General features: G+C 42.0%; 1 long non-coding RNA gene across 1 annotated transcript; it reads left to right on the forward strand.

Moving 5' to 3' along the window:
- The first annotated feature begins 407 nt into the window (after window positions 1-407).
- On the forward strand, window positions 408-54,653 carry LOC117363016. The gene is made up of 3 exons (XR_004539954.1): window positions 408-469; window positions 3,048-3,201; window positions 54,536-54,653. It is a non-coding gene; the product is annotated as an uncharacterized LOC117363016 (long non-coding RNA).
- The last annotated feature ends 17,436 nt before the right edge of the window (window positions 54,654-72,089 follow it).

Consider the following 72,089-nt stretch of genomic DNA (forward strand, 5'->3'; position numbering starts at 1 on the left):
CTAATGGTGTCTAATTCACAGATAGGCACCTTAATCAAAAACATCCAATTTTAGGAAGGCATTTTGGACTAGGTGCCTAATTTTCAGTCAGTGGCGTACCAAGGGGGGGGGGGCGGTTTGCCCCGGGTGCCATGAGGGGGGTGTTCCCGGCCCGGGAGTCATGGTCCGGGAATTTCCCTTCTCACGGGCCCGGTGCCAAGGCTCTGGATAATCCCTGTGGCCCGGCGTGTTCCCAGCCTTCCCTCCCTTCAGTTTAACTTCCGTGAAACTGAAAAAACTGCCGGCCTCGGCAGTGATTCAGCTACGTCGCCCGCAGCTCCCCTTCCTGCTTTCCGTGTCTGCCAATGACGCAACTTCCTGTTTCCGCCCAGGTGGATTGCAGAGGCAGACGTGGAAAGCAGGAAGGGGAGCCGTGGACGACGTAGCTGAATCATGGCCGAGGCCGGCAGTTTTTTCAGCTTAACGGAAGGTAAAGGGAGGGAGGGCTGAGAACATGCCGGGCTACGGGGACTATCCAGAACCTTAGCACCGGGCCGTGAGAAGGGAAGTTCCCAGACCATGACTCCTAGGCCGGGAACACCCCCCTCATGGCTGGCACCTGGGGGGGGGAACATTACTAAAAATATTTTTTTACATGGGCGGGGGTGCAGGGGGTGTCAAAAAACAATGGGCCCCGGGTGTCACACACCCTAGGTACGCCTCTGATTTTATTTAAGTCCAATTAAAGTCAATTATGAAGTGATAAGTGCCAATTAAACCTACTAATTAACCCCTTTTACAAAACAGTAGTGCAGTTTATAGTGCTGGCTGTGGTGGTAACAGCTCCAGCATGCATACAATTCCTATGAGCGCTGGAGCTGTTACCGCTGCGGCTGGCACTAAACATCACGCTATGGTTTTATAAAAAAAGGGGGGGGGGCGGGCAAGTTAGGTGCTTACATCGGCTAGGCACGTCAATTTAGGTGCCTAACTTTAGGCAGACTATATAGATTTTGCTAGTCTCTGTAAAACTCCAAATGTCACTGCTTCTGTTCTAAAACATTAACTTCTGTACAATGTGGCAGAGTCCCTGCACAGTGCACTAGAAATCCTGTGCTAAGTGCCTTACCTCGCCCTACCCCATAGGCTGCCTTAGGCAGGTTTTTAAAGGAGCCTTCACTCTTTAACAGGGGTTCTGCACTGCTAGCTCTTAAAGGCACAGGAATAAACCTAGGTGATTTAGAGAGTTGTGGTTTTCTGTACTTGGGTGTTTTTGGCTCAAACCTAGGCTCAGTGGAGGGAATAGGGGCTGGTTGGGCATTTGTCACAGGATTTCTACTGCGCTGCACAGGGACTCTGCCACAACAAGTGGAGGGTAATTGTTTATGTCATGCAATGTATTCTGGGAAACGGGGCTGCCTAAGAGAACAAAAGATTTACTTCAGTTATCTCAGTCCCTTTGAAAATAAAACCCCGCAGTTGTAGATATTTCTCTATTTTCTCTTCTGTAGTTGGACAGGCTTTTTGTTGAACTCTGGTACACCTACATGACTGGGTCACTGACCCCATTCATCTTGATCTTCTCTTGAAGAAAATCCCTCTGCTCCTCCTTTTGTAAGAGCCTGAGTGGCACCTGGACTGTTCCATCTTCTTTCAAAAGCTAATCATAAAATGCATTTAGTCCAATAAAAAAGGTATTACCTTATTTCTGTTGTTTTTTTAAATTTCTATATATTACTTTGAAAAATGGACTAACACGGCTACCACACCATTTCATTCAATATGGAAAATAGTCAAAATACATTTCTCCAAATCCATAGGGATTTAACACCGTGCTCTGGACTTCTTTCCCCCAAATCCCAAAATTTATTCTCTGTTTGGGAATGCCCTCTGGGGATAAGGTACACAAAACATAAAATTCCCATAAACTAACAAAAAAATGATTTAAAAAAATCAAAATTATCAGCTCTTTCAACCCAGCTGCTTGGAATGCACTATGGCTCCGTCCCTGACAAGTTAGAGTGAAACTTGCAAAGTAGTTCTGGGGATGCAGTCGCTTGTACCACAACCCTCCGCAGGTAAACCACAATTCTGGAATGCTTGTACTTCACATGCAATCCTGAGCTGGGTCCCTCCACAATACATGTCACAATTTAATTCCAAGCTCCAGCTAGGATTCATTCTCTCCAGACCCTCCTAGGATCTGTTTTTGGGTTTTTTTTACTTGTTAGATCAGGCGACCTGGGAAAACTTCCTCTATCTCCAGAGCTAGAGGGCCATGCTAGTAGGCTGATCCTTGCTGCTTCTCAGCAGCTTCGAGCCTCATGGGCTCCAACAGCTCATTCAGCCATTGCTTGCAAAATTCTCCTTTCTCCCTTTTACGGGGTATTTTAGAAGTACAGTTAGGGAACTCCCATTAATAGTAACAGACACTTTCACCTATCCTCCATTATATCACATTGTGATAAAGTACATGCCAGGAGAAGGGGCACACTAAGCTCTCCCCCCCAAAAAAAAAATGCTATTTCCAGGAGTGATAGACAGAGTGCAATTTAATATAAAACACAAGGGAGCAAAAAGTGCTGAAGTGAAAACAATGTAAAAAGTAGTATAAATAATAAGGATAGAAACACTTCAGCAAATTAATGAAAAGGAAAAAAAAAAAAAGGGGGGGGGGGATCCAAAGCTGGGAGACCACTATAAAGAAGAAAACAGAAGTGCAGGTGACAGGAAAAACATTTTTAAATGTGAATGTGTGGGTGGCTGGTTGTCACTGTGAATGAGTGGGGGTAAATCTAGTGACAGTGCAACTGAACCAGTGTGGGTGGCTATGTTAGTGCTGTTATAGAAAAGTATGCTGAGAGTGAATGAATAAATCCACATGTTAGAAATATCAGCAAGTGCATGCTAGAAGAATTAAATATCTGTGTCTCTCTTCCAGTACTGTCATTTTGTACTGTCCTTCACAGTTTGTTGCCTATCTGTGTACCTTGGCAATGTGAATAATTGAGCGACTTCATGCTTATTTAATATGTTCCTAATGGGTCTCTCTGCTTCTTGGTGTATAGTGGCTGGAGGCATAGCCTGGAGATTATTTCAATGCTATTGGACAGGCATTGTCTAATGATACCAGTGAAACTGTACAGTGCTAACAGAGAGTGATGCCAAAATCTGCACAGAAAAACATGGCAGAAATGGGTCGAAAATCTGCATATTCATAAGGTACAAAAAAGGCTGCTGCTACTCAATTCTATTTATTAAAGTATTAGAATTTGACAAAGTGAACCACAAAAAGCTCATGCCTCAATACATTGCATACTGAGGCCCAAGTTTAGTCCTTGACAGCCCCAAACATTGCAGATATCAGGAAACCCTAATGAGTGTGCATGTGATAGGGTTGCATATAATGGAGGTAGTATGCATGCCAATCTCTCTTGCATGTTAGAACCTAAGAATAGCCTGACTGGGTCAGACCAATGGTCCATCAAGCCCAGTAGCCCGTTCTCATGGTGGCCAATCCAGGTCACTAGTACCTGGCAAAACCCCAAAGAGTAGCAACATTCCATGCTACCGATCCTAAAACCTGACATTTGTGGCTCTTAGGAACTGAACTTGTGCACCCCTTAGTCTATATAGTACCATTGACCTCCGTGCAACTTTTTATGTTGAGTTTTGCTTTCAAAAGCTTGTTAAGCAATGAACATTAAAGTATATAGAACATGACTTCAGAAAAAGGCCATGGAGACAATTTTATAAATGAATGCCTACTTTCCTTTATATGTAACCAGTGTAACCAGTGTAACCAGATATATACATGCCTAGAATTTAGGCGCTTGAACTTACAGCAACCATGGAACTTGCTAGTGTGGTAGGTATGTCCAAATAGCAAAGGGGCATGTTGTGGATGTGCTTTAAGTGGGCCTAGGGAGGACCCATAATCATGATGTTCAAAAGTGGTTACCATACAGGAAAAAAGGACAACATGACCATTTATTTTTTTCATCAAAACGTGACATCTATTAATTTTCAGTCCCTCCCTCAATCCTGCCCTAGCCCCGCCCCAGCCCACCCCCAATTTCTTCCATTCATTTTTCATTGACGTCAGGGAGAAGGATTGTGGGCCGGCGCCTGGCCCTTCCCTTCCTGAAGTTACGGCGGCGGCTACGGGCAGGGAAGTAAGGAGAGAGCCTAGGTTCTGTGATCGCCTGTCCTGTTGTCCCCAAGCACAGCTTCAGGATGCTGTCTCTGAAAACGGGACATTTCGGCGTCCCGAAACTATGCGTGGGAACGGGACAGGGGGATCTAAAAATGGGACGGTCCCGTTCAAAACGGGACGTATGTTCACATTAAGAAAGGACCCACTCTAAAAAGAAGGATGGCCTAAATTAGACCTGTGTGAGTCACATCCAGGGTAAAAAAAAAAAAAAGGCTCCGATTGAGTAGATGACCACTAGAGAGATTAAGGTACAACACCACCTCAATCTCCCAGTAGTTGCTGTACCCCTCCCTCTCAGCTGTCAGTGAAACTGATGAGATACTAAGCTCTTTTATAGTTTCAGGTGTTATGATCATTCTTAACAAAATAGGAAGCAAGCCTGAGGAGTAATCTAATGGTTAGTTTTTATTGTGAGCTCTTCAGGAACAGAAAAATACGAGATTATATAAGCCACCTGCAAGCCTGAACACTACTGAAGTGGTGTACATTAAGGTACCTAAGTATTTTTCTATTGCTGTAGGGCTCACAATTACAAAATAAAAGTTAAAGTAGGATTTGACCTTGAGCCCGAATTGGTTCACAATCCATTGCGCTAACCACTAGGCTGCCCCTCTGCTCTGTGTGGATATTTATGTGGCCATTTGCTAAAAATGCTGCTATACTGATATCTGTGTCCAGCAGAATAGTAAGGGAGGTGTGGGGGTGGTCCACCCCGGGTGTGATCCTCCTCCTCTCTTCCTTGCTTCCGCTCCTCTTCTTGCCTTGTGCACCCCTGGTCTTCCTGCATACCTTTTTTACTTCCCTGGTGTGAGGTTGCTGCCCATATCGGCATCAGCATTCTCTTTGACGTCACTTCTGGGACCCACGCCTAGGAGGTGATATCAAAGGGCGAGACAACACCAGCATGGGCAAGCTACTCATGCTGGAGAAGTTTAAAAGATACAGGCAAAGGGAAGGGGGCCATGCACGGCAGGGGAGCGAGGAAAAGGGCGGGGGAGGAGTGCCACCTCCCCGGGCGCCACTCACCCTTACTACGTCACTGTCTACGTTTCTTGCTTCTCACCATTCATAATTTGGATGTTCCAGTTTGTAAAATGGCTATACATGTTGGATGTCTCTAGCATAGTTCATCTCATGTATTTTTCCAACAGGAAATTTTGACACATTTTCTTTTCAAAAGTACCTTTGAGATTGATGCCCATTTTTAACATTATGGCTTGGATGTCCCTATTCTGACTTGGACATCCTTTTGAAAATGCCCCTTCGTGTTTACCACAATTCATGATATTTTAGCAAAGGTCCCATTTTATGCAATGAGGCCTAGTTACTAATAACCTGGGTTGACAGTAAAATAACCCATCTTAATGGTATCCCATATTGATAACTTTCCTTCTTAAAGGATCTTTCATTAAAATGTAGTAAGATTTTTGCACTTACCATGCTTTAACAGCAACAATTAATGTGTGGTAAGCACAAATGCATTTCAGTTACAAGGGAAGGTGTAAAATGCAGACCTCACGGATCTCAACCACACGCCCTTAAAAATCTTCATTTATTGACAGCTGAGGTTTCAGATTTCATGCCTGCAGGTCTGCGTTTTAGCCCCTCATTCCACTGCTGTAACTGTTGTCGTTTATGACCCTATGGATTTGTGCTGGCAGTCTTATTAATAATAATTAATTTGAGGAAACACTTCAGCTAAGGTAGGACTGCGTTTTACCTCAGAGCTGTGGCAGGAAAATGCATTTTTGTTTAGTTTAACCCAGTTTTGAACCCAGATCAGCAGGGCCTAAGATAGCTACCCTAACCTCTAGGCTACCTTCTTAGCTTGTGAAAAAGTAAAGTTTTGCCACTTTTAGGCTCAGCATAGGGAGGGAGAAGCATTAGGATCCGTCAGAGCTAAAGTGTCACGGAGGTTTGTCAGAACCATAACCTATGCTGAGACTAAAAATGGCAAAACCTTATCATTTCACAAACTACGAATATAGCCTGGAGGTTAGGGCAGCTGTCTTGGGCCCTGCTGATCTGGATTCAAGACCAGGTTGAACCAAGCAATACATTGTCATGCCGCAGCTCTGGGGTAAAACGCAGACCTCCCTTAGCTGAAGTGTTTCCTCAAATTAATTATTACTAATAAAATTGTCAGCACAGATCCATGGGGTCAGAAAGGGCAACAGTTACAGTGGTAGAATGAGGAACTAAAACGCGGACCTGCAGACATGAAATCTGAAACCTCGGCTGTCAATAAATGAAGATTTTTAAGGACATGCAGTTAAGACCTGCGAGGTCCGTGAGGTCCCCCTTTCCCAGTTACAATGCTATATAAAATGTTTTTTTCCAACTTGATTATTTGCAAACTCTTGAAGAGGCAGTAAGGGCCAGATTCTGTAATGGGCACCTATTGCATGTCAATCATACTTAGGCGCTCATTAAAGAATCACAATTAGCGGTGCCTAACCTAAAACAGGCGCCTGTAATGTAGGCCAGGGTTTAAAGGCCTACATTATAAGCGCCTAAGTTCTTTAGAGAATTGCGCCTATCAGCACCTATGTCTTTCTCCCCTAAACACACCTACTTTGCTGTTAGACGCTGATAGGTGCCATGCAATAGGTGCCTTTCTCCGAATTAAATTATATTTTTTAAATTATGAGCTTGTTAAAGCTCATTTTTAAAGCCAATGTACTGATTACATTAGGCACCTAATTTTATGCACCTCTTATAGAAATTCCCCCTAAGGGCTCACTTGCTAACTAATCACTCAGTGCATGGCAATGCCCCACATGCCCACTTTCCACCCTAAAACATGCCTATTTCCCAGAAAATAAAAATTAGTTTTTTAGCACATAGTGTGCCTGCGCAAATTGCCAAATTTACTCTGGGACATCTCAAAGCATCTGCAGTAACCCTTTTTATTTACAGTAAACATATTTTAGTGTTTACTGCAGCTTAGTAAAAACACCTCGTACATTCCTACTTGTGTCCATTTCCTGCAGTTCTAGTTCCAATCATTCATCACTGAACACTGAACAAAAATATTTTGTTAGCAATTCCACTTTTTCTTCATCAACCTAGATAAAGGTTGAGATATTTTTCTTATTATTTTAGACTGCTGCATTTGATGCACTAAATCGGTGCTTTTCATTGCAAGGCCCACAAACTAATGGTGGCCCTTGGGGACCTCTAGGAAGGCCCATGTAGTCCTTCTAATTTTTTTTGCCAATGGATACAGGCTACGGTGTTTGCACTGATGAACGTATCTCCCCCCTTCTCTCGGTCTGACCGCTTGTTCTGATGAGTCCAGTGTCTTGCACACATGATCTTCTTCCCAGCAGCAATCAAGACAGGTTCTCTCTGGCCAACCCCAGGAGCTTTCTCTCTGTAGAGATGGCCCCTGGGGTTGGACAGAGAGCCTGTCTGAATCACTGCCGGGAAGATGATTGTTGGATGTGCAGAAGATAGGCAGGCAGGGGCATAGCTACGGGGGCACCTTGGGGGTCCAGGCCCCAATTCATGGCTCAGGTTCCCCCACTGACTCTCCGCAGTCACTCTCCCTTCCCTCCTTCCCATGGCAGTTTGGTGTCTCTTTCCCTCTCCCCCACCCCTCACCACTACTGCAATTCTCCAGCCTTGCAGGGTCAGCTCTCAAGGCAGCCTTGCCTCTTGCCAGCTCCAGAAGCCTTTCTGTATGTACAACTTCCTGTTCCCAGTAGGCAGGATGCTACAGAGAGCTTCTGAGCTGGCAAGAGGTGAGGCTCCCTTGAAGCTGATGCTGGAATGTCAGAGAACTACTGCAGCAGTATGTTTGTGTGCCGGGGGTTGGGGGGAGGAGGAGGAACCAAGGGAAGGAAGAGAGAAAGAGAAATTGCATGATTGCCTGGAAGGGTCAGGGAAGAGAGGAGGAATGTATTGTTTCCACCCCCCAGTCAACCCCTGGGTCACCCCCAAATTGGGAAGAGCGGGAGGGGATGGTGCACATGGATGGAGGGGAAGGGGAAAGAGGAGATGGAAGAGATGATGCACATTGAGGGGAAAGGCAAAAGAAGAGAGCAGGATGATAGAGAGAGGGAGAAGATAGTACACCTGAAAGCAGGAGAAGGAAAAAAAAGGTAGAAAAGTAGATAAATCCAAGAAGGAAGCAAAAAATGGAATAAACTGAATGTGAAATCAGTGCAAAATATAGATGTAGAGCAGAAAGTGAAGAACGAGATAAAAGAAACAGCAAATGAAAAAAGAAGACCTGGAAACAGAGTTAAGAAAACAGACAGAGGAAAGTGCAACCAGAGATTTAGAACATAAGAACATAAGATTTGCCGCTGCTGGGTCAGACCAGTGGTCCATCGTGCCCAGTAGAGAATGACACGGGGAAAAAATCTGTCCCCGTCACTGCACCGTCCCTGGCCCACCATCCTCTGCACCGCCCCGTCACTATCATTCCCTTCACCGCCCCGTCACCGTCACCGCCATCCCTTTCACCGCCCCATCACCGCCACTGCCATCCCATTCACCGCCCCGTCACCATCCCCGCAGCATCCATATAAGCCTTAGTACTGCAATATTTAGCTTATTCCTTTCTTATAAATCAAAGTTCTGGCTGCTGAACTAGAGAAAGAGATGTTCAGCTGGCAGGGCTTTGTTTATAAATTTTTATCAACACAACTAATATATTACTTTATCGTAAAGCAAAAAATAAATAAATAAATAGAATTTTTTTTCTACCTTTGTTGTCTGGTTTCTGCTTTCCACATCTTCTTATTAAATTCCTTCCATCCACTGTGTGTCTTCTCTCTTTGTCTTCCATTTGCTGTTACTGTGCCTCTCCCTTCACCCCCTCCCACAATTGGTCTAGCACCCATCTTCTTCCCTCCGCTCCCCCATAGTCTAATCTAATCTAATCTAATCTAAATCTTGGGTTTATATACCGCATCATCTCCGCAGATGGAGCTCGACACGGTTTACATGGTTAGGGAAGGAACGGAACTCCAGTGGAATTATATAAGTATGAGAGAAGAGAGGTTGGTGTGAGAGTGCCAGGAGTGGGACGGGGTTACGTTCTGGAGAAGAGCCAGGTCTTCAGATGCTTACGGAATGGTAGAAGGGGGCTCAAATTGCGGAGAGGGGAAGGGAGACTGTTCCAGAGCTGAGTGATTCTGAAAGGGAGGGAAGAGCCAAGTTTACCAGCAAGGGAGATGCCTTTTAAGGAGGGGTAGGATAGTTTTAATTTTTGAGTGGATCTAGTGGAGGTTGGATTTGAGGAATTCCAGGATAGAGGGATAAAAGGAGGAAGGATACCGTGGAGGATCTTGAAGGTTAGGCAGGCACATTTAAAGTAGACCCTGGAAATAACGGGAAGCCAGTGGAGTTTGGATAGGAGCGGTGTGACATGGTCAAATTTACTTTTTGAGAAGATAAGTTTGGCCGCGGTGTTCTGGATTAGTTGGAGTCTGTGGAGGCTTTTCTTTGTTAAGCTTAGGTAAATGGAATTGCAATAATCCAATCTGGAGAGGATAATGGATTGTACGAGGACGGCAAAGTGTTTTTGGTGGAAGCAGGATCTCACTTTCCTCAGCATGTGAAGGCTGCAAAAGCATTTTTTTATCAGGGAGTTGAGGTGGTCGTTGAAGGATAATGATGAATCTATGGTGATGCCCAGAACTTTGCTAGAGAATTCCAGCTGTAGAGAGGAGCCTGTGGGCAGTGGGATGGAAGTGGGTAATTGATCAAGTTTAGGGCCGAGCCAAAGTAGTTTAGTTTTGGACTCGTTCAATTTCATTTGTACAGTGTGAGCCCAGGATTGAAGTTTGGTTATGCAAGAAGAAATGTTAGCTGCGAGATTGGTGAGGTTCGCGTCGGTCTCGATGAGGACCAGGATATCGTCGGCGTAAGTGTAGAGTGTTTCTAGGGGGGATAGGTGGAGAAGATTCAGGGAGGACATATAAATGTTGAAGAGGATGGGAGAAAGGGGGGAGCCTTGTGGGACTCCACAAGTCGGTTTCCATGGGGAGGAAGAGGAACCATGTTTGGTGACGGTGTAAGAGCGAGAACGTAAGAAGTTCGAGAACCAGTCAAGGACTGTAGAACTAATGCCTATCTCGGAGAGTAGGAAGATTAGAATGTCATGGTGGACAACGTCAAAGGCAGCAGAGAGGTCGAATTGAAGGAGAACGGCAAATTTTTTGTGAGAGTGAAATTGTTGGATCTTCGAGATTAGGGAGGCAAGGAGGGTTTCGGTACTGAAGTTGGGTCTGAAGCCGTATTGATAGGGTAGGAAGACAGAGAATCTTTCCAGGTAGGCTGAGAGTTGGGAGGAGACGATGGACTCTAGCAATTTGGTTAGGAGCGGAATGTTTGCTATTGGGCGATAATTGGATGGGGAGGAGGGGTCTAGGTCAGCTTTCTTCAGTAGGGGGGTCAGTGCAATGCGTCCCATTTCAGGGGAGAAGAGGCCCGATGATAGGGCAGAATTTATGAGTATGGTCTGGCATCTGTCTTCTTCCCTTCCAGCGTCTTCTCCCCACTCTGCCTTCCACATTTCCCTTCAGGGTCTGTTCCTCTCTATCCTCTTTCAATGTCTGTTCTATTCCTTTCCACCACCATCCTTCCCTCCCTCCTTTACCATCTGTTCCTTTCTACCACCCTTCTTCCATATCTTCTATCAGTCCCCCCACCATCACTAGCAGTCTCTCTTCTCCCTTACCATGAGCAAATAGAACTTCTGAAAATTGTATTGCTGAGGCATTATTTCTAATGCCTCAGCATTAGACATCAATTTTATAATTCTTACTGTCTGCTCTGATTTCATTCACAATTTGGTTTGTGTTGTGGCTGAGGATTCCATGAGGCATTTAACCTTTTCCTGTCTCTTGAACTGTGATTTCAAGTTGATTCCTTCAATAATGGAGTCTCACGGCAGTAGCAGTTTTCTCTTTTGGGCTCTTTTGACATTGTTTAAGGGATTTCTTGTACATTTGGTGCTGGTCTTCTTTGATGAGGTCACTTCAGAATCTATTTCCAAGGAAGAGAAACTTTTTCCCTTTCACTCCCTCCTTCCTTGTGTGAGCCGGGAACACGCGGTCCCCGCAGCCCCCACCTGCACGCCGGCTCGATCGTTTAACCAGCTTCCTCTCTCCACCTCACCTTAGTTTGCCGGCTTTCTTTTTTGGCGACTGGCACGCTTTCAAAGAGCCGCGCACACGCGGCTGCTCAAAGTTCAATCTTCTGCTCTGCTGCAACTTCCTGTTTCCGGTTGGGTCAGAGCAGAAGATTGAATACTGAGCAGCCGCGCATGCGCGGCTCTTTGAAAGCGTGCCGGTCGCCGAAAAAGAAAGCCGGCAAACTAAGGTGAGGTGGAGAGAGGAAGCTGGTTAAACGATCGAGCCGGCGTGCGGGTGGGCGGGTGGGGGCTGCGGGGACCGCACGATCCTTGATGCCTCACTGCGGTGACAAGACCATTCACCGCTCCATGGGGCGGTGAATGGCCTTGTCCCCGTCCCCTCAGAGGCTGCTATTTTTCATTCCCCGTTTTGGCAGGTTACCCGCGGCTAAACGCGGTAGCCGTGGGTAAACCGCCACCATGTCATTCTCTAGTGCCCAGCAGTCCACTCACATAGCAGTTCTTAGGTCAAAGACCAGTGCCCTATTTGAGTCTAGCCTTACCTGCATATGTTCTGTTCCAGCAGGAACTTATCCAACCTTTTCTTGAATCCCTGAAAGGTGCTTTCCCCAATAACAGCCTCTGGGAGAGCATTCCAGATTTCTACCACTCTCTGGGTGAAGAAGAACTTCCTTACGTTCGTACAGAATCTATTCCGTTTTAACTTTAACGAGTACCCTCTCATGCTCTTCACCTTGGAGAGGGTGAACAATCTCTCTTTCTCTACTAAGTCAATTCCCTTCAATATCTTGAATGTTTTGATTATGTCCCCTCTCAGTTTCCTCTTTTCAAGGGAGAAGAGGCCCAGTTTCTCCAGCCTCTCATTGTATGGCAACTCCTCCAGCCCCTTAACTATTTTTGTCGCTCTTTTCTGGACCCTTTTGAGTAGTACTATGTCCTTCTTCATATACGGCGACCAATGTTGGACACAGTATTCCAGGTGGGGGCGTACTATGGCTCGATACAACGGCATGATAACCTTTTCAGATCTGTTTTTGATCCCCTTCTTAATTATTCCTAGCATTCTGTTTGCCCTCTTCGCCACCCCGCACATTGCGCGAACGGTTTAATTGACTTGTCTACAAGTACTCCCAAGTCTCTTTCCTGGGGGCTCTCTCTGAGTATAGCAATGGACATCCTGTATTCGTGCATATGATTTTTGTTACCGACATGCATCGCCTTGCACTTATCCACGTTGAACCTCGTTTGCCATTGTCCAACCCATTCCTCGAGTGTGTTTATGTCTCATTGTAGGTCTTCACAAAATAAAATCACCACACAACAAAGATAGGAAACAAGAATTTATTTTCATTTTAGTTTTTGAAATATACAAATTTTGAGAATTTACATCTGTCTTCTTGAATAGGGCATAATATAAAGTCATCTCTTTGTATTTCTCTGGTTTTGTATTACATGCAGAGTCTGACATCTTCAAGTTTTATTTGCGGCATTGTATTTAAAGAGGGTTTATCTGTTTTCGGCATGTGTGACTGAGGCTAAAATTAAGGAGGGTAGTCATAGAAATGACCAAATCCAAAAAAATCTAAAAAAGCAGCCAGAACAATACCTACTGTGCCTAAACTTAACTTGTTTTGAGCTACAACAAAGAAAGTTATAAGCCAAATATTAAAGGTATTTTAACAACGGTTAGCGCATGCATTTGTCTCAAGATCCATTTTATTCCCACGGGCCCTGCTGCAGGTGACTTGCGCTAATCTTTAGTAACAGATCCCTGTAAAATTCCCAAATGATTTTATAGTATGGAAAAGTAGGAGAATTGTCAAACCACTTCCAAAAGGGCAGGTAAGGATGCTTTGGGTTCTTCTGTGAACACCAATAAGTCATCGGTATGAGTTACAACCTTACATTCACACAAGGAAATTACTTTATCTATTTTTACTTTAGCTAGTTTCACACAAACACAGTCTTCTGAAAATCCTTTAAGGTTTACCTCACTTACAATCTACTTGTGTTCATTTACTGCAGTCCTAGTTCTGGTTCTTCCTTACCGAACACTGAACAGAATTATTTTGTTAAGCAATTCCACTTTTTCTTTATCAGCCTCTGCATATTCATCCCCTTCACCTTCAAGTGTCAGAATGTAATTTTTGTACTTTCTGTTGCAACTAATATTTCTAAAAGAAAACCAAAACAAGTATTGTATTCCCATTTTACTATATTAGCATTCTTTTGTCCTTGCATTTTGAATTCTGTTCCTCTTTTGGCCTTCACCACCTCCATTGGGAGCCTACTGCAAATACTCTCTAACCTTCAGGTTTAGGTTTCAGGTTTATTTAAAATTTGATAAAATCGCCTATAAAACTTCTAGGCGATGTACATAATAAAAACATAATCATTATGTTACAGCTTAAAATTTAAACCAACTTGGACAAAGTCTAACTTGATACAAAAGGAAAAAAGGGGAAGAACTATATTAGTTATAGGAAAGTAGACATGTAAGGGGAGGAACAAATGGGATTAAGGGAGAACTAAGCATGGCCTTTTTACTTCAGAACTTACAATACTAGTTTAGACGACAATAAAAAAAACAGAAGCTTTCATAGTTAAAATAAGAGGGGGGTAGATGAGACTGAGATACTTACTGACACATAGGGGAACTGGGGGGTAGGGGAGGATGAAAAATACATTGAGATGATAAAAAAGAAAGAAAAAAAAAGGAAGGTAAAGGGATGAACAATGTCGGGGGAGGTCGCTTCAGGGAAGCGGTTCTTATTCTTTGCCAGTGTGGACACATTAGCAAAGTATACGGTCTCTTCTCAAGTTTGGTAGGTGTCCCTAAATAGTAAGAGGGGCATAATCAAAAGAAACTTCTAAGTCCATTTTGGACCTAAGTCGCAAGTCGCCCAAAGATGCACACAGGAAAAGGTCCATTTTCGAAAAGTACGTCCATCATTTTTTTTTTTTGCAAAAATCGTCCAACTGCACGTCCAGCTGTCTGATCGCCCGGATCGCTAAGTCAACCTTCTTTATACCCCATTTTCAACCAAAAATTCATCTAAGTCACAAATGCCTAGAAAAAGACCTTTTGGGCGTAGGAGGGGCCAGAAAAGTGATGGATTGGACATCCAGACATGGCACCAGAGTAGTGGGGTACCTTACAGGGCACTGCTGTGAACTTCACAAAAAGGGTCCCACATAAACATCTTACTACAGCTCCCTTATAGTTTATGGTGAGCCCTCCAAAACACCCCCAGAATCTACTAGACCCACCTATCTACCACCCCAATAGCCCTTATGGCTGCAGGAGCCACTTAAATGGCAGTACAAAAGGGTTTTTTTTTGGGGGGGTGCACATTTTTCACCATGAATGCAGTGATTAGAGTGGCTTAAGGGCCTGGGTCCTCCTCTCCATGGTTCTCTAACTCACCCCCCAAGACCACTTATGACACCTCTGTTCAGCTCTACTAGGCTTTCCTATACCAGACTGCCAGGTGCTGATGTTCTGGAGGCAGATATGTAAAGTTGTTATTACGATTTTTATGGGGGTGGGGGTGGGGTCAGTGATCACTGGGGCAGTGTGTGGGGGGGTCTGTATTTTGTGTCTGCAGTGCTTATCTAGTCACTTTGGATACCTTCTTGTGACTTAGACCTGGTTTAAATGGCCTAAGTCACAACGTTCAGGTTCCGTCTAGGTAGTGTTGTAAACTTTCAATTATACATGCAGTACGAATAAGTTGAGAACGGCCCACGGCCCACCCAAATCCCGCCCTCGACACTCCTGCTGACACGACCCTTTTAGCTCTGGTCATTTAGCAGCACTGTGAAGGCCTAGGTCGTTTTTAAATACTTCTAAAACCCGGTTAGATTATCGGCACTTGGACGACTTGCCTTTTAGATCACCCAAGTGCCGATTTAGGCCGGTTTTTAGATGTTTTTCTGTTTCGATTATGAGCCCTTAAGGTTTTTAGTTTTGACTTGAATTTGTCCAGAGATGCTTTAAGTCTGATATCTGATGGGAGCGCGTTCCATAATGAGGGAGCTAAAGGTAAGAGAGCACATTTGACAGGAGAATAAAAACAGAAGTGAACCCAAGAGGGCACCTATGTTTCCTCTAAGCTGAGCACATACATTCTAGAAGCATCGCTCACAGATTTTACACGGTTGCCCGCAAAAATGCTTGCAAATTTAGAAAATTGTTGGTTTTTAGAACTTGTTGCTCACACACAATATTTTTTTTAGAACATAAGAATTGCCTGTGCTGGGTCATACCAGTGGTCCATCATGCCCAGCAGTCCACTCATACGGCAGCCCTTAGGTCAAAGATCAGCATCCTGAGACTAGCCCTACCTGCGTACTTTCCAGTTCAGCAGGAACTTGTCTAACTTTGTCTTGAATCCCTTGAAGGTGTTTTCCCCTATGACAGACTCCGGAAGAGTGTTCCAGTTTTCTACCACTCTCTGGGTGAAGAAGAACTTCCTTACGTTCGTACGGAACCTTACGTTCGTACGGAATCTATCCCCTTTCAACTTTAGAGAGTGCCCTCTCGTTCTCCCTACCTTGGAGAGGGTGAACAACCTGTCCTTATCTACCAAGTCTATCCCCTTCAGTACCTAGAATGTTTCAATCATGTCCCCTATAAATCTCTTCTGTTTGAGGGAGAAGAGGCCCAGTTTCTCTAATCTTTTGCTGTACGGCAGCTCCTCCAGCCCCTTTACCATCTTAGTCGCTCTTCTCTGGACCCTTTTGAGCAATACCGTGTCCTTCTTCATGTATGGCGACCAGTGCTGGATGCAGTACTCTAGGTGAGGGCTCACCATGGCCCGGCACAGCGGCATGATAACCTTCTCCGATCTGTTATGATAACCTTCTCTGAGCTGTTCATGATCCCCTTCTTTATCATTCCTAGCATTCTGTTCGCCCTTTACGCTGCCACCGCACATTGCATGGAAAGCTTCATTGACTTGTCGATCAGAACTCCCAAGTCCCTTTCCTGAGAGGTCTCTCCAAGTACCGCCCCGGACATCCTGTATTCATGTATGAGATTTTTGTTATTGACATGCATCACTTTACACTTATCCACATTGAACCTCATCTGACATATCGATGCCCATTCCTCGAGCCTGATTATGTCACGTTGCAGATCTTCGCAATCCCCCTGTGTCTTCACTACTCTGAATAACTTCATATCGTCCACAAATTTAATCACCTTGCTCATCGTACCACTGTCCAGATCATTTATAAAGATGTTGAAGAGCACGGGTCCAAGCACCTAGCCTTGTGGCACCCCACTGGTGATGCTCCTCCAGTCCGAGTATTGTCCATTTACCCCCCACTCTCTGTTTCCTATGCTCCAGCCAGTTTTTAATCCACGTGAGTATTTCACCCTCGATTCCATGGCTCGCAATTTTTCGAAGTAGTCGTTCATGTGGAACCTTGTCAAACGCCTTCTGAAAATCCAGATATACAACTTGCCGCTTAGAAGGAGCATTGAATGGCACATGCCCAATCATCTAGGCCACACCAAATGCTAAAAAGGGTTTTTTATGAAGCCGTAACCCTAATATGGGAAATTACAATTGGATGTCCAAAAGAAAAACTATTGCTCTGTGGGTCACTGGCTGGCCATTCCAACCTTCTGTTGTTCCCTCTAAGCTGAGCACATGAGCAATCGCTCATACATTCTAGAAGCATCGCTCACAGATTTTACACGGACTGCCCCAAGCACTGTCTTGGTAAGGGTGTGGGCACCTCTCTGCCCTCCCCCCCATGCCGGGCTCATGCCCTCTCCCACTGTACCTCTTTAAATCTTCACCAACGCAAGCAAATTCTCTGGCCTGTTGCTAATGCCAGCCTGGCTCCCCTCTGAGATCACTTCCAGATCACGGTACCAGAAGTGACGTCAGAGGGAAGCCAACACCAGCGCAAGCAGTAGGCTAGAGAAATTGCTCACGCTGGCGAAGATTTAAAGAAGTACCGGGGGCAGGGGAGGGCGGTCTGCTCCAGGGGCTGGTACCTATCCTTTCCACTCCCCCTGCTCCTTCCCTCCCCACACACACACATGTACCCTTTCCCCCGTACCTCTTTAACATTCCTGGTGCTCTTCCCTTCCCCTTACCTCTTTAATGTTCCTTGCACCAGCGTCAGCTCTTTCTCTGACATCAGTTCCTGGACCCACACCTAGGAAGTGACATCAGAGGAAGAGCTCATGCTGGTGTAAGCAGCAGCGTTGGGTCGCTTCTTATGCCAGGAATATTAAAGAGGTACGGGGAAAGGGAAGAGATACACGCGCACGGCAGGAGAAGGCGGGGAAGGAGCGGGTGGGGGTGGGAGGCGAAGAAGAGGGCTGGGGAGGGGCACAAAATCTTTGTGCTTGTGTGCTAGGCATGTTCTTCTCCCTACTTTCGGTTTACTAGCATAAATTAAGCACACACATCATTTCTCTTGAATTTCTTCCGAGCACTTTGCTGTGTTTCTGAGTTCGTTCCTCATTATAGGATTTTGTATTATGCACTTTAACACCTAAGGCTCATTTTACAAAGCCGTGCTAGGGCCTTAATGCGTGGAATAGCATGCGCTAAATTGCTGCGTGCGCTAGCCGCTACTGCCTCCTTTTGAGCAGATGGTAGATTTCAGCTAGCGTGCGCTATAGCGTGCACTAATCCGGTGCGTGCATTAAAACCACTAGTGTGGCTTTGTAAAAGGAGCCCCTAGTTTTGTGCCTCAGAAACTGAAAAAAAAATGTGTCCATTGGAGAGAATTCAGTTAGAGAATGACACGGGGACAAATTTTTCCCCATCACCGTACATGAAGAAGGACATGGTACTACTTGAAAGGGTCCAGAGAAGAGCGACTAAAATGGTTAAGGGGCTGGAAGAGTTGCTGTACAGTGAGAGATTGGAGAAACTGGGCCTCTTCTCCCTTGAAAAGAGGAGACTGAGAAGGGACATGATCGAAATATTCAAGATAATGAAGGGAATAGACTTAGTAGATAAAGACAGGTTGTTCACCATCTCCAAGGTAGGGAGAACGAGAGGGCACTCTCTAAAGTTAAAAGGGGATAGATTCCGTACAAACGTAAGGAAGTTCCTCTTCACCCAGAGAGTGGTAGAAAACTGAAACGCTCTTCCGGAATCTGTTATAGGGGAAAACACCCTCCAGGGATTCAAGACAAAGTTGGACAAGTTCCTGCTGAACCGGAACATACGCAGGTGAGACTGGACTCATTTAGAGTACTGGTCTTTAATCTAGGGGCCGCCTCGTGAGTGGACTGCTGGGCACGATGGACCACTGGTTTGACCCAGCAGCGGCAATTCTTATGTTCTTATGTTCCCCATCCTGTCCCTGCAAGTTATGTCGCTGTCCCTATTCCATTCCTGCAAGCTCTGCCATAACCGCATAAGTCTCAGACACTTATGATTTTAAAGTATTTGAGGCTAGTGCAGATGAAGATGGAGCTTGCAGAAATGGAGCAGGGACAGGAAAAAAACTCGCCGGGATGGGACAGGATGTGAAAATGAGTTCCTGCAGGGACGGTGAAAAATTTGTCCCTGTGTCATTCTCTAAATGCAGTGAAAGGCGGAGAAGAGACTGGTTCGGTATGCAGGTTGCATTCGGCTATTTACATAGTAATGAGATGCATTGCAAATATACATTGCATATTTTGTATCTCAATACTCCCTAATATACAGCAACTTAAATATCACCGTGCTATGTTTAGAAAAGCAACGTTAGGGCTGTTTAGGTCGCATTAAGGGTCAATTAACATGACTTACAGCCCTAACACTGCTTGATGAATCCCCCCACCCCACTAAGTACCTTCTTTGCAAGACCTTATTGTGCATCATTCACCAGAAGCCTTAAAGATGGAAACTGCTTTGGTGATAGTGGATATGTAAATTGATCTTTTTTACTTTGTCTTTTTATAATTGGAAACTGCCACTCATGTGGAAAATAGAGGCTTGTTTCTTTAACTGCAACTTAAAGAAAACCAACACAGCAAGTGAGAGAGAAAATTACAGTGACTGAGCCAGTGAGTGGGAGGATAAAAATTGCTGCTGTGAGTCAGAACTTGGCATTTTCAAACAACTGTTTTGACCCATAAAATGTTTACTTCCATTAATATTTGTAATGATGGCTGCTACTGAACTTTCAAAAAAGTCCACTAATAATTATTGCATACATTTCTTAGCGTGTTTCAATGGGAATCCTTAGACTTGAAGCAAATAACTAAAAAGAGAAATATTGCATGGCCCTCCTTTATTATAGTGTATGATAACCATGTCAGCATGTTCTCAAAAAGAAAGATGCAGTATAAAATAAAAAGAGATTTGTGTTTTCCTTTTACTTCAAGATTACAAATTTTCCTCAGAATAATATTGTGCGCGTGCACACACACACACACACACACACAAACAGGTGTCAGGTGTTGCAGTTAATTCAACCTGCAGCAGCATGACTTGTTACAGAAGCATTAAAAACTGCTCAAATAACTCCTGTGTTGCAACAGTTACATTGGTTGCAGGTCATGCTTAGAGTACAGTATAAGGTTATATTTATTGTACATCAAGCTTTGTATTATGCAATACCATTGTACGTTAAACAAACATTGGCCATCTATCATCTGGCAAGATCCTTGCGATCTGAAAAGTTAGATACAGGAGTTCAACCAAGATATGCAGAAAAGTCCATTAAAAAAATTATTAGCCAGTTAGATTTTGGAGAGCCATTGCTCATCCTTGGAAATGAACCATAGGAAATAGATCTATGTTTTGGGGATCTGCCAGGTATTTGTAGACTTGCCACTATGGACAGGATACTGGGCCTGAGTGATCTTGGTCTGAGTTAGCATGGCTTATGTTCTTGTTCATTTAGTAGATATATTTGCTGATCGATTAATCATTTGGTACACACAATAGTAGATACGGTGAGTGTATGTGTTATTTTATTTATTTATTTAAAAATTTATATACCGCCTATACTCAAAGCGGTTTCTATTAAAATAAACATTCATATTTGTGTCTCAAGACTTAACAAATATCAACTGATTCTCAACATACAATATATTCATGACATAGATAGTTATCAAACTGCCCACTTATAGACTTCAAAAACTATTACAGAAGGTACTGATTTCATAAGATTCACACATATCCTAAACTGTAATTGCCTCTACATATAGGCATCGACAAACAACTTGTTTTTTTAAACAATTTTTTAAAATTAGAACAGTCAGCGCATAATCTCAGGTATTATACTTCTTTTTTTTTAAAATAAATCTTTATTAATTTTCCATATGAAAATAGTGCATTAAATTATACATACAATTGACTTCAAGACAGCACTTGCAATCATTCAAAGAAATACTACAAAACATTCCACCCCCCACACCCTATTCAAGAACCCGAACTCTTTCATTTGGTCAATTAATACAATAAAATATAATGCCCCCCTCCCTCCCACCCACCCTCTCTGAATGTGCAAATCAAATAGGATAATCCAGCTACTCAGTGTTAACAAAATTTGTCAATTACATGAAATTTCTGCATTCATTTTTTTCATATTTATAGCATAAACATAAAGAATTCCATCAAAAGGAGAAATTAAGTCTATCCCAATTTTTCCAGTTTTTAGTAACCATGTGCATAGCTATCCCAGTCATTATGACAAATAGTCTGCTTTTATATCTATCTAATGGAGGTTTAGGTGACAACAATGTACCACAGATAACCACCTCATAAGATAATGGAATCGAAGACTACAAAATCAAATTAAGTTGTCCCCATATTGATTTCCAAAAGATGGGTATCAAAGGACAATAAAACAACAAATGATCCAGTGTCCCTATTTCAAGATGACAGTGCCAGCATCTATTAGATTTTGAACTGTCTAACTTCTGCAAACGAACTGGGATTCCAAAAACTCTATGTAACAGAAAAAACCAAGTTTGACTCATAGATGCTGACGCTGCACATTTCATCATCCAAGACCAAATCTGTGGCCATTGAGTGGCAGAAATCTACTGCTTTATCTCAATGCTCCAAATATCTTTTAGACTAATTTTAGGCTTCTTGTTCAAATATTCAGATACTAATTTATACCACTTGGCAGCCTGATGCCCTAGCAAATCTGTCTGGAAGCATAGGCCTGGCAAGCTATACTGATTATTTAAATTTCACCAATCAGGGAACCCCTTCTGAATGGCCTGTTTCAACTACAACCACTTATATACTTGAGATTTTGTAATACCGAATGATTGTTGCAGTTGTGAAAAATCAAGCATTTTCCCATTTAATAACACATCATCTAAAGTACGTATACCTGCTGCAGCCAATGTTTCCAGAGGATCTTAGACTCACCAATTTGAATCTTGGAGTTCAACCATAAGGATTGACACGTGGATTGTTGTACTGGTATAGATGTTAAATTGTTAATGAATTTTAATGTTTTCCATGTGACACAAATAATACTATTGTCCTTATAAATCCTTGGTAGCTTCATACTCAACATATGGCATAATCATAATGGGTTGATAAATCTTAACCAATTGTTAGTGTAGTCCTTAGTCACTTCTCTCTAAAACACTAACTATTCTCTGTACATTTTTAAAAACTCTAATCTTATATAGCTATATGGTGCCTGTTTACATATTGCGGCTCCATATACACTGTAAAGAGATTATCGGTCTAATACTAACATACACTTCATTATATATGTTTATGTATAAACATATTAATTCTTTATTTTTTCATTTGTATGGACCTTCGGATATCAACTGGACCATAAATAGTGCCCAGCAATCTGTCTTCATCAGTGCACTTTATTGTTTATTTACTCAAAACTCTAAAATTCATTTAATTTCATACTTATTCTTAATTTCATAACTCCATAACTATTTCTTCATTGTATTTCATTTTGGTTTACTTCATTTCCTTACTTAATGTCTTTTTATTCTAATTAAATCTTATTAATTAGCTACTTAGCTTCGAGGTTAGCTCTAAAACGTTCATCAATGCCACCTCTCCCCCTGATATGATCGGGCCAGGAGGGAGCCCAAGCCCTCCTGGCCCCGCTGACAATGATTGGGCAAGAGAGAGCCCAAGCCCTCTTGCCCCGCGATCCCCAACTCCCTCCCACATGATCCGGCCAGGAGGGAGCCCAAGCCCTCCTGGCCCAGGGACACCCTCTAACCCCCACCCCCCACTAAAATACAGGCAGGAGGGATCCCAGGCCCTCCTGCCCTCGATGCAACCCCCCCCATAACTGCCCCCCCCAAACCCCCGATTGGCCCCCCCCGCTGACCTGCAACCCCCCACCGACCACATGACCCCCCATCCCCAATCCCACCCCCCGTACCTTGAAATTGTTGGCCAGACGGACGGGTGCCAAGCCTGCCCATCCGGCAGGCAAGCCATCCCAGGAATGGGGCCGGATTGACCTAGGCGGCTCAAACCCCACTCACGGGTGGGGCCTGAGGCGCCTGGGCCAACCAGAATAGGCCCAGGAACTTTAGGCCCTTCCTGTGGGTGGGGCCTTAGACACATGGGCCGGTTTGGGTCCCTCCTGGCCAGATCGTGTGGGGATGAGGGGGGTTGGAGATTGCCAGGCCAGGAGGACTTGGGCTCCCTTCTGGCCCCATCGGACTCAGCAGAGGGGGGGGGGTTGTGGATCGTGGGGCAAGAGGGCTTAGGCTCCCTCTTGCCCCGATGTTGTCAGGGGGGGTACGGTTCGACAGGGCAGGAGGGATTGGGCTCCCTCCTGCCTGGATCGTTGTAGGGGAGGGTGGATTCTATAATCGGTATTGTTTTTGACAGACACCGGTTACAGAATCCAGCTTTTAGGCGAAGGACTGACTCCTCCTTTGCCTAAAAGCCCTTGTTTTGGACTTTTGGGGCTTAGGCTTTTTTTAGGTTGATTATATGGTATAAGTTTAGACGTAGTGGTGGTCTGGGCGTTTAAAAGCTGAACGTAGAGACAGGCCATTATCAAAAAAACCTCCTTTTGGACGTTTTTTTTGATAATAGACATTTTCCCTGCTTCTACTTTCAACGTTTAAGGCCTTAGGCCAAAAGGTGACTTAGACGTTTTTTTGATTATGCCCCTCCACCTGACTAAAGGCTCCTTTTATTAAGGTGCACTAGTGTTTTTAGCGCACGGAGCAGATTAGCGCACGCTAACGCCGCGCTATGTGACTAGAACTATCGTCTGCTCAATGCTGGCATTAGCATCTAGCGCACATGGCATTGTAGCACGCTCTATTCTGCGCATTAATGCCCTAACGCAGCTTAGTAAAAGGAGCCCTAAGTCAATATTCAGCGCTGACTGGTTACGTTTATACTGGCTAAAGAGAAGACTGTTATTTACATAGTCCGATTGGGCCACTAAACTTAGCCGCAGAGGACTGCAAAGGCGAGGCAGGCGGCAGAACAACCAACACCAATACCAATATCAGGGGGGGGTCCCATTACAAGGTCCAGTTTGTCAGTAAGGATGGTGTAATTAATCTATCATCTAGATCCTTCTCTCAGCAAGAATTTATTCTGTTAAATAAAGGGCTTTCTTTTATTCCATTTGAAAAATATGACCCTTTTCAATTGCGGACAGACCTTGAAAATTTTTTTAGATCAATGCAATTGAGGTTTGGTTTAAAAAAAAAAAAAAGTCCCTAAATATGATCATTCGATTGATCCCCTGTTAGCTGGCTTTCGTCTGCTTGTCTATAAAGAATTGGATCAAATTGAAAAACAACAAAATAATTTTTTTAAAAAATAAATCTTTATTGATTTTTAAACTATAACGGTGCAATACACATAAAAGAACATCATAAACTGCATACATTGCACTATTAACTATACAGGTAATACATATAAACAATCATTTTCTCCCACCCTTCATTCATTTATTAATAACATAAGACATAATATACATTAATAATATTAAATTATTCAGTTTTAGTCTTCAAGGTATATTTCCCTCCCCCCACCCAGCCACCCTGGATGTGTAAAGGTATCTACGAAGAAATGAGAAGAAAAGATAAATGATCATTATTGTAAAGCAACAAATTTAGTCAATGGTCTCCATACTTTATTGAATGAGCTACTAAACCCCCCCTCCCCAATCTGCATTCATTCTTTCATATTTGTATGTGGTACATACATTCTCCCACCAAAAGGCGTAATTAAATCTGTCATGACATTTCCAGTTATTCGTGATCATTTGGATAGCTATTTCGGTCATGATCATTAAAAGATGGCTTTTATATTTATCCAAAACAGGCTTTACCTGTAATAACATATTACATATTATAGTTTCATATAATAACATATTACATATTATAGTTTCATATGTTAAGGGAATATCTTTCTCAAGGATAAGATTTATTTGCCCCCATATTAACCTCCAGAAATTAAGTGTCAATGGACAAAAATTAAGCAGATGGTCCAGAGTCCCTATATTAATATGACAATGCCAGCATCTATTAGACTTAGAATTATCTAATTTTTGTACTCAAACTGGGGTCCAAAAAATCCTATGCATTAAAAATAACCATGTTTGTCTCATAGATGCTGACGCCGTACACTTCAATCTCCAAGTCCAAATTCGTGGCCAACGAGATACAAAAATGTATACTGTTTTATCTTGCTGCTCCAAATATCTCTGAGACTATTTTTTGGCTTTTTATTTAAAAATTCAGAAATTAATTTGTACCACTGGGTGGCCTGATGTCCTATTAAATCTATCTGGTAGCAATGGATTTGCAAGCCATAATAAGTTTTTAAGTTTTACCATTCAGAGAACCTACTCTGAATAGCCTGCTTCAGCTGTAACCCCCTATATTGTTGAGATTTTAAAATGCCAAATGATTGCTGCAGCCATGAAAAATCACACAGTTTTCATGATCATTAAAAGATGGCTTTTATATTTATCCAAAACAGGCTTTACCTGTGATAACGTTCCACATATTATAGTTTCATATGTTAAAATAAATAAATAAGGTAAGCCCTTTGAAATAATCAAAGGGCTCTTAATATTGGACGAGCCCTGCAAGAGAAAAAGAGGAAGTTCGGGGGTGGGGTGGGGGGGGAGGTGAGGAAGTTTAAATAATTAAGGGGATTGAATGGGACTTTATAAAGAGTGGAAGTAATGGGAAGAGGAAGATTTATTGATGATTGGAAACAAAGGTGGGAAAGGTAATGATTGGTGGGAAAAGGGAAAGATGTGATTGGTTTATTTGTGCGGGAGAATTCTGAGAAGTTTGTCTGTGGGAGGTTGGGGTCTGAGGAGGGTAGGCAATAAGAGGAGATAGAAAATTTGGAATTTGTGAGGGTAGTTTGAAGTTTTAAATCCCGCCCTTTCCCTCCCTCATGTTCTGTTGTCACTGTCTCTCTTTTTGGTGAGTGAGTGTGGTTTTAGAGGGGGGGGGGGCGAGTTATGTTTGGGTTTGTTTACAGTTGTTGGGGTGTTTGTTTGTTGGGTTCTGAGATCTGTGTTTGGGTGGGTGGGCATGGGGGGTACAATGGGGAGGGGTTGGCGGTTGCAGCTTGGGCGGTAAATGAGAATGGATGCCTACAGGTGGCCAGGGATTATGGGAAAATACTTATGAAATATAATGATGAATGCAGTGTGCGACATCGCCACAGACTGAGGTGAGGCCGGGCGACACCGCAGGTCTTGCAAATGAGATATTTGGAATGAATATAATGTATTGGGATGTTGGGATAAGCAGCTAGGTCGGGACCGACTAGCTGTTGGGATGGGAATCAGGAAGGCCACCTAGGATAAGAGATATGAATTTGAGTTGCATTGTTACTGAAGTATGATAATTAATAAAGCTGCGGCCAAATTTCTGCCAAAGTTTAAATTGTAAGTGTTTTTTATTTATTTAAAGTTGAGGAGTTATGAGTTGTCTGAATGCAGGGTGCGAGTTCCAAATATTAAATAAATTTTAAAAGAATATGACTATAGCCCAAGAAACTGTTCTGTCTGCACTCTGTGAAGACAAAGACATTGTTATTTGGAGAGCAGATAAAGGGTATTGTTGTGTTGGATAAAGAATATTACTATCAAGTCGCCTATTCTCAGTTACAGGATACTACTACCTATACTTAATTCCCTCAAGATCCCTCTGATGACATTATTGGCTCCTTTTACTAAGGTGCGCTAGCATTTTTAGCGCACGCAGGAAATTATCGTGCGCTATGCTTCTAGAACTAACGCCAGATCAATGCTGGCATTAAGGTCTAGTGCGTGGGGCAATGTAGCACGCGCTATTCCATGCGTTAAAGCCCTAGCGCACCTTAGTAAAAGGAGCTCTATGACTCGATTACTGGCTATTGTTAATGAAGCTAAGAAATTAGACTTTTTGACTAATCCAGAATATAAATTTTTAACATTTCAATTTTTTCAAATTCTGATACTGTATTTCCTCCCAAAGGTTCATAAAAATCTTGTGCAGCCTCCGGGATGTCCTATTGTCTCGGCCACCAGCTCTCTTTTGGAAAGGGTCTGTAAATATACAGACAAATTTCTGTCCCCTTTAGTTCCTTTAATACCCTCATATTTACAAGATACCACTCAATTCTTGCAAGAACTGGAAGCGTTTGATCAAATTAAACAACGTCACTTTTTTAGTGACGTTGGATGTTAAATCCTTATACACCTGTATTCCTCAAAGTGAAGCAATTGTTATTATAGAGCAAAGACTCAATGAACGAGAGAGACCACAATTGGTCCCGGCTGAGTTTCTCATACAACTTATTACTCTTGCTATGTCAAAAAACTATTTTTTATTTGATGGGAAATTCTTTGAACAGAAATCGGGGGTTGCAATGGGTTCTTCTTTTGCCCCATCCATTGCTAACCTATTTATGGCCGCCTTCAAAGAATAATTTATTTATGTATCTTCATTTTGTCGTCATGTGGCTCTCTGGAAAAGGTTCATTGATGATATTTTATTTTTGTGGAAATCATCTGAGGAAGAATTAAGATATTTTTTGACTTTTTTGAATCAATGTCATTTGTCTATTCAATTTGATATGAACAATTTGATATGAACTTCCATGCTACTGAAATGGTAGTCTTGGATGTGAGGATTAATCGTAATGCTCAATTTTTTGAAACCACTGTATATTTAAAGACTTCAGACCGTAACGCACTTCTACAGTACTCTAGCATGCATCCGAGTGTTCTGAAAAATAATCTTCCCACCTCCCAATTTTTTCGCTATAGAAGAATCTGTTCCTCTTTGGGGACCTTTAAACAGCAGGCAGATTCTCTCAAAAATCGATACCAAGAATGAGGTTATCCACATCATGGGATCTAGAAAGCATATCACAGAGCTAAGTATAGCTGCAGAGAACAACTCCTTGCATATCGGGAGAAATCAGGGTTGATGGGGGCCTTTCTGTGTATACTTAAATTCTCATCGGTGACCAAAAAATTGGGGAGGAAAATTAAAAATATCTGGCCCATGTTGCAAGACAAAAAAGTGCTTTCAGGAGCTTGAATGTACCGTTGCATTTTCTAGAAATCATAACCTGCAAGACAAGTTATGCAAAAGTGATGTATGGACTTCATCTAGGGATGGGGTGGGGTGGGGACATTTTAAATGTGGCAAGTGTGCAGCATGTGAGAACATGCTTGGAGGTTCTACTGTGTATCTGTCTGGGCGAGCCCCTATTTTTTGAAAACTTTGACAACTTGTGAGACAAAAGGGATGATCTATGGACTTATTTGCCCTTGTGGACTTACTTACATTGGTCAAACTTCAAGAAATTTTAAGGCAAGGATATTTGACCATAGCTCTAACATTTCAAATAAAAAGGAAGTGGACATTTTGATTAAACATTGTGTCCAAAAGAAACATCTATTTTCAGAGTTTAAATGTGTGGTATTGGATCACATTCCAATTACTGAAAGATGAGGGACTATCATACATAAATTACATCAATGTGAACAACGGTGGATTTATTTTTAAAATACTATTTGGCCACTGGGCTTGAATCAGAAGATTGAATGATGTGCTTTCTTTTGATTTTGGGATTTTTTTTGTATTATGTTTTTTGCTTTTTGCTCAGCTTGATCATTGTTTTTTTGTTCTTTTGTATAAAGTTTGTTTGATTTTCTGGCAGTTTGCCATCTCTACCCAGAAGAGTGATTTCCGGAAGTAGCTCCGTTGCCTCTATTTCTGCACTGCGCTGTCATGTGCCGTTGTGCACGTTAAAACCTGAGCATTATGTGCTCAGTTGTTACCCAGATGGAAGTGGACCTTGAAGTTTGAATCCCTAAAGAAACCATTTCATCGTTGGTGAAACAAGATCTTGTAGGAGGAAGAACGCTTGGCCTATCGCCGTGTTGTTTGAACGTCACTGAAAAGGAGTGCTACAGCTGAGAGTTCTGGCGCCAGAGCTAAGTTTTTTCTTTTTTCTATTTTTCATCTGATATTGAATGCCTTTAACTATGGGCTTTTTTGAAATAGTAATTTGATTAAGAGTTATAAAATTGAAAAATTAAAAAATAGTTTTTTCTACTGTAGTGGGTTCTATATTTCTCTGAGATCCTGACATTCTTTTGTGGTGTGAGTTTTTTGCCAATGTCAAAAATAATGTGAGCTTTAAAATCATCAATGATTGCTATGTGCCATAATATTTGAGGCTTTTTTTTCCACCTGTTTGGTTTGAATATTTGATCTGAGAAATTGAGTCCACTGCTGGTGAGTGACATTTTCTTAATTATTTATTTAAACATCTCTATCATATCTCCCCTCTCCTGCCTTTCCTCCATAACATACCATACAGTTTCTTATACCTCGCGAGTATCAGCAAGGGGGGCTGCAGTCATTGCGTGGAGAAGGGTGACTGGGTGGCCGTAATCTTTGCATAATACCTGTGCCCATTTTAAAAAAAGAAAAAGAAAAAAAAGTCTTCCTGCCCTGAACAGCTGGGTGGCAGGAGGCTGCTTCGGGGCTTCCCCTGTAATTTGGCTGTCCAGGCTTCCCCTATTGGCTCTGCACATGTGTCAAAGTCGGTTTTCTAACAATTGATAGGACGGGATTATGGCAAACCTCTGAAAAGCTAATTTGCATGCAAAGTTGTTGGAAAATTCATCATCATTTTAAAATCAGATAATGAATCACAGCGACTCACTCAGCCTGAGCGACCATTTTTAATGCATCTGGGCCTGAGTCAGGTCCAAAAATAGAGGTTAGCGCCCATTTCAGAAGGGGCATAAAGCTTACATTACATTAGTTTCTTTTATTCCGCTAATACCTTGCGGTTCTAGGCAGATTACAAAAGGATGAGATTCTGATCATATCCAGAAGATTACAGGGAAGTTATTGGTTGGAACGTTTTTACTTTGGTGATGGAGTGAGGTTATTGGTTATGTCAGGAGTTTGTCTTGCCATATTTCTTGAATAACCTGTTTTTTATTTCCATCCTGAAGGTATTGTAGTTTGGTGCTGAGATCAGTAAATTGGAGATGGCTGTCTAGTTTTGCTGCTTGTGTGGCTTGTGTTCAAAAAGAATCTTTTTTTGTGTGTGTTTCCAACAGACAGCTTGATATTGCTATCGTTAAAGTGCCCTGATGAAACAGTCATTTGACTGTGAAACAATGGCCACTATCGGCTGCATGACAAAGCGGGATGTTATTCAGAAAAGCATTATTTCATATTTTTGCTTGGTTTACTAGTCCTAGCACAGTAAATATACCAATATTGATTGAAAGACAACATCGGAGGTTTTTCAAGGCCAATGATAGAAGTTAGTAGAGGAGCTAGTATCATATACAGCTCTTTCTCCTATAGCCAAGGGACAGCGTTGGCTTCCTATGTCTTCTGAAGTCTTTTCCAAAGTTATTGATTGTGGTTGGAATACAAATAAGATTATTCTTTACTGGAGTTTGGATCTATTTATTGCAAAAATAATTTTCCACATAATTTACAAAATATGTGTGATTGTGCAAATTTTAATTGTAAACATTTACCTCTAATCTCATGCAAATGTAAATTTCCAAAATTTAATTTTAGTAGCTATTTTTGCAACTTTTGTGGGGCAGATTAACAAAGATACTTAGCCACCTTTATGAAATAGGCCCAAATGTAGGCCCCTCCTTGCTCTCCCAGTCCTGCTATAAAACTACCCTCCATGTGTCTGGACTGAGAATAGATGGCCTAAAATATTTATCAGTTACAGGATGCTTGGTAAAGTGAACAGGGATAAGTATTTACATTGTCAAGAGGTCTCTCCACAATGTAAAGGATGGCAGATACCTGAACAGTCCATCCAGACTGCCTGACAGTCACATGCATTATTAATTCATGATTAAATTGGCTTTGTTTGACATTCCTGGGATATAGGCCATAGATGACTGCCTGGCACCATCCTTAGGTTCCAACTACTAGAGTTGCCATTGAAGTCTACGCCATCCTATCCAAACCATCTTGTCATTTGGGGGATACAGACCATAAAACTCTGCTTGGAACTGTCCTCATGTTCCAAATTACTGGAGTTTCCATCAAAGCCCTCCCCAGCCCATCCTAATCCAAATTGCCATATACAGGACAGATCATGCTAGTCTGCCCAGTACCAGCCTTAGTTCTTCACAGCTGGAGTCGTCATCTAAGCATCACTCGACACATTAAACACAGATGCAACCATTTAAGTTTTGTTTTTATATGAGTCATTTTCTAATTAGAGATCCTCTGTGTACAACCCACGCCTTTATGAATTCTGCCTTCATTTTTGTCTCCACCACCTCTGCACGTATAAAAGCCCGGTCCTAAAACTTGATATGTGAGAATTGAAGGTGAGATGATTATCAAGAATAACCCCAGGGGATAATTTTTAAATATGCTTTTTGAGCACAGAGATGGGCATTTGTTTGCAAAGATGTGGGAAATGTCAATGACATATCCCATGACATTGCGCATCATTATCAAATGAAAATGAGCCAAAAGCACACAAAAATTCATGTTTTATCATTTGCTGATAATACGTTCTCTTTTGAGAGAATGTGAGAGTGTGTGGTGCGGTGGTTAGAGTTACAGCCCCAGCACCCTGGAGTTGTGGGTTCAAATTCTGCACTGCTCCTTGTGACACTGGGCAAGTCGCTTAATCTCCGTTACATTAGATAGAGTGTGAGCCTACTGGGACAGATAGGGAAAAATGTTTGAGTATCTGAATAATTGGTAATACACATTGAATTGTAAGATATGCGGAATATAAATAAATAAATAATTAATTGTGAACTGTTTACAAACTGTCACACATGTGGAAACCACTGTGCATGCATATACTATTTCAGAAAAAGTGGACCCTCTCAGTGGCATAGTGAGGGAGAGGCAGTCCATCCCAAGTGCCACCTTGGTGGGGGCGCTAGCACTCCTTATCATCTTCGCCCCCACTCCTTCCCACTCTTCCCCACCGTACCTCTAGCTCTTCACCGGTGCGAGCAGTAACGCCAACCTGCTGCTTGTGCCAGCTTCAGCTTTCCCTCTGATGTCACTTCCGGGTCCTGCGCCTAGGAAGTGACATCAGAAGGAGAACCAACTCCAGTGCAGGCAGCAAGTTGGTGATGCTGCTCACGCTGGGAAAATGAGGGCAAGGGAAGTGGTGCGTACATGTGACAGGGGGGCGGGAAAGGGGCGGGGGCAGAGAAGAGGGTGGGGGAGGGGCACCACTGCCCCGGGTGCCTTTCACCCTTGCTACGCCTCTGGACCCTCTTTCCTCTTTCAATGACTTTACACCAAGGATGAAAAATAGTCAAATGCAAAGAGGGCTAAGAGTCAAATATCATCGAATAATAATAAGCTTTTACTTATTATGACAGGGGTTGCCATACAACAAATTACAAATAACTGGAAGAATTGGAATAGACTAAACTATAGTTTCTGGTGGAATTCTCTGTGTCATATATATAAAATGGAAAGCGTAATAGCTATGCAGCAGAGGTATTTAAAAACATTTCTGGATGTTTGGGAGCCTTTAAGTTTCAAGTTTATTCAAAAATTTATAAACCGCCCAATCGACCTTCTAGGCGGTGAACATTATATTATAATCATATATGGGGTAACTATACATCCTTTAAAACAATAGTCATAATTCAAAACATTTAGAAACATTACAAAAACAAACAGGAACACAATGGGAAAAAGGATAGAACTACAATTTATCAAGTAAGAAAAAGAACATATTGGGAAAGGACAAAAGGGAGGGTATCCAAAAGTAGAATAAAACTGCGTAGCCCTAAAAAGGGCATTTAATAAATTATTGTAATGAGTAACAAAATATTGTAATGAGTAAAAACTTTTTTTCCCTTTAATTGTTTATGTCCAAGGTTGGGGGAGGGGGGAAGGGTAGATTTTGGTTTTTGTATAATTATAAGGAATGTTAAGAAGGGAATTTATTGTATGCTTTTATGTGAGTTAACAATTGTTATGGAATGGAAGGGAGGGGGGGAGATAGGTTTTAAGGTGGATTATTGAAGAATATTAAGTGTTGTATTTAAGTTAAAATGTTATTATTTGCTGTCACACTTATTATAAGTTTTAAAAATGAATAAAGATTAAAAAGAAAAATAGCCAAATGAAAATGAATAAACAAATATTGCCAAAGACAACATTGGAAGCGATACGAAACAAATAATTTCTGACTGTCCAGTCAAAACTGTTAAATCATCTGCTAAGAAAAAAAAAGAAAGAAAGAGGATAGAGTTAAATCTGTAAAGTTGTAATTTGCGTTTATACGAACTCTTAGTTGTTAAAGGCGAAAAGATTTAAAGTCAAACCCTGATAAGGTAACTTTGTTTTTTCATAAAATCAATCTTCCTAGACATGAAGCTTTAGTTGCTTTTTGTAGGATCTACTATTCTAATCTGTGGGTGGCAAGTCAAATGCACGCAAGACAAAAGTGCGCGGACAATTGCACAATGACAACTGAGCGCAAGACAATTGAGCGCAAGATTGTCTTGCGCTATAATGACTTGCGCGCATCTGACTGCGTGCGTTTGTCTTGCGCGCAGATGACTATGAACCAATCTGTGTGGCTTTCTGTATGAGGAGAGACATAACCAACTTTTTTTATATAGAGATGCCTTTGAATAATGATCTAATTTCCTATTTTCCTGCCTTTTCCATTCTTTGCTATAACTAATTTGCCTGAATAAAACCCCGACCTCCTCTATTGTTTTAACCTTTATATGTTTTCTCCTCTTTACTATACTTTGTTGTAGGTCACCCATAGTCCTTCTGTGCCATGTTAGTCCATTCTGTCCTTGAACCTGTCAATATGTACTTTTGTTGTGTCACCCCCTGATTTTAAATACTTTGTATAATCGTTTAGTATTACGATAAGTGATATGTCAAATAAATACTAAACTTGAATATCTTGAAGCACTTAAGCCTAGTAACATCAACAATTGAAGCTGTGAGCTTCAAGATAACACCTCCCTTAGAGACCTGGTCTGATAGTTTAGTGATCAATATTGATCTTTTGATACTTTAATAGAATCTGCAAGCTTTTAAACTTTTGCGGACTAGCTGCTGTTGCATATAAGGGATTTGGAAGCACATTAGTTTCTTCTCCCCTTAGGGGGGTTATTATCACCTTGTTCACTGCATTTTACATTGTTCTCTTAAAGTGCATTGCAATTTCAACCAACTTCTCTCAAGGCCAGATGCACTAAACAGGATTGGTAAGACTGCGTGGGTCCTCCCCGATCTGATTTTTGGCCGATTCTAAAAGAGCTTTTGATGCACTAAAAATTTTGCATGCAAATGATTCACGTGGAGGTTCATCTTAATCCTCGTCTCTCCCATCCGATTGATCACTGCGAGAGTGACTCTCACACATGCGCATAGCCAACAGGGGAAGCCCCAAAGCAGTCTCCTGCCACTCAGTTGTTTGGGGCAGGAAACCTTTTTTTTTTCTTTTTTGCCTTGGACAATGACAAGCCAAGGGCTCATTGAGTTTGAACATATAAATTTCTGCATGTCTTTAACTTTATCTTTTTATATTTCTTACTCTTGTGAGCTTGTCTTACAGTGGTGTTTTTCAACCAGTGTGTCCCCGGGTATGCTGCAGAGTCTGGAGTGTCCCCCTGCCACCCACAATCCAGCATCCCTTTCTGCCTTCCCTCCCACAGGTCCAGGATCACTGCCTCTTCCTTCTTCTACACCCTACCCCCCATCTGCCACTCGTACAGCTTATATTTTCAAGCCACCCAGCAGTGAATGACACAGGCAGTACAGGGACCAGGTTCCGCCATCTCTGATGCAATTTCCAGGACATGGCAGAGGCAAAGCCCTGAAGTGCCCTTGCAACCCACTCCTAGGTGACCTGAAAATGTAAGCTGCAAGCATGGCGAGGGGTGTGTGTATGTTAAAATAAGGAACAGGAAGTGACCCTGGACCTACAGAAGGGAAGGCAGTGAGGGATGCTGGATTGTGGGGGCTGGATTTGAATAAGACAGAGAGGTACTGGATGTGTAAGGAGGGGGTGTTGGCCGTTGGCAGGAAGGGTGAGAAGTGCTAGACCCATTGGAAGCTGGGGCTGGGGGGGGGAGGACTGGAGGGACAGGAAAGAGGTGCTAGATTTGTATGGGGCTGGAGGAAAAGGAAGGAAGTGCTGGACCCAGGGCAAAAATTAAGGAGGGGGCCCCTTTTCTTTCTGCCCCTCTCTAAATTCCCTCACCAACAATTACTACCACATATTATAAAAATTTTTAATGACTTTTTCACACACAAAACACAGACAGACCTTCACCAAATACAGAACAATGGATCACAAAGTAGAAATAGAAATATGAATACCAAACTGAACTGGAAAACTCAAAAAGTTAAACTCGGCAAGTACTTCATTTTATACAGAACCCAATCAGTGGCATAACCATGACAGGGGGCTGGGCCTCCCACTTTGAGTTTAGACCCCCTGAAAATGATCATCTCTCTTGCTGTAGCTGGTCGGGATCCCCAAGCCTCACCAGCTGATAACCACCTCCTCCTCCTCCTCCTCAAATCTAGCGACCAGAACCTTCCAAGATCTGCAGCTGATAGCAGTATTTCAGAGCTGCTACTGTTGCCTTCCCCCCCATCCCCAACTTGGCTTTCATGCATACTTGAAGATACTTCCCACCAGCTCAAGTATTTATATTTTATATTCAGGAAAGAGAAAAATTGGTGTTCATCCACCCATTATGATTTCAAGCCCCTCCTCCAAATACGCCACTGAACACAATACAAAAATGGTTGAACGCATGTATCCCAAAGCTATTCATAGCAAAACCACCACCACTATTTAACAGTAGGCCGATCTTTTGTTTCTTCCATATATAAACCTCAGCAGTGTAGCTTGGGAATGAAGTTTTTCAAATTCAAAGTTCACCAGATAGCAGAGTATACTGCCATCTTCATCGGCTTCTCGTAAATTTTCAACAAACTTATCTAGTACTCTCAAATTTTAGCCATAAATTGTACTTAGTATAACTGAAATGTCGATGAGGGGACTATTTCTTCAGACATGTTTCGCCAATAAGCTGCTTCCAGGAATCGTCCCCTTTAGCAACAACTCATCAGTTTGACCATGGGTGAAACATGGCCTATGCTGGGCTTTCCTGGCTATATTTTATCTTCTGCGGAGAATAAAATTTTGGGGAAAGACTTCCTGGCTTTGATATGCTGTTTTCTACCGCCACGGTCTCAGGAGTGTCAGTGGGATTTGAACCCTGGTTTCCCTTGTTCTCAGCCCAGTGAACTAATTTTTTGCTGTCAGACCGGATAAATTGCCTTGAAGCAGCTTACTGGCGAAACATGTTGGAAGAAATAGTCCCCCACTGACATTTCAGTTAAACTAAGTACAATATATGGCTAAAATTCGAGAGTACTATATATGTTTGATGAAAATTTATAAAGGCCGATGAAGATGGTAGTATACTATGCTACCCGGTGAACTTTGAATTTGAAAAACTTCATTCCTGTTTTACCTTTTCGATGTTTAAAGAAAAAAAAGTCCACTTTATTAACCAGTACCTGCATATCAGAAGTTTTATCCACCTTTTCATCTATTCTCCTTATGGCCTCCAATAGATTTTCCAGAGTTACTGCAGGGTGTTTAGCTGAGGTTCCCAAACCCTCACCCTTAGTGTTCTTCCATCCCTGCGCTCCAGCCTGGAGTGTAGTTTCACCCGTTACCTTCTCCGGCATTACTCCACCCTCCTCTCCGGAGAAAGAATCACCATTCTGCCCGCTCGCTGGACCGCGCAGTGTAGAGATCATCGGCAGCGACAGTGATGTCTGAAACTCCAAAGGCTCGGGTGTTCCCTCACTCCGAGTCTGCGCGGAAGTCTGCCGTCGTTGGGATGATTGAGGGTCGGCTGTTGTCCCCAATTCAAAAAAGTGCTGCAGTGTCGGTTTAACCAGTGAGGAGGTGAGAGGCAAAGATTGCAACTCTCTCACTACTAGTACTTCAAGAAAAAAAAAAAAAAATGCAAACAGCGTCTCAGAGCAGTATCGCAAGGTAAAAATTTTAGAAGAAAAAAATTCAACAATCGGATCACAGCCGCATCTTAGTTCCTCCTCTACCTACAGGTTTCAAGGTCTTATTGCTCCAAGCGAAAAAAAGAAACTAAAAGAAAAATAGTCATCAAGCAATAAATTTTCTCACCTTAGTCCCCCAAAGTCCTCCCAAAGGAATTCTCTACTGGCTTGGCCTTTTTCACCGCCCTCCCCCGAGTAACATCACTCAGGGGGCGTGGCTAAGATTGTCCAGGCCAGCAGTGCAGCAAAAGCTTCCCTCCAAAGTTCTCCTGGGGGCAAGTACAGAGGAGCAATTAGAAGCAAATAACAGTTCTCAGGTAGTAATTCTCCCAAAGAAACCTCTCGTGGTGGTTTTGTTATGAATATATTTATTTATCTACCGCTATTATAAGTTTATGTTGAGTTTTGCCATTTCTTTTTTGGTATCATATCTCAAAGGTAACATATTACAGTTAATAAATTCAAAATAAAACACTTTTTTCTACTTTGTTGCCTGGACATATTTTTCCATTATCTTGGACCCAGTTTCTCTTTCTGCTTTTTGTCCAGGTGGCTTCCTCAGCCCAGCATGTCCTCCCCCTTCTATTTGTACTGATCTTACATTGTCCTCACCTTCAGTCTTGCTGACAAATCCATTTTGTGTTGCAGGGGACCATGACGCCCCCCCCCCCCAGATCTTTGGATCACAGAGCCCTGTTTGTCATCCCCCTAACTATGGCCCTGGCTGGACCCATGGGAGGAGGGGTCTGGAGGGAAGAGAGAGAGAGGAATGCTGGAGTTATGAGAGCAGAAGGGGTAGAAGGAAGGGAGAGAAGTGCTGGAACCTTGGGAGGTGGGGGGCTGAAGGGAAGAGGGACAGGTGCTGGACCTGTGGGAGGAGCAGAGACTGAAAGGGAAGGGCAGGAGGGAAATTGCACATAGATGGAAGGGGAAATGCTGCAAATGGATAGCGGGGAAGAGAAATAAGGGATGCACACAGATGGAAAGGAAGGGGAGGATAAAACACTGCACAAGGATGGAAGGGAAGTTAAGGGGAAGGAAACAAACGTTTAAAAGGGAAGGGAGTGGGGGAAATGCACATGGATGGAAGGGGAGAGAATGTGGGGAAGTTACTCATGAACCTGAGAAGGGAAGAGATGGAAAACTAGATTTGAAAAGGATGCAGGAAATGAAAGAAAGCTGAATGTGAAAGATCAGAACTAAAGATGGATGTAAGGCAGGAAATGAAGAAATAAAGAGAGAAAAAAAAGCCCAGCAAATGGGCAGGAGGTCCTGAAAACAGAGCTAAGTTCACAGAAAAAGAGAATTAGAACCAGAGTCTAGGAACAAGATGATTACACAAATAAAATCTTCAGACAACAAAGACATGAAAAATTATGTTATTTTGTTTAGTGATTGAATTGTGCCAATTTTGAGAAATCTCCTCTGCCCATGTTGTTATGCACTGTACAGGAGGACATGCATTTCTTTCTATTTTTCTGGTGTTACATGACAAGCAGAATCCGGCATCTCTGCTTTCAGTTTTGGCTGCATGTTTTCTTTGTGATTCCCTATTTTGTTACATGTGAATCATGCTCTGCATCGGTAACTGAGGTGAAGGGGTCTCCTGGCATATGGTGTCTGTGTAGGAATCTGTAACAGTCCATCTTGTTCCAGTTTCCCAGTGGCAGGATATTGGTGTTCTAATATATTTCAGTAGCATAATTAAATGAAATAACTATTTCTGAAGGTATGGATGGGGATGGAGGAGATTACTTGCAGAGATGGGTGGGGATGGGCAGTATGGGTTAAATTCCAATGGTGTGCTTTGACAATTTTTGAGTCTTGTAAGTGTACACAACGAGATGTAAAAGGTTGAAAATTATTGCCTTAAAACAACCACAGTGAGTGCATTTCCACAAGCCATGGTGAATAGTAGCTACAGGGATGCAATGAAACATCTGGCATTTTCCCTCCTGATGTATTGAGGTTTGGTACGAGGAATTACTGACCACAAAGAAAAGAGAACTACAGATCTGCACCTGGGTGGTCGTTAACAAATCCAGACTGGCAGAAAGACTACCTTCAAAACCTGGACATAGACTGTTTACCAGCAGGAAATTAGTTCACTGGGCTGAAAACAAGGGAAGCCAGAGTTCAAATCCCACTGACACTCCTGAGACCTTGGCGGTAGAAAACAGCAGATCAAAGCCAGGAAGTCTTTTTTCCAAAACTTTAGTCTCTGCAGCCAGAAAAGCCCAACATAGGCCATGTTTCACCCATGCAAGAGCTGCATCGGGAACGACTATTATCTTATCAGGCAGCCTCATGGACTAGGGATTTAACTTATATATTTAAACTCCCAACTTCATATCAACAATTTTGATGTGCCTTAAAAATGTATCTTTTCAGGGAACACTTTGGAAGTTAGAAATCGGATATCTTTTCATTTGTATTACTAGTCTTTGTGAACCGCATAGAAGTTAATGGTATTTGTGGTATAGAAGTGAGTTTTATGTTGTTATTCTCCCCAAAATGGCAGCCTCACTCAGCATTCTAGTAGAACTAATTCTAGCAGCCACCCACTCCTGTAACCTTGGGCACGTCAACGTCAATTGCCTCATGTACAGATTTCAATCTGCCTCAGGAGACAGAGAAATAACCATTATACCTGAATGTAACACCTGGAATCACTGAAGAAAGCATGAGCAAAATCCAAAATCCCATTCCCTTTCCCACATTTTTGTGCTACAGAATAGAGTGCAAGATTCTGATTTTCTCTGTCACCTTCCAGTTGTTTCCTAACTTAAAACAAAGCATCACAGTCCACCTTAATCCTGTGACTTAAATGGCTCAAAATAGCTCTATATTGAAAAAGGCTAAGACATTTAAAATGTGTAATTTTGTGCCTCAGTGCATCGAAATTGACTCATTCCAAATCATGTATCCTTCTCAAGTTTAAATAGGTCATCCTAGACTTATACTTTGTAGTAAAAATATGTGCAAAGTAGAAAGCATGGGTCAAAACTTAAATAACCCCTTCCTCCCCTCTTATTAAGTTGCGCTAGAGTTTTTTGTGTGGGCTCATGAGGTAAGTGCTCCAGGCCCTAAGATAATAGATATTTGGAAAAGAGCTGCTTTTTCTTGTAATTCATTCTGACCCTGATTAAGTTTATATAACTAGTTTGCTAAATTTGAGTGCAGACTGGAGACGTACATGGGGACATAATCTTTCTCCTAGTCAATTCTTTTCTGTCCTCATCATAATTGTACCGTCCTCTCACCGTTCTTACAATTTCCATTCCCTGTCCTGTACCTGACCCATTTTTAAAAGATCTTCTAAATCAACAAAACATGAAGAGCTGGATTCTCGAACTGGCGTTGATTTTCTAGGCACCGGTAGGCACCCATACCTCTGTTAAAAACGCTAGCCAAATGGTATTTTTAACGGAGATTTGATACTGGCGGTGGGTGCTTGAGACCATAGGGACCATAGAAACTACATAGGGTGCTTGAGACCATTGAACACCTAAGTAGGTGTGGCCAACACCAAAAGTGGCTATAGGCGTCCTCAAGCACCTATGTAGGCTCGAGTCATACAAAGATAGGCCCAGAAAACCCTGTCCTACATTTCTGGTGCCTACTTTTTGCATCGTCTAAATTCAGAATCTGGCACTAATGCATGATTGCCACCAAAGGTCCAGCAGAAAGTAAACCCACGAAAGCACCATGAATCAAGAAGGAAGTGGGATGGGACAACGGACTTTCCACAAATAGTAATGCCAATCAGATGAATATAAAAACTATTTATTAATTTCCAAACATGAAGAGTCAAAGCCTGACACAGTACAGTGTTTTGGCATTGAAATATGCCTTCATCAGGGGTTACATATGCTGTTAATGAGTGAATGACGAATGTAACAGCACTTTAAAAATAATCAGGACATAAATCCAACTAAGAGTCTAAACCGCTAGGAGGAATGAGGAGACTGTATCATCTGATTGGCATTAGTGATGCGTGATGTGATCGGCAGCTGCTTTTAAGGTGGCTGCCGATACTGGCGTTGAATCTCCACACCAGAATTTTCAGCAAGAATTTTGGCCCAAGTCTCAGCCTACTTGTCTGACATTGCTGCCTATTCTCTGCACATATCCAAATGGACCTGTTGATTCTTTCTCTATAACAGTGTATCGCAAACTGTGTGCCGTGGCACACCAGTGTGCTTCCTGAGATTTCTGGTGTGCCACGACACACTGGCGAGAAGGAGAGTCGTCCACGCCAGCTGCCTGCCTACAGGACATGCCTCTCACTGCGAGAGGCATGTCCTGTAGGCAGGCAGCTGGCACAGATGACTCTCCTCCTCGCCGGCGTCTCTCCTCTTCTTTCCACACCTCCTGGATCCTTCCACCGGCAGAGTCGCGACCAGATGAGCCTCCGTGTATGCGCAGACATCAATGCGATGATGTCACGCACGTGCGTGAGGTCATTGCATTGATATCTGGGTGCTCTCTGGCCGGGGCACTGAATTTAGTGTGCCACCGGCTGGAAAGTTTGCGAGACACTGCTCTATAACATCAAAATTCTTCTCTTCCTTTCTGAGCACATTACCAATATCCTTATTCATGCTTGTATTACCTCATTTTTAGAATATTGCAACTTACTTCTCACAAGTCTCCCACTAAATCATCTCTCTCCCCTTCAAAATTCTGCTGCATGATTTATCATCCACCAGTGCCACTATAATCCAGCCTCCCAAGTTACTTCATTGGCTCACTATTCATTTCCATATGCAGTTAAAACTCCTCTGACTGACTTCATTCATTCTCTAGCTCCTCAGTATCTCTCCACTCTTATCGCTCCCTCCACCCCTTCCTGAGAACTCCGTTTATCAGGTAAGTCACTCTAATCTTGACTCCTTTCCTCCATTGTCAACTCCAGACTCTGTTCCTTTTATTTTGCTGCACTGTATGCCTAGGAATAGACTTCCTGAGTTGGAACATCATACTCTATTCCAATCTAGGCTAAAGCCCACCTCTTTGAAGCTGCTTTTAACTCTTAACTACCTGTTTACCAATTAAATCTCTGTGTTTGTTTTAATAGATAATTTAAATGATGATCAAAGTGCCAAAGTGCGAAATATCACTTGTTCTGCCAATCAATCTGTAGTAGTAAAGCGCTCTAAATATAGGATCTTCAGAATGCCGGCAGAGTCATAAACTCACGCTGGCTGTGCTCTTCATTAGTCCTATATTGGTTAAAGTGTTTTTTTCTTTTGTTTGATTTTATAAATATAATTTCATAATGCAATCTTTTTATATTAACTGTTTCCTTTTTGAATATAATTCATATCACTCATTTCATTAATATAATACTAAATACACTATCATTTAATATGAGTGTACTTAGCTTGCTAAGCAGCCACACCGCTCCAACGGAATATCCGTTTCAGCTCTTCCTCAGGGAGCCGGTATGGATAAACGCTGTTTCATTTATGACTCTGCTGGCATTCTGAAGATCCTATGGTTAGAGCACTTTACTACTACAGATTGATTGGCAGAACAAGTGATATTTTGCACTTTTGCACCTTGATCATCATTTAAATTATTTATGGACTTATTTTTAGTAGCGTACAATTCATATTTACAGATTGTGTTTGTTTTAATCATCCCCACAATCAATATCTCCCTTAATCCATTATTCTATTTGTCTGTCTTAATTAGATTGTAAGCTCTATCAAGCAGGAGCTGTCTCTTACATGTGCTGCGTATAGCACTGTGTATGTCCAGTAAAGCTTTAGAAATGATAAACAGTAGTAGTAGGTATTTATTCAGTTTCAGTCTGTAGCACAATTTTAGAAGTTTTATTATTTCCAGAAGAGTTTGAATAGGATATATTCCAGCTTTTTATAAATCACTTGAGGAATTGGTAGGATAAGCATAATGAGGATCTAATTAAGCTTTGCAAAAACCATTATATTTAATGCCTCAAGTTGAGGAAACAACATAATCAGTTGTTCTGTAACAACAGATATTCATTTTTGTGTATTAATACATATTGTTTCTTCCAATGAATGATCAAACAGTTCTCCCAAACATTTTATTGCTTCCTGTTTATATTGTAAGGGGAAGCCTACTTATGAGAACATTTACTAAGTTGCAGTAAAATATTACTAGGGTTACCATATGGCTCCAGAAAAAGGAGGATGGATTGAGACATCCGGGTTGTATTTCCGTAGCGCAGGATGGTTATAGTAAGGTGGCTGATGTTGTGACTGATAATATGGTGATAACAGATAGGAGTATGTTTCAGTTGGTAACCAGTTGGTAGTTAGTAAAAGGGACGGGAATGTCTGTGGTGGACTTAATTCCTCCAAGATGATTGATTTCGCCAGGCCATGGTTTATTACCACTGGTGTTTGTTGATGGGGTTGTTACCAGATGTTTGGACACATGCTAGTGCTCCCCGTTTTAAAAAAGCAAAATTTAGACTCCTTGAAGCTAGAACATTATCAGCCTATATCAAAGTTACCAATAATAACCAAATTGATTGCACAAACTGTTGTTGAGCAAGTGACAGGCTTGGTACATTAAATATGGTGTTACATCCCATGCAGGCAGCTTATAGAAGAGGGTATAGCAGAGAGACCACTCTGATAGAGATGGTGAATGAGTTAAGAAACATCCTTGGTGGTGGTGGTGGTGTGTGTGGCATTGGTAGTATCTATCGATCTGGCTTTGGCATTTAAAACTGTAGAACATGAGGTTTTGTTACAGAGATTGCAGTTGATAGGAATTGGAGGACAAGTTTTGGCATGGTTGGGTGATTTTCTGACATATTGGACATTTGTGTTGGTAAATGGACTTGATGTTCAGCCATTAGAATGTTGGATGTCACAGGGCTCAACTTTGTCCTCCATTTTGTTCATTTGTTTGTCCATTGGATGGTCTGATTTTGGAATTTGGAATCAGCCTCTATATGTATGTTGACGACTTGGATTGCTTGGGTATGAAGAATGACCATGAATTTGTCTTCCGGCTGTGAAAGGTTGGTAAAGCACTCACCATAAGATGTTAAATGTCGAAAAGACAGTGGTATGTTGGATACATAATGGGGGTTATGCTCCTTGTCAATCAGTAGATCTTTTTGTGCATGCCGTTCCAGTTATAAATGTACTCAGTTCACTATTTGGCTAAACTTCATCTGGGACTTTTCAAATATTCAAAGATCACAAAATCTTCCCAGCATATCAAAACATATTCATAGTACTATCTTATAAACCACTGAATATTTTTCTAAAGTGTGTAGAATCCTCAGAAGGCTCACTTTACTTTATTTAGATTCATAGAAGGATAATATGAGCCAATATCTTCAATGGATCCTTTTTGTATATTTTTTAACTTTTTCTTCTTATATATAAAGTGCAAATGCAATAGTTTTTTGTGCAAACTTAGCAGTAATAAATAGAAGATGCATAAGAACTTATCTTATTCTTAAAAAAGTGCATTACAGGAGCGCCTCCACCGAAATGCCATGTTTCAAAATTTTCATCAGGGTCGAGGCTCCCAGCCCAACATTAGCAGGCAGTTCTCATGTTGCGTTCCAGTGAATTTCATTCAGCACAAAAAACTGCTGCATTTGCACTTTATATATAAGAAAAAGTTTAAAAAATATACAAAAAAAGATCCATTGAAGATATTGGCTCATATTATCCTTCTATGAACTCTAAATAAAGGAAAGTGAGCCCTCTGAGGATTCTACACACTTTAGAAAAATATTCAGTGGTTTATAAGATAGTACTATGAATATGTTTTGATATGCTGGAAAGATTTGGTGATCTATGAATATTTCCAGTTATAAAATCATTTTGACAATTGGGAGTTATGATTGATGAAAAGTTGGCATTTAGTTTGATGCGTATGTGTCACCCTTTGGAAGCTGTGAGTTGTGAGGGGACTAGTCAATCATAAATCATTTGTGACTCTCCTGCTTGCCCTGTTATCTGTACCTCATTTGGATTATGCTAACACAATTTTGATTGGTCCAGGAGATGCATACATGCACAAGCTTCAGACATTGTAGAATTCAGCAATTAGATTGCTAGGGGGATGCATGTAAATTTGTATGTTTTTTATCATTGGTATTTTAGGGTACAGTTTTAAGATTTTGTTGAAGACCCATAAGGTGGTATATATATATATATATATATATATATATATATATATATATATATATGTAGGTATTCCTGAATCATTAAGCTCTTTGGTGACCTCATTTTATGCTATATAGCCCTACAAGGATAACCAGAAATTGTAATTTATTTGCCTATCCAAGGATTACCGGTTGTAAATACAGGTCTTTTTTGGATAGAACTTTCATGTTTCAAGCAAGTAAACAGCAGTCTTGGTTAGGTAATTATATCAATGGAGCCAGGTTGACCTATGGCGCATTTTGGAAAGAAATTAAGACTATATTGTTTGACAGATTTATTTCCTAAACAGAACTAAACTAAACTAAACTAAACCTTAGGTTTGTATACCGCGCCATCTCCACAAGCATAGAGCTCGGCACAGTTTACAGGGTTAGGTTGAAAAGGAGCTACAATGAAGGGCTATAGGAAAGGAGCTAGGAAGATAAAGAGGGACAGGGAACCAAAAAGCGGGAAGTGTTAGATTTTTGAAAAGAGCCAAGTTTTCAGGTGTTTGCGGAAGGATTGGAGGGAACTTGAAACTCTGAGCGGGGAGGTGAGGTTATTCCAGAGTTCTGTGGTTCTAAAGGGGAGGGATGTTCCTAGTTTTCCTACGCGGGATATACCTTTTGTAGAGGGGAATGATAGTTTCAGTTTTTGGGAGGATCTAGTGGAATTAGGGTTAGAGGAGTTCCAGAAGAGTGGGATAACGGGAGGGAGGATGCCATGTAGGATCTTGAAGGCTAAACAGGCACATTTAAAGAAGTCTCATTATATTTAATAATTCTATTCTGACTATTCTTGAGAAATATGTTGTACTTTTACTATTTCTATTTTGTACTTCGCTGATTGTCCAGCTCTCTTCAGTGTAAACCGCCTAGAAATCGTCTGATTGTGGCGGTATAGAAGAATAAAGTTATGTTATGTTATCTTATGTGCTTGGTACGGAATTGTGCTCCAGAACTAAATGCCTACTTTACTGTGCAAGCCATTTGCTCCATTCATCTAGTAACAACAACACACACAAAAAAACTTTTTTTATCAAGCTCCTGTTTTGTCAAATGCCCTTCCTAAAGAACTGCGGGAGGAGTGTTCCTTAGTTCGTCTTAAAAGACTGTTTAAGACACATTTTTTTACAGCAGGCTTTTTCTGTTTCACTCCGGGAGATTAGTGTGGAGGGAATATAGGTACTTATAACTTAGGGCTCTTTTTACGAAGGTGCGCTAGCGTTTTTAGTGCACGCACAAGATTAGCGTGCGCTATAGCATGTGCTAGCCGAAAAACTACTGCCTGCTTAAAAGGAGGCGGTAGCGGCTAGAGCATGCGGCATTTTAGCGCGCACTAAGCGTGCGCTGAAACCGCTAGCGCACCTTTGTGAAAGGAGCCCTTAGTGGTATGCTAGTGGGGTATTTGATTGTTTATTTTTCTGGTTTATTGGGTAGGATCATTTGTAAGGGCTTTTCTATCTTTTATGGATTTATTTTCTTAATATGTTTTCTGTATATTTTAATACTGTAAATCGCTTAGCTTGCTTTTGTAGCGAAGCAGTATATCAAGATAAATAAATCTGTAAATCTACTGCTGAGAATAGGTGTAACTCTAGCCATTTACTCCAATTCAGAAGAGATGATGGGTGAGACACATCTGCAAACAAGAAATTTCATTTATGAAAACTCCAGTTTAATCTAGTTTCAGAGCTCTGTCTTGTGGTAGGATGTCTTATAATTTATTTATTAATTTTATGAGAAAATATGGGTGTGTCAATCACCCAGAGAGAGAGAGAGAGCCATAGACCAATCCGCATCCAAGGGTAAAATTCCAAGGTTTATTGGTAAAAACAAACAATTCCAGACCCAATGTGGCTATATTTTACTTAAAAAGGTTGTATCGATTCAGTGGATGTTTTATGAAATCAAAATCTTAGAGTCTTTAAAATGTAAATGTCAAAAAAACAAAGAAAAAGCTATCCCATGATGCATAGGAGCTGCAGTTGCTTTATCTTACAGCTCCTATACAAGGGATAGCTTTTGCAGGTACAGATGAAGAAAGAATATGTTACCAGAGTTTTAAACATTTTAGGAATTGTTAGCCATTATTTATTTGCCAACACCCTTCCTCAATAAACCACATCATCGATTTTGCCCTTAAATCTTCTAAGTGTGCTGATAGTGTAAAGGTTAATAAAATTGCAGTAAGGATTTACCTCAGACTTTTCAAAGGTAAAATATGTATTTGAAGGAGGCTCCCTAGAAGGAAGGAGCTAATTTTATTAAAAGTCAGATTAAAGAATGAAAGCAGTGGTTCAAAATCCCTGATTTAAAAACTAACAATGTTGACATGTTCTCATGTTGGAATATGGCATCGTTAGATAAACTAAGCTATTAACTAGTATATTTCCCCATTGCATTAGGAGAAAATATCAAAACACCCTCTGTGTCTGATTAGAGCAGCACTTTCAGTATAGTGAACCAGAAAGAAGGCTGTCTTCATTAAAATACTCATTCACACATCTTGTTAAAGCAGCATTTAAAAAATGTATAATGAAATATAAGAATCATCAACCCTCACATACGAGGGGCCACTGAAAAGTTCTCAGCCCAACCAACAAAGTAGGGGCAGTCTCCATCGAGGGCTATACATTTAGTTCAGTGATTTTCCACTTTTTTCATTCCATCAGAAAAATACAGAATAAAAAAAGTGAAAAATTGCTGGACTATGAGTATAGCCATTGATGGAGATTGCCCCTACTTTGTTGGTTGGGCTGAGAACTTTTCAATGGCCCCTCATAGACTATGTTGTAAAATGTTTGAGTAATGGGAGTAGCTGTATTAAAGGAGCAATATGAATATAAGAACTGTCATTAATGAGTCATATCAAAAGGCCATTAAGCCCAATTTCTAGCTCCTAACTGTGACTAACTGAGATTATAAGAAGGGTAAAGGAAGTTGGATTTAGTGCTTGTCTTTTCAGTAATAGCTCGAGTTACACTGATGGTGATTCAAGATGGCAGCAGCCATTCTCTTTGCTCCATGAGCTTCTCTTTATTTCTCTATTATAGTTAAGAGGAAAGGCAAGCTGAGGGGTTTCCCCCTAGGCCAGGGGTAGGGAACTCCGGTCCTCGAAAGCCGTATTCCAGTCAGGTTTTCAGGATTTCCCCAATGAATATGTACGAGATCTCTTTGCATGCACTGCTTTCAATGCATATTCATTGGGAAAATCCTGAAAACCCGACTGGAATACGGCTCTCGAGGACTGGAGTTCCCTACCCCTGCCCTAGGTATTGCAGTTACCATTACCTTTGGGGCTCTTGGACTCTTTGTTCAGCATCAGAGTTCCCAAACACTGGTAATGCAGCTGTTTGCATTGACCGCAGGACCAGAGGTGCCCCACACTTCCACAAGACAGTATAAAATTTGGGTAATAGACCCATTCTGTTGGTGTGAAAAGAAACAAGTTCCCTTGCCATTAGAAACATTTAAAGGGGCTGGAAAACCTTTCCAGCAAATCAGCCAGCACCCTTACTGCCTCTAATCATTCCTCCACAATGTCAATTCTCCTCAATGCCTCTTGGAAACATCTACAGTATAATCTTGTTATAACAGATGTCAAGGGAACCTGGCAAAACAGTCTGTTATATCCAGAGTCCGTTATATCCTGAGTTGCATTTTTTAAAAACTTTATTTATATCAACTTGAAACAACGTACAATCAATGAACAACAGTCACTGCACAAGCATATCAGCAACATCAATAACAAAACTCAGCAAAACATTGGTATGGCACGACATGATTGCAAAACCAGAACACCAAAAGATGTTCTAAAGCATTATGTCGTACTATACTGGAAAAAAAATAATCTGTAATTTTCTTCTGGGCTGCATTTTGATACTGTATCACCGGCACGCCACGCGCCATGTAGGTGGAGCCTGCTTGTCCATTATAGCTGAACAAAACTACAGCTAAAAGTGACTCTGGGGACCAAATTGTTTGTCAAGGTTTTATTAAAATTTGATATAATCGCTTATCTAATTTCTAAGTGAGTTTACAATATATATAAAAAAGAGCATGAACATAATAAAAATGCCATTAATAATACCATTAATAATTATATGCGAGTCCGCTAAATGCAGTGCTTTTCTGCATGTTTGTAAAGGCGCACGGCCAGGACCAGTGGACCTTGCCCGCTATAGATGATATTCCGTTATAAGCGAGTCTGTTATAACGAGATTATACTGTATATACTGTAAACTCAGAAGGAAAGAATCTCCCTGTAGATATAGGCCACAATAGATGGAATGGAGGAGTAACTTAATGGTTAAGGCAGTGGGCTGAGAGTCAAAGATGCCGGAATTCATTTAACCCATTAACTGAGGTATAAAGGTGGATTGTAAGCCCTCTGTGAATAGGGAAATACCCACTGTACTGAACATAACTCATCTTTTGTTTTTACTTATGAGCGTTTCAATTTACAATAATCAAGCAAAATGGACCAAAAAGGACATTTCCATCGACATCAAATTAGGGAAGGCCAATCATAATAAAGCCTGGAAAATAAAACAAACAAACATGTAACCCATGTCTACAAAATAAGGAGACCCAGAAAAGGAAATTTATAAGAAATCATTATCCTCAATTAGGAAAAGAAAAACATCTATGTGTATATTATAACATCACAGCACGCTAGAGGTATTTGGAGAAGTGACAAACATTTTCTTGCTGGTAATGAAAGAGTAAGGTGAGAGAGCTCAAAGAACACATATTTAACCGACTGAAATTTAATAATACCTTTACATGGAAATTTTAGGGAAAAACAAATATCCTATTTAAAGGACACCATGCCTGAGACAGAGAAACTCTGTTTCTCTAGCCATATCAGGAAACAGTTTAAAAGCACAGTTCATAAAGGAGACAGTCTGCTGGTTAAAATACATCCTAAGCAGCCAGTCTCTATCTGCAGCCAAAGTCAAAGTTGCCATACAAAATATGGCCATCAAAATCATCTCAGGTTCCAAAAAATTTGATCATGTCACCCCTTTGTTAAAGAAAGCTCATTGGTTCCCCATCCCAGGGGTGGGCAACGCCGGAATCCAGTTGGGTTTTCAGGATTTCCCCAATTAATATGCATGAGATCTATTTGCATGCACTGCTTTCAATGCATATCATTGGGGAAATCCTGAAAGCCCAACTAGATTCCGGTCCTCGAGGACCGGAGTTGCCCACCCCTGGCTTATTTCACACCGGATTACCTATAAAATTGCTCTTCTAACTTCTAACACCTGCATTTATAGATAGATTATTGATTCCATATGACCCCCCCATAACCTTAGATAGACTATTGATTCCATATGACCCCCCCACACAACACTCTCTTAGGGCTCCTTTTATCAAGCCACACTAATGGTTTAATGCGTATAATACCACACGCTAAACCGCCGCCGCGCTAGCCGCTACCACCTTCTCTTGAACAGGCAGTAGTTTTTAGCCAGTGCGGGGGTTAACGCGTGATGAAAAGTCACACGCGTTAACCCCGCTAGCGCGGCTCGATAAAAGGAGCCCTTAATGTCCCTTCCTTAAAAATAATTGGTACCCGTCGTACTCTTATTTTCTCAGTTACTGCCCCTTCAATTTGGAACTTTCTCCCCTTACACCTCAGAGCTGAACAAAACTTGGATAAATTCAAAAGTAGTTTAAAATGCTTTCTTTTTAAAGATGCCTACAATTGATTTATCACATATACAACACTCTCCCTACAGTACCTCCCTTTTATGTGCTTTTTCTTAATAAATTGTAGTTCCTCCCTTTTTTCCTATTGTTCTCATATCACAACCCCAGCCAAGTATGTCAGTCGTGAATGGTCTATGTTTACTATTTGTTGTTTGTTCCCTAGGTACACAGAAGAACCTCGAACCCTTTCGCCTTCCCCCCACTCAAAGGCACACAACGCAAGAAAATGTTTGACAACCTTCTGGCAACACAAGCAGCAAAAATCAACCATTCCATCTCCAATCTTATGACAATATCAGACAACTTCAAAACATTCAGAAAAGAAATCAAAACCCTGCTTTTCAAAAAATTCATCCAAATATCTTAACCCCTCCTCTTTTACCTCCAGAAGATTCACCTACCTTCAGATAACCTTCCCCCAAATTACCCACCTAAACACCTTCCAATTAAACAAATACCATAAATAGATTGTAACCTACCCTCTCTAACTGCATTCCATATGTATTTTTCATACAGTTCTTCACTGTCAGTTTAATTTCCATCCTATAAGTTCACATAGAATTTTTCTTTTTTCAACCATCTTTATTTTCTCTTCTTTATTAATTTCCAGGTACTTTAGTTAGATTGTGAGCCTTCGGGACAGTAAGGGAATTTTTTAAGTACCTTCTTACTTCTCATTTATAATCTTAATGTATATTTTCTTCAAACCGCTTAGAACCTAACGGATGTAGCTGTATATAAGAAATAAATTACATTACATTACATTAGGTAGATTGTGAGCCCGCCAGGACAGACAGGGAAAAATGCTTGAGTACCTGAATAAATTAATGTAAACCCTTCTGAGCTCCCCTGGGAGAACGGTATAGAAAATTGAGTGAATAAAATATTTATATTTAAATTTTTAATGTACAACGCTTTGCATTCCAGGAGAAGCGTTTTAGCAAATTTTAATAAACTATGAACATATGTAGTGAATTACGGAATTATGATAGATCTATAGATTCTTGAAGGATAAAGAATAATTTGGGTGGGAGGGTTATTGGTCTGTAAGAATCTGGTAATATTTTAAGTGATGTCTATAGTGTAAATGTTTTATTTATTATTCCTCACTTATTGAAATTATTTTAAAAATGAATAAAGATTATTAAAATAAATAAATAAACGATGAAAATATCAAGATATCCATATGGAACTGGCCTTCCTGCGTACCTTCACCAGGGTTTTCCTAACCCTTGATAAATAGTGAACCATTGTAAATGGCGGTAGTGGTCCAGAAGGCACCCTAAACATCTCCAAAAGATACTTTTTAAGCATACCCTTTGAGTTAATAAGAGCAAAGTTTGGAAGTTAGCTGAGCAAAGATAGCCTTTCACAGCATTCAAGTTTAAGTTTCAAGTTTCAAGTTTATTAAATTATTTGATTAAACGCTTTTCCAAATATAAAGCGTTTTACATAAAATAAAATCAGAATTTAAAGAAAACACACTTATACATAATATATTACTAAACGAACAAGGGTTACATCCTTTAAAAAGAGAAAAACTAGAAACAATGGGAAAGCGGGGAAGAAATACAATATTTGTGAAAAGATAACATAAAAGGGAGACACATTAGGGAGATAAGGGGAAATGAGATACCAAATGAGGTCATGGTGATGAATTTTAGTAGTCTATATTAATGGAGGAGAAAATAACTGATATTATTATAAAAAAGAATTAACAGTTAAAGGCTTCTTTAAAAAGAAGACACTTTAAGTTCTTTTTGAATATTTGCAAATCTTGTTCTAATCTTAAGTACAAAGGGAGAGTGTTCCATATCATTGGGGCAGTAACAGAGAAGATTGAAGCACGGCGGGTTCCGATAATTTTTAATGAGGGAACATTTAGAGTAGACTGAGAAGATGATCTGAGGACTCTGGACGAACTGTATGGAATCAGGAGCCTATCTATGAATGCAGGTATATTAGTTTTTAATGTCTTAAAGACTAGGAGGGCTATTTTGTAAGTAATCCTATATGATATAGGCAGCCAGTGAGCATTTTGTAATAGGGGTGAGACATGATTAAACTTTTTTGAACCTGAAATAATCTTTATTGCAGTATTTTGAATGAGTTGAAGACGTCTTATATCCTTTTGGTAAGCCCCTTTTAATAAGGAGTTACAATAATCTAATTTTGAGATAACTAAAGAGTGAATTAAAGTATTAAGAGAAAATGAATCTCTAAATTCTCCATTTGTGTCCGCTTAGTGTCAGGTATTTAATTACAGGAGAATGTACCATAACAGTTTGTTGCTGTAGCTCATTGTAAATAAGAGAAATATCTGTCTCAAGTCACCCAATCTTAACATCATACTCCTGAACGTTCATGTTTAATTGCTGAATCTGAGGGGGGTAAAGCAGAGCAAATATTTCCTAGCTTGCTTCCAAGAAAAGTTATGGACATTCCAACGCAAACACCGACAGGGTTTAGCAGTTCTTACAATATCTGTCCTATCCTATGGGTAGAAATTGTGTGCGTAAAGGGGGGGAAGGACAGGGATAGGAATGTACTAACATCCACCTGGCCAGGATGAATAGACAGATGCTGAAATGTTATTAGAAATTAATGGGGCTAGCATACTAGATAAATCAATAATAATGGGTGATTTCAATTACCAAATTCAAAATGGTGGGAGAATGAATTTACCCTCATATAACACATTCCTCTTGAACTTCCACACCTTACCCTGAATTTCTTCCTCACACTACGTATCCATATTCCCTGTCTGCTAAAATTCCCTCTTCATAATTGTATCTGGATACTCGCTGGTGTCCGATTATTTTCAATGTAAAATGTAAAATAGTTAATTTCTTATAATTCAACGTATGTATAGTTTTCCTTTCAACCACCTTGCATTCATCTACTGTAATTCGCTGATTGTACAGCTCTTCTTCTTTGTGAACCGCCTAGAGGTCGCAAGATTATGGCAGTATAGAAAAATAAAGTTATTATTATTTGTGATATTATGTTGTACACCGATCATTTTGAAGATTTATTTCACCATCATACTGATTGTGCTTCTAGAAATATAATTTATTTAATTAAATGTTCGTGCAACTTGTATTATATTGTGCAAACCTCCAGAGCTCTTAAAACCAGATTAATAGAGCATCGACATTGTATTCGAAACAACAAAGCAATGGAACCATTAGTTGCTTATTGTGAGTCATTAGGACGCAGGGCTCCTTTTACTAAGCTGCGTTAGCGGTTTTAGTGCGTGCTTAGTGTGCACTACATTGCTGCGCACGCTACATGCTAACGCCTCCATAGAGCTGGCGTTAGTATTTTCCACGTAGCGCGGGGGTTAGCGTGCGCTAATCTTCAGCGTGCGCTAAAAACGCTAGCGCAGCTTAGTAAAAGGAGCTCACAGTTTTTCCAAAACTTCAATGTGCAGTGTTAGAGCAAATCCAAGCATCTGAACGACGCAGTGACATTTGCTGCTGGTTAAGACAACGCAAACAGAAATGGATTTTTACTCTACACACTGTGGAACCAGATGGTTTGAATAATACCATTGAATGAAAGCTTTTTTTCTAAACTTACTCTCTGGGGTTTTTCCAATTACAGATTTTTGAATGGGATTATTGATGTTTTCTGATTGGCTACCAGTTTCATCAAATGTCATTGATGATGTTTGTCGTTTCATTTTTAATAGACGGTGGTTTGTTGGAACAGACGCCCTAAATGCAATGCCGTCGGAGAGAGTGAGCCACGAGCTAGTGACTTTTGGTCCCTTTCATGTCTTTTTGGTTTTTTGACTTTCTTTTTCTCTCTCAGTTCCTTGAAGCAGCAGTAGTATATTGTGAAACAAGTATTCTGCTGGAGGGAGAGAAGCAATTGTGACAAAACAAAGATTTTGATACAGAATGGCAAACCCGATGTGAAGATTTTCAAGTTAAGTATCACTGGCTTTTTCGCTTTTGTTTGCATATGTTGGGACTTTGTGTTTTTGATTATTTGAACTGAAACTATATGTACATGAAGGTTTTTTTTGGATCAACAGTGGAGTTGTTTTTTTTTTTTTTAAATGACCAATGAAAGAAGATGGAGCTGCTGTAGCTGAGTTCAAAGCGCTTGTTGTTGTTCACTGAGGTCTTTTTCTTCCCTTATTGTTTAAGATATTTTGCCAATCGGAATCTTAGGCCACTCCCAGTGCATCCCACAATGCAATGGGAAACAGGCCTAAGATTCCAATTGGCCCAGGCGCCTAAGGCCCCTCCTATGGGAGGGGCCTTAGTTGCCTGAGCCAATCAGGCCCTTAGGCTCCTCCCCGGTGCATCCCACAATGCACCAGGAAGGCAGGCCTGCTGGCCATATGGAGGAAGCATCTGGCCGGCTGGCCAGCCAACTACTAAAGGTAAAGGGGGTTTGGGTGGGCTGGAGGAGTTTGTCTGGCTGGGCTAGGGGGTTCCGGCTGGGGTTCGATGGCCTACCTATACGGGGGGTTGGGGGTCCTTCCTGGGTGCAGTCATTATGGGGGGTGGAGGGTGTCCAGCAGGAGGGACTGGGCATCCCTTCTGCTGCAGTCATTACATGGGGGTAGGGGGTGTCCAGCAGTAGGGCCTGGGCACCCCTCCTGCCGCAGTCATTACGAGGGGGTAGGGGTGTCTGGCAGGAGGGACTGGGCATCACTTTTGCTGGGGGATATGTCAGGGGGTGGTGGCAGGAGGAATTGGGCACTGGACATTTGTTGGTGGGGATGCCGGCTTTGGGGGTCCTGGGCTTCCCTCCTGCCAGTAGTTTTCACACTGGGGGGGGGGAAAGACCGCAGCCGCTAAACTGATCACAGCACGGCAATCCCTTGCTGCCATCATTTCAGCGGCAACACAGTTCTCTAACTGGCACTTGTAGTATGGGTGCCTGTTAGAGTGGTGGTTAGGCAGCTTTGGACATTTTTGTATAGGGCACCCATGTGCAATTCTCAAAAGCCGCTTAGGCAGAACACTACAAAAAAAGTAAACTATTAATTGTTCTAAAGTTGCTCTCCCCAGCTCCAATGTAACGTTCTGCTTCGAAGTTCTTATGCAAATAGGTGACAGAGTGATTGATTAACCGCCTCTGCTCTCTTTGAGGCTGCCAGGTCGGCCTGAATGTGATACCTCTAAAAAATGCAGCAGAGTGTTCATGTGCGATTACAGAGGCTTCTGGTTGGGCTCAAAGCATTTTTTTTTTTTTAAAAGAACAATTAACAGCAATCATTTAAAAAAAAAAAAAAAATAAGATTTTAATTCTGATTGAAAAGCTGATATCAAAGTAGGGAGCCATTTTACAATAAGAAACCCAAGTTCCAGTCCAGCGTGTGCTATTAACGAATAAAGATTTAAGATTAAAAAAAAAAAAAAAATCTAATTGGCAACTCTGTCTTTCAAAAGGTGGACTGTTCTCCTAATCTTGCACATGCACTGTGTCTGGCCTATCACAAGCGACATCACATTCTTGCCAGCAAAGACAACCCCGGGGGCCTTGATTATTCTTCTTAATATATGCCAAAATAATTACTTGTACACACAAATTTCAATTTATACAGGAGGCGAACTCCACTTACTGCATAGGTTTTTGAAACGTTGCCCAGAACAAGTTAACAAAAGCTTTGTTGTTGTTTTTGACTTTACCTGGAATTGACTTGAAAATAAAACGTGAAAACAACAGTAGGTAAAAAGAAAATCTCAAGGCAAAATAAATTGATTCCTTATCAGCTTCAGTGCAAATCTATGAATGTTTTTTTTTTTCTTTTTTTCCTACCATTATTGTAATTTTGGATTAAAATATAATACAATTATGGAGAGAACAATTGGGGTTGTATACAGGGCATATGTTCGATTCTGATCTGTAGTGAGCTGTACCCAGTAAGAACCAGTTCAAGGGTAATATTTTTTGTTGAAGCCCCTGATTCTGGGAGCTGTTTTCTCTGTGTAATCGCCCACCCTTATCTCTCCCTACTCCCACCCCCCACCTATCTTAGAGCAGTGATTTAACCTGTAAAATATTAGAGGGCCATGGGTTTAGCTGCAAACAATCTGTTCAGTGAGAGATTCCCTAAGAGCAACACTTAAATGTGCTGAACAGTGGTGATATATTAAATGGAATAAAACTATAACGTGATTTTGATATCCCAGGTAATAAAAGGTAGGCTGACATGTCAGAAACAAACGGGGAAGAACTAAGCCGGTTTACCAGTCATCTCACAACTTTTCACCAACAAGGAATAAATCAAATTCCAAGGGCCCATAAACAGATCACTCCACATGAAGTCTCTAGGATGGGATAAATTTGGGCGAAAGGGGTAGCTACCCAGGGTGCAAAGCCCTTTAGGACTAGAAAAAAAAGAAGCATCTTCCGCTTGCCCCATATTGGTAGCATGGAATATTTCTACACCTTGGGTTTTGGCCAAGCACTTGTGACCTGGATTGGCCACCGTGAGAACGGGCTATTGGGTTTGATGGATATTGGTCTGACCCAGTAAGGCTATTCTTATGTTCTTATGTGCCGGTTACAAAATCGCAGCTTTGGGGGAGTCCCTGCCATGATCATTTGAGAGTGGCCGTGGCAGGGAACTCCCAAACCCCACCGCCAATCAGCCAGCAGGATAGATACTCACTCCCTCCTGCCGGCAACCCTCTCCCTGCTAACATCCCCGGCAGGAGGGATGCCCAATCCCTCCTGCTGGCACCCCCCCCAAACACCCCTACCGTGAAACCCACCACCACCCTCCCCGTACCTTTTTGTAGAAGGCCGGCTGGAAGGAATACCTCCTCCATCTGAGAGCTTTGGAGGGTAGAGGTCAAAATTGGATTAATAATTGGGGCCCGACTACTAGGATGAAAGGTTTTAGGAAAAGATTGGACTACTTCTGAGGTGACAGGAAGGCACCAAACTGCCAATTTACGGCACAACACCTTACATAGTAAATGAAGCCAGATAAAGTCTGCCCAACAAGGCAGAATATAGTACACTCATACTTCATGCTGATCTGTCTTTGGTCATTTTCATGACACAGACTGTAGAAATCTGCCCGGCACTAGCTTTGCTTTCCACCTACTGAAGTTGCTGCTTAAGCATCATTCTTGCCCATCATAACACATTAGTTGCCATGAAGTCATTTAAGTTTTGTTTGGATTCCATCCTCTTTCTATATAGGGAACGTCTGTGTTTATTGAATTCTTCCACTATGCTTTCCTTCTCCGCCCTCACCGAGAGTATTCCATGAATCCACTATCCTCTCTGTGAAAAATTATTTCCTGATGTTATTCTAAGTCTACTGAGCTGCAACCTCAATGCATGTTTTTCTAGTTCTACCGCTTCCCTGCCTCAATAAAATATTTGTCAATCTAGAAAAGAAGTAAAAACTGTTATTTGAACGCGCTTTTGGTACCAGCTGTGTGTGTGTATGAAATTCTGCTTCTTTGTGTTAGTCTGTGGGCCATACTAGCACTGAACTGTCTTTATGAAGATATATTTGTGATTGTGCATAGATGCTTAGATGTTTTTATGACATTTTTGATTTGTTGTGCCATTGTATTCTATTGTTTGTCAATCGCTGATTTTGTATGTTTGCATTGTTCCTCGCCTAGATTTGTAGATAGGCAGGATACAAATAATTTTAAATAATTTTTTTGTGCATTAGTATTTTGCAAGTATTTAAACATCCATATCTTATCTCCCCTATCCCTCTTTTCATCTAGGGCAGGGGTTCTCAATCTGGCCTGTCAGGATTTTAGGATATGTTATTTTAATCAGGTTTTCTCTTCCGCCTTTTCCTATTCAGTTCAAAGTCGGATTACATTACAAGAGGTTGGGTCAGTTACCCAGGAAGTTACAATGGACAGTTTGACAAGGACATTCAACAGAGTTGCTAATATAGCTAGATCAGGACAACTATTAATACAGTTAGGGCATTGTTACAAATGCATATTGTGTTTCCCCAAAAATAAGACCTACCCCGAAAATAAGCCCTCGCATGATTTTTGGGGTAGGCCTCAATATAATCCCTACCCCCCATAATAAGCCCTAGTCGCCAGCTTCCCTGCGCACCCCCGCCCCCTGACACTTATATTTCTCCCGCCAACTGAAATACTGTATTATTAACCACTCAGTCAGCTTTTTGTAAAAGATGCTAGAGCATGGGACTCGCGGCATTACAACCAAGTTTTAGGGGAAAGCTATCTTTTAAAACTTGGCTGCTACTATTTTTGTTTTCAACTTCTTAGAAGCCTAAGAAACTTAAGCTTTAGGTATGACTTTTGCAATGTTTCCTCCATCACCCCTTTTGGGAAATTGCTTTAGGATGAGACTTAAAATCTTGCAGAGGCCAGATCGGTGACAAGTCTAAAGGGAATGACACCAGTTCAAGTACAGTAGGTCATTGTTGGCTCATCTTTATGTCCCAGCATTTGCATTAGACAGTTTAGAAATGGGCTGTTACATTTACCATTTAAGTTACACCAGGGTTGGCTTCCTGTCCTGAATTGTTTTTATAAGTTTTCTGAACCTGAGATAGTGGTCAAGAGATCGTAGTGGTAGTGCATTTTACTAATTGATATAAGATGGATAAGGTACCGGTAATTTGCCTGGTAGACTTTATATTGTTGCATGCTAGGAATTTGAAGTGGAAAAGTCTGCTAGATAGTCGGGGGCATGACCTTTTAGGATCTTAAAGATAGTGATGCCTAATTTAAACTTGATGCTTGCGGTTATGGGCAGCCAATGTAGTTTCATAAAGTAGGGCTGTAGGTGTCTCAGTTTCCATAGCCTATATATGACATGTATTAAGAAAGAGATAACTAGACTTAGATTAATTCAGAATACGGCAGTCAGCTTGATTTACGGTTTGAAGAAATATGACCATGTGACACCATTCTACCGCGAGTTGCACTGGCTTCCAATGGAAGCTCACGTTTTGTTTAAGTTGGGTTGTCTTTGCTATAAAGTCGTGTGTGGTATTGCTCCAATTTATATGACTGATAGATTCCTTATAGCAAATTATAAATATAGCAGAAGATCACATGCTCTGTTCATTTTTCCATCTGTTCAGGGTTGCATAAGTAAGAAATCATTGGATCATACACTAGTGTTCTAGGCAGCTTCCTACAATAAATAATTCTGACCGCTGTTGCATAGAGCATGCTCTTACAAACATTTTAGAACTCAGTTGAAAACTTATCTTTTCTCAAAGTATCTGGCCAAATAGTTTTTTTTTAATATCTTTATTAGCAATTGCGAAGGGAACATACAACCAAGAATTGAAGCAGATAAAAGCAATGCACAACAGCCTGGGGTGCCTGGTGCGTGACTGATGTGACTTGAGGCCGGTTGTTAGGGGTTTGACTGTGTTTGTTTGGGGGTCTTATATTACGTAACATGTCAATTGTGTTGGGCATTCAATCGAGGGGTTTTTACACTTTGTTTCCTTGTTGTCCAGTTTTATGTGTCTCTTATGCTATTTCTATTATTAATCTTTTGTTACTTAGGGTTACGTGGTTTATAAGCACTATGTTATGTTATGTTATGAATCTTACTGCTGCATTTTTAACTAGTTGTAGACACAAAAGCAATGTTTTAGAGAAAAGAACTAGTGTTACATTACAATAATCTAGTCAAGATAGGATTAGGGATTGCACTGAAATTCAGAAAGCCTCTGTTTTGAAATATTTTCTGATGGATCTTATCTTTCTCATCACAAGGAAAAATTGTTTTATTATTGATTGCACATGGCTGTTGATGGATAGGTATCCACAATGAACATGCATAAGATACATTTGCATGCCCTACCTCCCTTGCATGCAAATTTATCTTATGCATATTCATTGTGGGTATCCCCAAAAACCTGACTGGCTAGGTATATCCTGAGGAGCCAAGAAATTGAGGGTGAAATACTCACGTGGATTAAAAACTGGCTGGCAAATAGGAAACAGAGAATGGGGGTAAATAGACAATACTCAGACTGGAAAAGTGTCACGAGTGGAGTGCTGCAGGGTTCGGTGCTTGCAGTAGCATACTAATAGAGGGGCGGGGGGGGGGGCGGTCCACCCCGGGTGCAAGCCCTGAAGGGGTGCTCCCGGTCCAGTTTCCCCCCCCTGCACCGGATGTCGCGTCTGGAAACAGCCTGCAGCAAGATCGCAATGCCAGTGATCTTTGCCTGCTTCGGCTGTTTCCTCCGCCGCGGTCCCGCCCCTCCTCTGATGTCAGATGTCAGATGTACATGGAGAGAAAGGGGAGGGTTCAAAGAGACATGCATATGCCAGACTTTGGGTGGGAAGAAATAATGGGTCTGAAAATAGAGGAGAAGGGAGAGAAATGATGGACCATGGGTTTTAGGGAGGGAAGGAACAGAAAGGGAGAGAAGTTGGACACAAGGGATGGTGTGGAGGGGGGGGATAGAGATACTGGTTAGGAGGGTTGTTGGGAAAAGAAAGGGAGAGATGGTGGACCCTGGGGTGGTGGGGAAGGAAGGAGAGCTGCTGGATGAAAGGGTAGTTAAGAAAAGGTGGATCTGTGGAGGGAGACGAAAAGAAGGAAAGATGCCAGACATCCGGGGGAGGGAAACGGAAGGGAAGGACAGAGATGGCAGATGGATGGTTAGCACGGAGAAAGAAGAAAGAAAGAGACCCTGGCAAGCAAGTTATCAGAAGACAACCAGAGCCTTGGACCAACAAGATTTGAAAAATAACCAGACAACAAAAGGTAGAAAAGCTAATTTTATTTTCTGTTTTGTGATTACAATATGTCAGATTTGAAATGTGTATCCTGCCAGAGCTGGTGTTAAGACCGCAAACGTAAGCTAGGATTTAACAGAGAGAGGAAAAGTCCTTTTTGTTTCTTTATTTTATTTACACCACAGCGCCAGTATGGTTAGGAGAAGCCAAAGGGGGGTGAAAAAGCCATAAAATAAACCCGCCAGGATGTTTGAAAAAAACACCCAATTGGGCAGGAAAATCGAATCGATAAACCAATTCAATAGGCTTAATCGAATCGAAATTTTTTTTCCTGAATCTGGCAGCACTAGTTTGCGCTACTGTCTTAGACTTTAGGACCTGGGATTTGGGAGAGATGGCATCCTCGGTACTTTATAATGCAAGTGAAACGAGGATTTGGTCAGACTTTTGAAGGGTCTGCAGAAAAAAAATATTGTATAGGCTGGGGACATGAGACAGCAGGAAATGGGAACTTTTCTTCCTTCTAATTTTGTGAATGGAAAGGCTGAGGATGTCAGAGAGTTCAGTTAAAATATGTGCTTTGAAAATATAATAATGTGTTTTATAAAGTTTATAGCATTGCTGGCCTACCCGGTGAGGTGTTCCTAGTGGTGGTGGTGGCAGCGTGTCAATGTGTTGAGAGGAAGAGGTGGTCTGGGAAATTCTGCTGAGCAAACTCCAGGCCCAGTTAGTCCACTCCACTCAACTGGTTCACACACTGAGTGGGTCTTTGGGTGTTGTTTTGGGATCTCTTCCAGTGGTTTGTCAGCATCTCCTTCTGGTCCAAGGAAGGAAACTTTGTTAACCTTAGCACTGACCTACAGAATATGTTTGTAACAGCGCTGCTTGTGTGGCATTAAACTATGTAGTGATCGAAAGAAAAAACCAGACCTATGCACATTTTTGCACTATATGGTGGGTGTATGAGGAGATTCACATTTCCTGCACAGCTAAGTCCGTGTGAAGTTACCTTGTGCTGTATTTGACATCTAGGAAAGTCTCTGTTTGGAAGGAAAGATCTAAACTTAAAAATGAAGTGGCCAGAAGTTATGATAAAAGCAGATAGTGTAGCTGGTTTTAAGAAAGATTTGGACAAATTCCTGGAGGAAAAGTCCATAGACTGTTACTAAAACATGGGGGATGTGTCTGTTTGCCCTGGATCTGTAGCATGGAATGTTGCTACTCTTTGGTTTTTGACCAGGTATTAGAGACCTGGATTGGCTACCATGAGAATGGGCTACTGGGCATGATGGACCATTGTTCTGACCCAGTTAGGCTATTCTTATGTTATGTTCTCATCTGTAGGGGCCTTTGTTTTCACTTCTTATTTTAATGTATTTTTTTTCTGAGAACTTATCAGTGTTTTTTATAATGGGAAAAAAATGGAAGAAAATTAATGTGTGTGGAATGGGGGGGGGGGGGTAACTAATTTCTTCAGCTAAATAATTCAATCCACCTCACCAGACATAGGAGAACTCACATACCATTCACACACCCTCCAACCAAAAATGTCAAAAGAAAAAAAGCTGTTCGACAACCTCCTAGCCATTCAAGCTGCAACACTCGACCCCCAACTCTACAACCTATTGACCTCAACCACAGACTACAAAACCTTCAAAAAAGAAATAAAAAGTCCCCTTCTATTCAAAAACCACATAAAACCGAACTAACACAATCAGAACTGTCCCAAGCATCACCTACAACTACTCCATATGTACTTCTGATGTCATGACAATTCAGACATAATTTATGTTATGTTATATTTTGAATAATGGTTACATATATGAGGTTCAATAAAAGAAAATTTTCACTGCCTTTTTCTATTCTGCCCATTTATTCCGTTTCATGGTCATTACAAAAAATATTTTTTTACATGGGGGGGTGTGGCAAAAAATGATGGACCCCGTGTGCCACATACCCTAGGTACGCCACTGGATGCTTGGACCCGTGCTCTTCAACATATTTATAAACGACCTGGAAACTGGTACGACGAATGAGGTGATTAAATTTGCAGATGATACGAAGTTATTCAGAGTAGTGAAGACGCAGGAGGATTGCGAAAACCTGCAACATGACATAAACATGCTCGAGAAATGGGCTGCGACATTGGCAAATGAGGTTTAATAGGGATAAGTGTAAGGTGATGCATGTCGGTAACAAAAATCTTATACACGAATACAGTACTTGGAGAGACCCCCAGGAAAGAAACTGGTTGACAAGTCAATGAACCCGTCCGTGCAATGTGCGGCGGTGGCGAAAAGGGCGAACAGAATGCTAGGAATGATTAAGAATGGGATCACAAATAGATCGGAGAAGGTTATCATGCCGCTGTACCGGGCCATGATACGCCCCCACCTGGAATACTGTGTCCAGCACTGGTCGCCGTACATGAAGAAGGACACAGTACTACTCGAAAAGATCCAGAGAAGAGCAACTAAAACAGTTAAGGGGCTGGAGAAGTTGCCGTACAGTGAGAGATTAGAGAAACTGGGCCTCTTCTCCCTTGAAAAGAGGAAACTGAAAGGGGACATGATTGAAACATTCAAAATACTGAAGAGAATAGACTTAGTAGATAAAGACAGGTTGTTCCACCTTCTCCAAGGTAGAGAGAACGAGAGGGCACTCTCTAAAGTTAAAAGGGGATAGATTCCGTACAAATGTAAGGAAGTTATTCAACCAGAGAGTGGTAGAAAGCTGGAACACTCTTCCGGAGGATGTTATAGGGGAAAACACCCTCCAGGGATTCAAGACAAAGTTAGACAAGTTCCTGCTGAACCAGAATGTATGCAGGTAAGGCTAATCTCAGTTAGGGCACTGGTCTTTGACCTAAGGGCCGCCGCATGAACAGACTGCTGGGCACGATGGACCACTGGTCTGACTCAGCAGTGGCAATTCTTATGTTCTTATACATATTCAGGTCTTCAAGTTTCTTCTTCTAGGTTTTTAGCACAAACCCCTTCCTCTGAACTGCTTCAAATCTTTTTAAATCCTTAGCAAGATATGGCTTCCAAAACTGAACAGAGTACTCCAAGTGGGGCCTCACTAATGATCCATACTGTGGCATAGAGAGGGTGGGAGGCGCCCCAGGTGGTTGAACTCCCCTGTGCCCTCTTCTCTATACCCCCATTCCTTATGCACCCCCATGCCAAACTCGTGCCCTCTCTTTCCACCCTTGTACCTTTTAAAATCTTTGCCGGCGCGAGCAGCTTCTCTGGCCTTCTGCTGGGCTGGCATTGACTTTCCTTCTGACATCACTTCCAAGCCCCGCGACCCGGAAGTGATTTCAGAGGGATCCAGGCCAGCGTGAGCAGTAGGCTAAAGTAGATGCTTGCCCTGGCGAAGATTTTAAAGAGGCACGGTGGTGGGGAAGGGAGTGCGTGAGCGTGGCGTGGGGGATGGAGAGGTGCCGGTTCCCCCACCAAGAAGGCGCCTGAGGTGGTGTGCCCCACCTCTTACTATGCCACTGGACCCATACAGGGCATTAACATAACCTTTCTTCTGCTGGTTATGCATTTCACATTCTTCTATAGTCACCACCTTGTTATATTGTTTTGCCACATTGATATCCTCAGACATTATCACCCCAAGGTCCTTCTCCTGGTCCATGCATATCAGTCTCTCTCCCTCTAGCATTGACTTTGCTTTGCACATAGGGCTCCTTTGGATTTCTGCACCCCAAGTGCATCACTCTGCATGTTCTCTAATTAAATTTCAACTGCCAAACTTCAAGGCAGAAAACATTTTTTGAATGATAAACGTGACCTACAAATTTTTTTTTTTGCTACTCAGTGTATTTTAGCGAACAGACAGATGATCTAATGAGCTCGTTATCTCCTTAACTCCTTAATTGCAATGCATTGATCTAGAATGACACTTCACCTGTGCTAAATCAATAATGAATGACATGTTTATTAATTCACAAGAAAAGAGTTGTTTTTGCTGGGAACAGTGTCTCCAAATAGGTTTATTTTGTGCATAGATTGACAGGAATGAACTTTTCACTTCTGAGTCAGGGGTATGTTGGTTATGACTTCAGTCTTTCAAATTTACTGCTAGTGACCCCTTTGAATTTGGGGTTCATAAGATGTCAACAAATCAATATTAAGGTTATATGTTCAGCGCTGCGTTAAAAGTATAACATCTTTTTGGAGGGTTCAGGACATTCTATATATGTATATTTTTATAGGCAGTCATTGTAGAAGTACTATTTGCATTTTAGATGTGGATATGATGGTATATCCACTGCATAGCATTATTTTAGAAGTGACACACAAAAGGTGTGTGTGGCAGACATCCCTGTTTATTTATTACATTTTTTAGACTGTTCTCCCAGTGAAGTTCAGATGGTTTATGTGAATTTATTCAGGTACTCAAGCATTTTTCCCTGTCTGCCCTGGAGTGTTTTTGTGGGCACCCTGTACATATGTATACCGTATTTTCACGCATATAACGCGCGCGTTATACGCGTTTTTACCTACCGCGCATACCCCTCGCGCGTTATATGCGTGAGCGCGGTATACAAAAGTTTTAAAACATAGTTCCCACCCCGCCCGACGCCCGATTCACCCTCCCAGCAGGACCACTCGCACCCCCACCCCGAACGACCACTCGCACGCGCTCCCACCCGCATCCACGATCGGAGCAAGAGGGAGCCCAAGCCCTCTTGCCCGGCCGACTCCCCGACGTCCGATACATCCCCCCCCCCCCGGCAGGACCACTCGCACCCCCACCCCGAACGACCGCTCGCACGCGCTCCCACCCGCACCCGCATCCACGATCGGAGCAAGAGGGAGCCCAAGCCCTCTTGCCCGGCCGACTCCCCGACGTCCGATACATCCCCCCCCCCCGGCAGGACCGCTCGCACCCCCACCCCGAAGGACCGCCGACTTCCCGACAATATCGGGCCAGAAGGGAGCCCAAACCCTCCTGGCCACGGCGACCCCCTAACCCCACCCCGCACTACATTACGGGCAGGAGGGATCCCAGGCCCTCCTGCCCTCGACGCAAACCCCCCTCCCCCCCAACGACCGTCCCCCCCCCAAGAACCTCCGACCGCCCCCCAGCCGACCCGCGATCCCCCTGGCGACCCCCACGACCCCCCACCCCCCTTCCCCGTACCTTTGGTAGTTGGCCGGACAGACGGGAGCCAAACCCGCCTGTCCGGCAGGCAGCCAACGAAGGAATGAGGCCGGATTGGCCCATCCATCCTAAAGCTCCGCCTACTGGTGGGGCCTAAGGCGCGTGGGCCAATCAGAATAGGCCCTGGAGCCTTAGGTCCCACCTGGGGGCGCGGCCTGAGGCACATGGGCCCAACCCGACCATGTGCCTCAGGCCGCGCCCCCAGGTGGGACCTAAGGCTCCAGGGCCTATTCTGATTGGCCCACACGCCTTAGGCCCCACCAGTAGGCGGAGCTTTAGGATGGATGGGCCAATCCGGCCTCATTCCTTCGTTGGCTGCCTGCCGGACAGGCGGGTTTGGCTCCCGTCTGTCCGGCCAACTACCAAAGGTACGGGGAAGGGGGGTGGGGGGGTCGTGGGGGTCGCCAGGGGGGTCGCGGGTCGGCTGGGGGGGCGGTCGGAGGTTCTTGGGGGGGGCGGTCGTTGGGGGGGAGGGGGGTTTGCGTCGAGGGCAGGAGGGCCTGGGATCCCTCCTGCCCGTAATGTAGTGCGGGGTGGGGTTAGGGGGTCGCCGTGGCCAGGAGGGTTTGGGCTCCCTTCTGGCCCAACTACCAAAGGTACGGGGAAGGGGGGAGGGGGGGTCGTGGGGGTCGCCAGGGTGGTCGCGGGTCGGCTGGGGGAGCGGTCGTTGGGGGGAGGGGGGTTTGCGTCGAGGGCAGGAGGGCCTGGGATCCCTCCTGCCCGTAATGTAGTGCGGGGTGGGGTTAGGGGGTCGCCGTGGCCAGGAGGATTTGGGCTCCCTCCTGGCCCGATATTGTTGGGGAATCGGCGGTCCTTCGGGGGGAGGGATGTATCGGACGTCGGGGGGGGGCATCAGGCTTTCAGGATGGGGACAGACCTTCAAGGGGGGACAGTGCACGGAAGTCAGGGGGGATGAACGGAGAGTCGGGACAGCGCACGGAAAGTCAGGGCAGTGCACGGAAGTCAGGGGGGGTGAACGGAGAGTCGGGACAGCGCACGGAAAGTCGGGGCAGTGCACGGAAGTCAGGGGGGGTGAACGGAGAGTCGGGACAGCGCACGGAGAGGCGGGGCAGTGCACGGAAGTCAGGGGGGTGAACGGAGAGTCGGGCAGCATGCGCGGTATAATCGTGAGCGCGTTATACCAAAGTTTTTGTGCTTATCATCGTGATTTCTGCGCGCTATACACGTGTGCGCGTTTTATACGGGTGCGTGTTATTTGCGTGAAAATACGGTAGATACTTTAAATGTACTCCTATCTTTTGAGCCTTGGGATGCAATAATAGAAACTACTGGCTTCTTCTTTAGGTAGTCCTAGTTAAATCTAGAAATGTCCAGATCACCACAGACATTTTCAGTTCTACAGTATATTTAAAAAATAAATTCAAAATCCTATCATGATCTGATGCCAAAAGAAATTAAACAATCCATAATTGTTAGGTTTTAAGATAGTTTCATAGGAGGAAAGCATTCCAAACTACAGTATCAGCTGATGCTATTAAGTCTTCTAGAATTTCTGATAATCTCTAAGAAGGTGGTGTTGGAGTAGAGAAGAGTTTACTGACCTGAAGAAATGCCTTCTCACATAGTTACAAAACATATGACATACATATGCCTCCAAAGGTGACTTTTATTAAGCATAAGAGCCAGCTCTGAGGATGCTGTTGTTACTTGAGCACCCCCAATATTGAGCAAACTCCTTGACTGTGTTTAGAGAGAGGTAATTTCCAATAGGCTTAGTACCACTGTTCCCTCTAAGCTGAGCAGGTGTCCTCCAGCTGCATTGCTACCACTAGGGGGTGGAATATTTTCAGTCGCTAAGGACAGGTATGTTCCCTGGAGTCCTGCAGAACTTGCCTGTCCCTCACAATTGAAAACTGTGACAGTAAAACAGCACCCTGGTTAGTACCCTCAATCATTCTGAAAAGTTGACTCCTATGTTTGGGAGAAATGCTTCCCAACTTCCCAGATATAATCAAAATGCTCTTATTACTTGCAGAATCACCCAACTCACATTTATCTACATTAAGTTTTAATCTTTCACATCTTTGCTCCAGAGTTGCCAATTTAGAAATTTGCTCTTTAAGAGATTCTGATGAATTACTTATCTGTCCAAGTTAACAACAGCTGACTTCTTTAAAGTTCTTGAAGAGAAATTTCCTCCAATTCTGATAAGAGCTGGCACATTCACCTGCAAGGAAACAGATGCTGTAGAAAGTTCATTATTCCGGACCTGAGCATCGCCTTGTAGGGATGGGTCTTCAACCATATCATCTTCCTATTCAGGAAAAGCTTCCAAGGGGGGATGGTGTTGCCTTCTTTCCTCCAGGCTCAAGTTATTCATAAAAGTCTGGGAGGATGCTGCCTCTCCTGTAGGCAGTGTTTTCTCCAGCAGCCATGTCTCTAGAGAACTGGCTGCACCTGAGTTAGAAACATAGAAACATGATGGCAGATAAAGGCCAAATGGCCCATCTAGTCTGCCCATCCGCAGTAACCATTATCTCTTTCCCTCTCCGAGTTGTGGGTCACAAATCTGTTTATAAGACCCGCCATTGGTCTAGCAGGGACAGCACCCAAGGATGCAAAGGAGTGCCCCTTCTGTTGCCCATGGTTCTAAGGTAGAAAAGGATAACATTTTATTTATATACCTCTTATAGTCTAAGTGGTTTACTTTCAGATACTCAAGCATTTTCCATTATCTATCCTGGTGAGTTCACGCTCTATCTAATGTACCTGGGACATTAAGTGACTTGCCTGGGGTTACAAGGAACAGCGTGGGATTTGAACCCACAACCTCACCTCTAACCACTGTGCCACACTGTCCTGAAAATGAAGAAGCACTCTCTGCAGCTCAGCAATCAGGCATGTCTGCCGCCATCTTACTCCATCCCAAGGTGGAAGATTCTGTAGTTTCTGCTGTGAACCTGATGACATTACTTCTGACCTACTAAGTCTTGGTAGGACCTTCACGTCCTTATATAAGAATTGGACTTATCAAAGCCAGAGACGCCAATTCCTTGCTGTACAATTCCCGCTCTCAAATAGATTACTTTTCACTCACTAATGATCTTTTTACCACATATTCAGAAAACTTATATTTTTCCCCTGACTGTGATAGATCATGCTACCATTATAATGTTAACTGAGTGGACAAAAATTGCAGCATGGAAGTTTAATGCTGCACTCCTTAATGAGGAAAATTGGTAGATCATCATCGTAACATCAAAATCTCTTACTTTTGATTGCAATTCTCCAACTGATACCACCAATGCAAATGGTGGGATACTTTGAAGGCTTCAAGTGGCCATTATGAGTTATTCTGTTAGTCGCTGAAAGAAGCAGAATTCAGAGCTTATAAGCTATTGGAGTTTCTTATAGGCTATTGGAACAATATAAACTCTGAAAAATTCAAAGGCCCTATTGAAGTTTCAGCTTAAATATCAATATAATGTGCTTCTGAATAAACATGCAGGATTGTCTCTGTTTTTCATAAAATGCTCATTACTATGAATAGAGCAATACTGTTTTTCTTGTGCAATATCTGAAGAGGCAGTGGAAAACAAAGAGAATCAGATTTATAAATGACCTTTTTAATCATTCCTTTTATACTGATGAGGAAATTTTATAACAATTTTCAAGGCTAATCCTAGCCAGGGTTCCAAGAGTTATATTCATGCTTTCATAGTTTTTATTCCATAGCATGTTGTACCATCCTGTTGAAAATGAATAATGCCATGAATACGGATGAATTATGAGAATTTTCCTTTCAGTGCATTTATATCACACCATATTTGTATTTTGTATTTGTATTTATTTATTTATACCCCACCTTTCCCAAAGCGGGTCACAATAAAGTACATACATAAGCAAAATCAAATACATTACAACAGATAGAATATCAATAAAACATAATAATAACAACATAAAGCCTCCTAAAATTACAAAGAGGCTACCAGCGCCTCGCATCAAAAAACTATAAATCAAGTCCCATATTTCATCTTACAGAAGAGGTGTTTCTTCAACATTGTCTTAAAACTACTCAAACTTGTTTGCTGTCGTAAATATCCTGGAATCTTATTCTACTCCCGAGGACCCACACATGAAAACATGCTAGTTCTAGACACAGCTAGCCGCAACTGTTTCACTGTCAGAATATGTAGGTCAGGATGAGTCACCGAGCACAACATGAGCTGCGGTTCATATGGCCGAATGCTATCCATCAAGTGCTTCAGTGCCTTATTGTGAATACAAAGATGCACCATGACCAATTTGTTTCTTATACCCCTCAAATGTCAACTGGGAATCATTGTGGCTTACAAAAGATTAATATGGTTAGCAACATAAACATAATGAATCAAAGCAAGATTATAATGAAAACAGATGCATTTTTAGCACCTTCCTAAATTGAAGATAGGAGGAGGTCTGACGTAAACAGGTCGGGAGACAGTTCCAAATTTTGGAGTCTTGAAACTCAAAGGTGGATTTGAAGAGCAATTTTCTCTGAACTTGACTTGGAGAGGGAAGAGGTATTTTATAGCATTGAGTCATTCTTGAGTTATAGAAGGAGTGTGAAACTTGGATGTCTGACGTTAGGCCAGTTGAGCTTTCTTCATATATAGCCCTATGAACCATACATGCAATTTTAAATTGAATTCTATATTTGACTGGCAGCCAATGTATTGTAGTTCTATCAGCAGCGGACTGGCCCTCTCAAATTGGGCCTTATGGAAAATCAGTCTAGCTGCTGTGTTCTGGAATAGCTGCAACCTCAGAAATCCTTTTTTGTGATGTTGCAATATAAAGAGTTGCAATAATCTAGATATAGAAGTACAACTTCTTGAGTTCCATTGATTTTTTATTCTTAGGCATAATCCATAACATTAGTCAACTAGTCCCTGAATCTGCACCCCAAACCATGACTTTGGTGTTTGTTTCACTGTGGTAGAACATACCTGGGGTTGTGTCTCTGGTTTGATGGGTGGTTGTACAAAATATCTCACATCTCTACAAAAGCTGAGTGAAGCTGCTTTCATCTGAAAAAATAACAGTCCTTTGCAAACTCAGCTGTGCATTGCTTGTATTTGAGGCAGAAAGTGAGCAGCTTTTGAGTTGACTGATATGATTGAAATCCAGCATTAAACAATCTTCTCCATATTGTCTTGTAACTGGATTTCTGTGTTGGAGAATCTGAAGTCAGATGCGGAGAGGATGGAAGGAAGGAAAGGAAAGAAGAGAGAGATGCCAGAGCATGGGGGAAGAACATGGAGACGAAGAGAAGAGAGAGAAAAATTGTGAGGGGGTGAAGTTGAAATGAATCATGTATAAAAGAGAGAAGAGGCACAGGCTAGATGGAAGGGGGAGAGAGTAGACAATTTATGGAAGGGGAATAGAAGGAGGGATAATGGCATCTGGAGTACTGCGTCCAATATTGGTCGCCGTACCTTAAGAAGGACATGGCGTTACTCGAGAGGGTTCAGAGGAGAGTGACGGGTCTGATAAAGGGG

The sequence above is a fragment of the Geotrypetes seraphini genome, chromosome 1 (assembly GCF_902459505.1).
Source record: "Geotrypetes seraphini chromosome 1, aGeoSer1.1, whole genome shotgun sequence".
NCBI lineage: Eukaryota > Metazoa > Chordata > Amphibia > Gymnophiona > Dermophiidae > Geotrypetes > Geotrypetes seraphini.